This window comes from Capricornis sumatraensis, chromosome 2, assembly GCF_032405125.1.
Source record: "Capricornis sumatraensis isolate serow.1 chromosome 2, serow.2, whole genome shotgun sequence".
Taxonomy (NCBI): Eukaryota; Metazoa; Chordata; class Mammalia; order Artiodactyla; family Bovidae; genus Capricornis; species Capricornis sumatraensis.
Window position 1 is genome coordinate 75634710 of NC_091070.1, and position 72089 is coordinate 75706798.

The 72089-nt window shown below is 40.1% G+C and overlaps 3 protein-coding genes, 1 non-coding gene and 1 pseudogene across 4 annotated transcripts; 3 read left to right on the forward strand and 2 right to left on the reverse strand.

The window, feature by feature from the left end:
• The first annotated feature begins 6742 nt into the window (after positions 1-6742).
• Positions 6743-7684, forward strand: LOC138073334 (olfactory receptor 11G2-like). Its single transcript, XM_068964993.1, has one exon. It carries the CDS (start codon positions 6743-6745, stop codon positions 7682-7684), a length of 942 nt encoding a protein of 313 aa, XP_068821094.1.
• Positions 7685-24488: 16804 nt separating this feature from the next.
• LOC138073320 (olfactory receptor 11G2-like) lies at positions 24489-25420 on the forward strand (annotated as a pseudogene).
• Positions 25421-39710: 14290 nt separating this feature from the next.
• Positions 39711-40646, forward strand: LOC138073292 (olfactory receptor 11G2-like). Its single transcript, XM_068964917.1, has one exon. It carries the CDS (start codon positions 39711-39713, stop codon positions 40644-40646), a length of 936 nt encoding a protein of 311 aa, XP_068821018.1.
• Positions 40647-60497: 19851 nt separating this feature from the next.
• Positions 60498-60962, reverse strand: LOC138071283 (ribonuclease K6-like). The gene has a single exon (XM_068962804.1). It carries the CDS (start codon positions 60960-60962, stop codon positions 60498-60500), a length of 465 nt encoding a protein of 154 aa, XP_068818905.1.
• Positions 60963-67140: 6178 nt separating this feature from the next.
• Positions 67141-67213, reverse strand: TRNAT-UGU (transfer RNA threonine (anticodon UGU)). Its single transcript has one exon. It is a non-coding gene; the product is annotated as a tRNA-Thr (tRNA).
• Positions 67214-72089: the final 4876 nt, after the last annotated feature.

The following is a 72089-nucleotide window of genomic DNA, read 5'->3' on the forward strand; positions in this document are numbered from 1 at the left end:
CTAAACTAGGATATTTGGTAATTTAGGTGTAATAAATGCATTTTTAAGGCTCAAGAGGGAGGAGATATATGTATAATTATGGCTGATTTGTGTTGTTGTACTGCAGAAACCAACACAACATTGTAAACCAATTTTCCTCCAATTAAAAAGTTGAAAATTTTTACAGCACTTATTTACTTATCATATTTTCAATTTTAAAGGTTTTATTGGGATGTAAACCTCTTTCAGGTCAAGGAAGATATGTAATAGTATATAAAGAATACTTTGAATCTCCAGTAAGTTCTTTTGTAAATAATAATAATGATAAATCTAGCACAGTTTCCCAGTTTAAAAGAACTAGCACGCCTTAAGGATGCTCATCGATATAAAACCTCAGTAACCATGATGTCCCTTATTTTTTGTAACAAAACTAATATTTGTAACTTCAAAACTGTATTTTCTTAATTTTCTCAGAATTAAGAGACAGCCACTAGGTACCCTGAGGGAATGGGAGCCGGAGTTGAAGATTGAAAAGTGAGCCTTTACTATTGGACAGAAGAGAAAAGGCCTGTTAGCCCATCCAGCTTCTCATCAGTCAGTTTCACTGGCACCACGCAGAAGAGGGGAAGTTTCTCAACTTTGATGTATCAGCTGATAATGTATAAAGGGAGGTGAAATCATGCTAGCAACATTTCAAACTGAAGACTGTTATCAATCATATTGCATACTTTCTAGTTCTGAATTAATATGTCCCTACAGAGCTGGTCACAGTTTACATTTCACTCCTATTTAAATTGATATTTCTCATAAGTACAAATGAACTTCTAGAATAAAGTAAATAGGTCTGCAAAATTTAGTACAAATCACTATTTACAACCCAGTTTATTTATAAATATGGATATATGCATACTTAAGTATATACATATAAACATATTTGAGAAGATATGGAAAATAATTCTAAAGAAATATCACAAAGTATAAACTGAAGAAGCTTTTGCATTTTACTTCAGTGATAGAGTCATACGAAATATGTTTTAGATCATGAATGGACCTTTATATCTAAGATATAGTTCATTTCCTATCTCAAGTTCAATGTTCTTTAGACCTCCAAGTTCTTACACATTAATAATTATATAAAATATCTGTGACATCTTTTTCATATTTTTTCTTCTGAAATATTCATGTTAAATTCCCATGCTGCATGAGGACAAGTTTTAATGTTCTTTGCATTTCTCTATTTTTCCAAATTTCGTATTCATTCACAATCCAGAGGAGTGGTACATACATAGTAAATGTTCAGTGGTGGATTTCTGGAAGTCATATATTCAGTCAGGCATAAGCCACAAAAGATATGCAACAAAAAGCAGAATAACCTTTACTTGCTAATATGTTACTACAGCTGAAATAATTCCCTAAAACCTTCTTTATATTTTTGCAATTTTTCTTCTTTTTGTTATCTTCTTTAGGATCCAGCTAAATATAAGAAAAATTGTATTTTGTTTGCAAATGTTTAAAAAGACTGAGTGAGTGAAGCAGCTCAGTCGTGTCTGACTCTTTGCAACCCCATGGACTGTAGCCTACCAGGCTCCTTCCTCCATGAGATTCTCCATGCAAGAATACTGGAGCGAAAAAAAAAAGAATACTGGAGTGAGTTGCCATTTCCTTCTCCAGGAGATCTTCCCGACCCAGGGATGGAACCAGGGTCTCCCACATTGCAGGCAGACACTTTAACCTCTGAGCCACCAGGGAAGCTACTACTTCCAAATAAGACCTTGAGAACCAGGGAAAAAAAAGGCACATTTGGTAAATAAAAGTGAGCTAATTATTTTTATAGTTTTTTATTATCAAACAGAACTTCAGCTTTGCAGAAAAGTTGCAATAAAGTACAAAATGTCTATATGCCCATCATCTGGATTTCAAATTATTAAAATTTTACCACAATTTCTTACAGTCTCTCTGCGTCCTTTTACATCTATTACCCTCTCTGTCCATATGTCTGACTGTCTTTCTCTCTATATATATATGCCTATTAAGTGTAAGCTGAAGACAACTTACCTAAATGATTTAGTGTGTATTTTCTAGAAGTAAAAAATATTTTCTCACATAAGCTGGCATATTTATCAAAGTTAAGAAATCTATACTGCTATAATACCATTATGCAATATAAAGACCTTATTATGTAATTTCCCAAATTATACTGCTCATATCTTTTACAGCAAAAGGTGAAGAGAGATATTTTTTTCTGGCCTGTGATCCAATCAAGTTTAGATATTGATCATTTTTAAAATCAAATGAGCCTTTTTGTGTTAGCAAATTGGTGAAAACCTCAAAGTTCTAAAACAGACTTTTAAAAGAAAAGTCAATTCTTGGGAAAAAAAATTTATTCAAAATTAAATTTTCTTATTTCACACTGTAAGTAACTGTTTTGTAGTGCAAATAAATAGAAATAAGAACTATTGAATTCTAAATGATAAATGCTTATCAGATTCAACACAAGATTTCTAAAGATTCTTTTCTACAGAAAAAGGCCATGATGGTCTGGAGAAAAGAGTGATTTCACAGCTTCATTACTCCCTAAAACCAATCTCCTCTGTCTGATAGCAAGACAAGCATCTGTCCCCAGCACCCATAGTTGACATCAACTTATCAGAAGACCAAAGGACAATCTCCAGCAAGACGAACACCTTGGCTTGGGTTTTGTTTGACAGAATTTCCCCTGATAATATGAGAGGTATTGCTGAACAGATTTGGCGAGTGACTGATGAACCTGTCGATTGAAACTCTGGCCATCTCTAAGAGACTAAAACTAAGGAAAAGATATTATTTCCTCCATCACTGGGGAAAATAAAAGCAACAATGAAGGAGATCTCTCCAGAGGAGACAGGGAGTGAACAAGGGAATAACCAGCACAGACCCGTCTGCTGGCACAGTCCTCCCGGGGCAGTAAATGACTGCTCAAGGAGGACAAGCTGTGCTTATGATCCATGGATCCTAAAGCACATACATTCACTGATCCCCGTCCAACCTACTTTTTAAACCTTCTCTCCCAGCTGCTTACTACAAAGACAACTGCTTCTACTCAGAAAAGTCTGCAAAAAACTGAGAAGCTTCCGTTGAGAATCCCTTTCTTACTTCAGGGAAGAAGGTAATTCAGTTCTTAGAGGAGGAAAATATTAAAATATAGCTGGAGAATCTACATCTGTGGGGAAAAAAGTCTCCTGTTAACTCTGCCACAGTTTTACCCAAAACATCTAATATTTACCATATGTCAGATATTGAGAAGGTGCTTCCACCTTGTCAATTTATTATTCCATTCAATAGTTTTCGTAACAACCCTCTGGGGAAGGTGTTATCATCTCCCTCTGACACTTGGGGAAACTAAGAGTCAAAAAATAACTGGCTTATAGAATTTGCCACGATAGTGCAATGTTTAAGTGTTGGAATTCAAATCCTGGGCTCTTGCATCCAAATTCAGTACTATTTCTAGCATAACATAATTGCCTGCCACTCATCAGTAGTAGATAAATACACTGCTTTGGGGCTTTTTAAAAAGTTTAAACAATAGGAGATATATATATATCCCTATATATATTGCTAGGCATTTTAAAACTATTCTTTCTGCAATCTTCAAAATCCCCTCTGTAGTCGTATTCACTTCACCTTACAGAAAAGGACACCAAAGCATAGAGAGGTTAATACTTGGTCTAGCATCCATGGCTATAATGTGGTGGAAGCAGGATTCAGACTCAGACGGTCCAGGTCTGGAAGCTGTGCTTCTGTATGGAGTAGCCTGTCCAGGCCAGCAAGGCAAAGGACTGTGCTCATAGGGAATCATCCAGGCTGGCTGCTGAGAGAAGTTAGTGAGGATACCAGGATTCCACTCCACTGTGGAAAACAAAACTCTGTTGTTTTCAGGCTTGGAATATATTTCTTCCAAAATATCTTCTATGTATAGATATTGTTAAGGAAGCTTTTATTCTCTTCATTATAATGCATATATTTTCCGAAGTTTCAATAATAACCAAATTTTATAATCAGAAAAATAATTTTGAAAAAGAGAGCAGTTTAAAAAGTTTATTAAAACTATTTTGTGCCACAATTTTAATAAAACAATGAAATCGACAGACAATATTCTTGCCCTCATTTGGCTGGCAAAGATACACAAATAAGTAAAAAAAAAACAAACAAACAAAATAATTTCAGACTTTGATAAGTATGAGGAAGAAAATAAATAGGAATTTATGAACAAAAGAATGACAGAGATACTTACAGAGGGTGTTCAGAAGAACAGAATAATTAGGGTGGAAAGTGAAAAATGGGCTCCAGATACATTTCCAGGTGAAGAGAACATTTAAAGCAAAGAACCTAGTCAGTAAAGAAGTTGCGTATTCCAGGATACAAAGAAGGCCCATGTAAATGAAGAAGGGGGGATAGGAAAAGACAGATCGGAAAAGGCAGAAGGGAAGAAAATGGTAAAATAGGTGGAAGCCAGATCATTCAGGGGCCCATGTATTATAAAAGGGGGCTTGGATTTTATTCTAGGTTGAGTTATGGAATGTTTTTGCATAAGGAAATTGCGTGATCTTATTTACACTTTTAAAAGGTCAGTCTGTCTGCTGTGTAGAGAATTGATTGTATAGAAACAAAGGCAGGAAGCAGAGAAATCATTTGGGAGATCTTTGCAGTAATTTAGAGAAATAATATGGGTAACATGAACTAGGAGGGTGCAGGGGAAAGAGAGAGAAGCAGATGCATCAGGGCTCAAGGCATATTTTAGAAATAAACAGAACTACAGTTGAACTGTGTATGAAGGATAGTAGAAAGAGAGATGTGCTATTAAAACATAATGAAAGTTTTAATTCAGCATTCACTTCAGCAAAGTGAATCAGCTATACATATACATATATCCCCTTTTTTGGATCTCCTTCCCATTTAGGTCAACACCGAGCACTGGGTAGAATCCAGTAGGTTTGTTAGGTTCTTATTAGTTATCTAGTTTATACATAGTTATGTATATATGTCAATCTTAATCTCTCAGTTCATCCCAACTCCACCTTCCCCTCCTTGGTATCCATACATTTGTTTTCTATGTCTGTATCTCTATTTCTGCTTTGCAAATAAGTTCAGTGGCATCATTTTTCTAGATTTCACATAAAATTGATATAATATTTGTTCTTCTCTTTCTGATTTACTTCAATCTGTGTGACAGTCTCTAGATCCATCCATGTGTCTGCAAATGCTACAATTTTGTTCCTTTTTATGGCTGAGTAATATTCCATTGTCCCACATCTTTATCCATTCACCCATCAATGGACATTTATGTTGCTTCCATGTCCTGGCTATTGTAAATAGTGCAGCAATGAACATTGAGGTGCAATGTATCTTTCTGAATTATGGTTTTCTCCTGGTATATGCCCAAGAGAGGGATTGCTGGGTCATACAGTAGCTCTAATTTTAGTTTTTAAGGAACTTCCATACTGTTCTTGATAGTGACTGTATCAATTTACATTCCCACCAACAGTGTAAGGGGGTTCCCTTTTCTCCACACCTTCTCCAGAATTTATTGTTTGTAGATTTTTTGATGATGATCATTCTGACTGGTGTAAGGAGATACCTCATTGTAGTTTTGATTTGCATTTCTGTAATAGTGAGCAATGTTGAGCATTTTTCATGTGTTGGTTGCTCATATGCATCTCCTCTTTGGAGAAATTTCTGTTTAAGTCTTCTCCCCATGTTTTGATTGGGTTGTATGTTTTTTGAAATTGAGCTACATGAGCTGACAGATAAATTTACAAGCTGAGCAAAAGCACATAGAAGCTGGAACTCATAATGCAGTCATCTGCTCCCCCTCCCAATCTCACTCTAGCTGAAGCCAGCAAGGCACTGTGGGAACGCACATTAGGATAGAAAGGGACAGGATCCTGGGAGTTCTTATTGAACACATGAGTACCCCTTGACCTGAGAATCAAGTAATATTGATTCTGACCCAGAAGAATGGGTTCCAAAGTGCTGTGTTCCCCAGCACAGCACTGCATTCTTATCACAGTGAATAGACAGAACTATTTCAACATGGTCATGTTATTGATATATTAGTTTTATCATTCAAGAAATCTGTTTAGATGGCCTCTTTCTTGGTGCTATTTTTTCAGGAAATTTTCCCCATCAAAGTTGGTTGATTTACTTATGAAATTGTCAGATAATGCTACTAGAGAGAATGAATCAACAAGTTAGGTTGGAACATAGCAGAATGTCAATTTTTAAATGGCATCAAAAGTCAGACATGTTTTCCTGCTTCAAAATCACATGATCCAATGAAGTACCTGTCTACAAGCAGCTGCATTAAGTGACAACTCAAGGAGTACATAGGAAATTCAGTTTTCCACTCATTATAAGAAAATTACAAAAACCCTTCTAAATGCAAGATCATGTACATTCCCAGTCATCACCATGACACTACTGTTTGACACAGCAATAATTTTAGCCTACCCTTAAGAAGGTGTTTGCCAAGAACAATAACTCAATATATTTAGTTCAGAAAGAGAATTACACATTGCATTCTCCTACTGGGATAAGCTACATGAGGTATGGGTTTTAATCTCTTGTGTTCATTGCTGTATCCCCAGTATCTAAAAGTACACACTCAATTATACTTAATTAATAACAAGTATATAAATCTCAGTTTCATGTTGGGACAAAGAAAATGAAGCTTTTCTGCTATTCCAGGGATATTCAGTAATTATGATCTTTCACAGCTCACAGACCCATGAAAATCTCCAACACCTTCAACACCTCCAGCACCATCACTGGCTTCATCCTCCTGGGCTTCCCTTGCCCCAGGGAGGGGCAGATTCTCCTCTTTGGGCTCTTCTCTGCTGTCTACCTCCTGACCCTCATCGGCAACGGTTCTATCATCTGTGCTGTGTGCTGGGATCAGAGACTCCACACCCCCATGTACATCCTACTCGCCAACTTCTCCTTCCTAGAGGTCTGGTATGTCACCTCCACTGTCCCCAACATGTTGGCCAACTTCCTCTCTGACAACAAGCTCATCTCCTTCTCTGGGTGCTTTCTCCAGTTTTACTTTTTCTTCTCCCTGGGTTCTACAGAATGCTTTTTCTTGGCTATTATGGCATTTGATCGATACCTTGCCATCTGCTGGCCTCTACATTACTCCACTCTCATGACTGGGCATCTCTGCACCAATCTTGTGATCAGCTGCTGGGTACTTGGTTTCCTCTGGTTCCCAGTCCCCATCATCATCATCTCCCAAATGCCCTTCTGTGGATCTAGGATTATTGACCATTTCCTGTGTGACCCAGGTCCTCTTCTAGCACTCACCTGTGCTAGAACCTCAGCAATGGAATCTTTTTGGGCAATCATAAGTTCTCTCCTCTTATTTATTCCTTTCCTCTGCATCATGGGGTCCTATGCTCTGGTCTTGAGAGCTGTACTGAAAGTCCCTTCAGCAGCTGGACAAAGGAAAGCTTTCTCCACCTGTGGGTCTCATCTGGCTGTGGTCTCACTCTTCTATGGTTCAGTGATGGTCATGTATCTGAGCCCAACATCTGAGCATGATGCTGGAATACAGAAGCTTGTGACTCTGTTTTATTCTGTGGGAACTCCACTCATTAATCCTGTGATCTACAGTCTGAGGAACAAAGATATAAAATATGCCTTGCAGAAATTTCTGAAAATACAAAAATAAGAAACGTGGTCAAAAAACAAAAGGGGAAGTCTTTGGGCAACTGGGCTATCTTTATACTCTTCCAGGTTAAAAAGTCCTAAGTAAATAGCTAGTACCAACTCAATGTACACGAATCTGAGTAAACTCTGGGAGTTGGTGATAGATAGGGAGGCCTGGAGTGCTGCAGTCCATGAGGTTGCAGAGTCGGACATGACTGAGTGACTGAACTGAACTGAACACTTCGAGAATTGTTCATCCTATTATTGAACCTATTCATCATGGCTATTTGTACTTTTCCCAAAATTTTTAGGAGAAAGGACTTAGAGACTTTATCCAACTCCCTCATTGTACAGATTAAGAAGCTGAAGAATGGAAAATTTGAGTGATTTGCTCTGGTAATAACTTTAAAATGCTTAGAAAAATCTTTATACTTCTTATTCTACTCATAAAGAGAGCAATACATAATAAACTATAAGAGAGTATTGGAGGTTTTGGCATTCTGGTGTACAGCCATCAAATATTCTTTCATCTAAGAGGGGAAAACATAAATTACTGATAAAAGTCTAAACTGGTGCAACTTCTACTTAGGACATTGCAAACAATTTCAGAAAATTTAAAATTCACATATCCATTATCCCAGCAATTGCACTCAGTCCTAGATACTCAATCTACACATATAATCATACATATGTGAAAAATGCATTTTTATAAACAATGCAAATGCCTATTTATTGAGACATATTTCAATATGTATGACATTCATGCAATGGAATATGATGTAGCATTTCTTAAATGAGAGAATTTTAGATATGCAGATATGGAACTACCTCCAACTTATATTTGTCATTAAGTGAATAAATGATGCATAGTATGTAAGTTGTCATTTATTGATGAGATTATAAATTTGTCCTCATGGTTTAAAAAAAAGGAATACCTTTCATAGGATAAATAAGAAACCTAACCATGGTTGCATTTGGCAAGAGGATGTCTTGAATTCAAGAGAAGGAAAAAAGACCTATTTTCACTCTTCAATATCTTTAAGACAAAATTTTATAGCTAATAATGATAGCTCTACTGGTGAGTTTTCTAAGAACTGGAGCTGAAGAAACAGTCGCCCACAATTCCTGGGTTTCTTGGGGAATCTATGGCAAGGCACGGGCTGTCTCCAATGCAAACAAAGGAGCCAGGACCCAAAAACCCACAAACATCATTTCATTCAGACTTCTTGGTTCTGGAGGGGAAATATGGGAAATTATTTTGTTCTCTGAAAATGTTTTCCAATTTCAAAATTGGGAAAGGAGTACGTCAAGGCTGTATATTGTCACCCTGCTTATATAAATTATGTGCAGAGTACATCATGCAAAATGCCAGGCTGGATGAAGCACAAGCTGGAATTAAGATTGCCGGGAGAAATATCAATAACCTCAGATAAGCAGATACCACCCTTATGGCAGAAAGCAAAGAACTAAAGAGCCTCTTGATGAAAGTGAAAGACAGCAGATTACTTAAAACTCAACATTCAGAAAAAGAAGATCATGGCATTTGGTCCCATCACTTCATGGCAAATAGATGGGAAAACAATGGAAATAGTGACAGACTTTATTTTGGGGGGCTCCAAAATCACTGCAGATGATGACTGCAGCCATGAAATTAAAAGACACTTGCTCCTGGGAAGAAAAGCTATGACAAACCTAGACAGCATATTATAAAGCAGAGACATTACTTCACCAACAAAGATCCATCTAGTCAAGGCTATGATTTTTCTAGTTGTCGTGTATGGAAGTGAGAGTTGGACCATAAAGAAGTCTGAGAGAAAAAGAATTGATTCTTTTGAACTGTGGTGTTGGAGAAGACTCTTGAGAATCCCTTGGACTGCAAGGAGATCAAACCATTCAATATGAAAGGAAACCAACCCTGAATATTCATTGGAAGGACTGATACTGCAGCTGAAGCTCCAATACTTTGGCCATCTGATGCAAAGAACTGACTCATTGGAAAATACCCTGATGCTGGGAAGGACTGAAGGCGGGAGAAGGGTATGACAAAGGATGAGATGGTTGGATGGCATCACTGACTCAATGGACATGAGTCTGAGCAAGCTCCGGGAGACGGTGATGGACAGGGAAGCTGGGAGTGCTGCAGTCCATGGGGTCGCAGACTTGGACACAACTGAGCAACTGAACAACAATAACTGAAGATGTGTGGGAGGAAATAAAGTTTGTAAAAGTGTTTGTTAAAGTGTTCACCTAGTTCCACCAGGTGGCACTAACAGTAAAGAGCCCGCCTGCCAATGTAGGAGACCTGGGGGACCTGCGTTCAATCCCTGAGTGTGGAAGATCCTCTGGAGGAGGGCATGGCAACTCACTCCAGTATTCTCGCCTGCAGAATCCCATGGACAGAGGAGCCTGTCCCTGGTGGGGACAGTTCACAGGGTCGCAAAGAGCCGGACACAACTGAAACGACTTAGCATGCATGTAAAGTGTTAATTAGTCTAGTTTCAAGGCTATTACATTTGCATTCCTTATTGTTCACTAATTCATTAAAAGCATTTAGTGAATACTTGTAATATATCAAGTATATATCTAGGAAATGAATCAGATAAGTCAGTAAGTCACATTTCAGTTCCTCATGGAGTTTGAATCAGATAAGTCAGTAAGTCACATTTCAGTTCCTCATGGAGTTGACAGTCAAGGATGAGAAAAAATTAAACTGTGAGATGTGCTATGACCAAGAAAGAGATTAGTTGTTACAGGAGTCACCTGGGGAACAGTATATGCAAACAGTGGAGAGGTAAGTGGTGAGAGAGCAGGAGAATGAAGTATTTCACACAGAAACTATAGCTCATGGACTACAGGGTAAAGTTAAAAATCATGTGTGTCCCTGATAGACATTCATAGAAAGGGTCTCTGAGCCTCTTAAAGAAAACTTGTCTCATTATTTACAGTTTACTGCTACTACAAGCAAGAGATATCTGACTGTATTATATGACAAAATAATTATTTTATCATATAAAATATGATATAATAATAGTGTGTTATATGATTTCCCTGAGGGTAGGAGGCAAGAAAGCTGAAAATTGCTTCAGCTCTTTGCACAGCTGCTTACATTCAGCATTTTATTTCAAATGCATTTGTAACATAATAATGTTTGATAATAAATATCCTAATTTTCTTTCTTATTTACATAAAACTTGTTTATTTTAAACATTTATTTTTTAATTGAAGGATAATTTATTTACAGAATTTTGTTGTTTTCTGTCAAACCTCAACATGAATCAGCCATAGGTATAAATATGTCCTCTCCCTTTTGAACTTCCTTCCCACCTCCCGCCCCATCTCACCCCTCTAGGTTGACACAGAGCCCCTGTTTGAGTTTCCTGAGCCATACAGCAAATTCCCATTGGCTATCTATTTTACTTATGGTAATGTAAGTTTACATGTTACTTTTTCCATGCATGTCACCCTCTCCTCCCCTCTCCCATGTCATATGCCTATTCTCTATGTCTGTTTCTCCACTGCTGTCCTGTAAATAAATTCTTCAGTACTATTTTTCTAGATTCTGTATATATGTGTTAGAATACGATATTTATCTTTCTCTTTCTGACTCACTTCACTCTGCATAATAGGTTCAAAGTTCATCCACTTCATCACAACTGACTCAAATGTGTTCCTTTTTATGGCTGAGTAATATTCCATTGTGTGTATGTACCACAACTTCTTTATCCATTCATCTGTCAGTGGACTTCTAGGTTGCTTCCATGTTCTAGCTATTCCAAATAGTGCTACAATGAGCAGCACTGTTTACTACACATGGGATACATGTGTCTTTTTCAATTTTGGTTTCCTTAGGGTACATGCCTAGGAGTAGGATTGCTGGGTCATATGGTGGATTTATTTCTAGTTTTTAAAGGAATCGCCATACTGTCTTCCATAGTGGCTATATCAATTTAAATTCCCACCAGCAGTGCAAGAAGATTCCATTTTCTCCACATCCTCTCCAGCATTTATGGCATTTTAAACATTTTTTAAATAGTAAAGTATAAATATATATCAGTCAGGTAAATTCCACTGTCCAGGGTTCCATATCATTAAATTTTAGTTATTCATCTCTTTAGATGTGTTTATGTGCATATGTATAATATAGAGAGAGTATATAATTTACATTAATGCATATGATTTATATACATATGGTTGTACACATACACATATATAATTTTACACATATGGTCGCAACAGACAAGCTGTCTCTCTGCAGGCCATCTTCATTTTTTTAATTTTCTTAAATTAATGTATTTATTTTAATTGGAGGCTAATTACAATATTGTAGAGGTTTTTGCCATATATTGACATGGATCAGCCATGGATGTACATTTCTTTTCCTCTCTTGTTACCTTTATTCTTTCCCCACTTCTCTTCACAATTACCTCACACTCTAGTTAAATAATCAGTATGAATAATCTAACGTGTATCCATCCACATTAATCTTAAGGCACATGTAATTGTAGGCTTATACACACATTCACACGACTCTTTGTGACCCCGTGGACTGTAGCTTGCCAGGCTCCTCTGCCCATGGGGATTCTCCAGGCAAGAATTCTGGAGTGGGTCACCACACCCACCTCCGGGGGATCATCCCAATCCAGCGATCCAACCCAGGTCTGCCACATTGCACGCAGGTTCTTTACCATCTGAGCCACCAGGGAAGCCCTTATTCTAAACTACTTATACCTTTATTTTTATAAGATAGATTTCTAGGAATGTATTGATATTTTTGGATCAAAGATCAGTACACTTAATATTTAGATATTGTTAGGTTGCTTTCACTCAAGGCTATGCACAATCATGTTTCCACTATTAGTATAAGTACCCATTCACCCTTAGGAGCTAATAAAATTACTTTAAATTTTGCCAGTTTGGTAGGGTTAAAGAGACAGTCCACTTCTTTTACTAGTGATAGGTGAGCATTTTTTTCCTTATGACATTGGCCAGGGGATTTTCTCTACTTTTTGCTTGTTAACATTCTTATCCATTTTTAATTTTCATATTTTGCTCAAGAAAAATTTTTTATTTATTTTAGATATTAACACTTTATCTGTCAAATATATTGCAAATATTTTTCTCTACCATTTCACTTTGTACTTATAGTATCTTTACTAAAATTTTATTACACATACTGAATATTTTTTCCTTGTACTAACAGCTGCTGCTGCTGCTGCTGCTAAATTGCTTCAGTCATGTCCGACTCTGTGCGACCCCAAAGACGGCAACCCACCAGGCTCCCCCATCCCTGGGATTCTCCAGGCAAGAACACTGGAGTGGGTTGCCATTTCCTTCTCCAATGCATGAAAGTGAAAAGTGAAAGTGAAGTTGCTCAGTCGTGTCTGACTCTTAGCGACCCCATGGACTGCAGCCCACCAGGCTCCTCCCCCTACTAATAGCTAGAGATTTATAAAGAATAAAAATAAGTCAATTTGGATTGTCAAAAGAGGTTATTCTCCCATACACCAGAAAAAGGTGGCATTAGCTACAGGACTATCCAAAGACAATTCATGAGCTCTGATTAATTCTCATTCCACAAAGATCTGTAAGATCCAGATTATTGTTGAGTAGGTTAGAGATTACAGGGTTTGAGATTGATTTCACTACAGAATACATCAATATCATGATGTGGTTATTGTCTGCATTTTAACTGAACTCCTAGATGTAGAACTCAAGGAATGAAATATGTAATTTATGACTGGAATGAGGGTACAGGACAGGGCATCAGTGGATCCGGTCACAAAGAAAGTGATAAATAATGTTAGGGAGAAATGAGAATTAAGCACATAAGGACATGAATGAGCAAACACAAGAACACTGGAACACGCAGAGCCACCCATGCTGGGGCAGTGCAGCAGATGTTCAGGTACGAGTCATTAGCAAAGAAAGAGAGAGCCAGTACCATTCAGCTGTGTATAGGGAAATGAAGCAGAAGTGAGGAAAGAAGCCAGAGAAGGATGGAGTGTTGGACTGAATATTGATAAATATGTTGTGAACTGTGCAGGCAACACACAGGAATGCAATCATTGCCCCAACAACTCACTGACACAAGCTCAAAGAGCAACGGACCCAAACACCTATGACCTAGGTTTGAGTTCTAGTTTTGTTATTTACTAGCTGTGCACTGTCAAAAAGTGATTAAAATCCTCTCCTCTATGTAAAAGATAAAATTAAATCTAACATTTCTAAAATCCACAAGCTGTTCTAATTACTGTTAAATCCTAAACAATTAGCATTTGTTTTTATAAATGTTATTCTATATTTTTGCTTAGGCAGGGAATGGAGGAGAAGTTACACAAGAGGGGTTTATGGGCAGTCTTTAACTCACAATTCAACAAATCTAAAAAGAAAATGTTTTACTTATTACGCTCATTTACTCATTAAGCTTATTTACTTATTAAGTTTATTTATAAATTAACTTTCTTTTAATCATTGGATGGAGATAAAGTGATAAACAAAAGATAGGGCTATCAACAGACAATCCAAAGCTTCCTCAAAGAATTAAAACTACAAGTACCATACGACCTAAGAATCTCTCTTCTAACTACTTATCCAAAGAAATTGAAATCAACAACCTTGAAGAGAGATCTGCACTACCATGTTCATTGCAGCTCTATTCTCACTGTTTAAGATATGAAAACAACTTAAATGTCCATCAACAGATGTATACATGAAGAAAATATGTATAAATGTATATTATGTATGTATGTCTGGAAGAAGGAGGGCTTCCCTGGTAGCTCAGCTGGTAAAGAATCCACCTGCAATGCAGAAGACCCCGGTTCCATTCCTGGATCAGGAAGATCCCCTGCAGAAGGGATAAGCTACCCACTTCAGTATTCTTGGGCTTCCCTGGAGACTCAGACAGTAAAGAATCTGCCTGCAATGAGGGAGACCTGGGTTTGATTCCTGGATTGGGAAGATCCCCTGGAGGAGGGCATGGCAACCCACTCCAGTATTCTGGCTTGGAGAATCCTCATGGACAGAGGAGCCTGGCGGGCTACAGTCCATGGGGTCGCAAAGATTAGGACACTGAGCAACTAAGCACACAGCATGGAAAGTGAAAGTTAAAGTCTCTCAGTCGTGTCCAACTCTTTGCCACATCATGGACCATACAGTTCATGAAATTCTCCAGGCCAGAATACTGGAGTGGGTAGCCTTTCCCTTCTCCAGGGAATCTTCCCAACCCAGGGGTTGAAGCCAGGTCTCCCGCATTGCAGGTGGATTCCTTACCACAAGGGGAGCCTGCGGAGCATGGAAGAAGGCACGAAAAGAGGGGAGAAATTGAGGCAGTGAGGACAAAGAGAAAGAGGGACAGAGAGGGAGGAAGAGGACAAGAGGGGGAAGGAGGAAAACAGAGAAAGGGAAAGGGAAGGAGAAAGGAGGAGAAAGAATGAAGAAAACGAGGAAAAGACTTACTCAAACCAACCCTGTGTGTGTGTGCTCAGCAGTGTCCAACTCTGCAAACCCATGGGCTCCTCTGACCAACCATAATGGGATTTAAAACCAGAAAATGATGAAGGGTAAGCTGACACCAGACAGGAGTATGAAAAAATAGTGGTATCATTCTGTAATTGTTTATAGTATTGAATTAACCAGTGGTACAGACATTCTAGGAAAATGGTCTCTAACAATGTGACTTGAAAGCTCTTCAGAAACCAATTGGTTTGGCTACAGAATGAAATAATCTCTACTGCACATGCTCTACAAGAAAATGGATCTATACTTCAGACATCCGCCGCTGAGTCATGCAGCAATCTTGTGGGCTGTCGAAGAGAAGAGGCAACAGCATTATGCTCACAAGTGGCATGTTAATCAAGCTGTGTCCTCAGTGGAATATTATCTTTTGAAACTTCTCTTGTAAGAAAGCTTATTGCTAATAACCAATTAAGAGAAAAAAAATCAGTGACCTGTCACATGAATCCATTATTCCTTTACCTGGAAAATCTACATGCAAGCTCCATCTTCCACAGTAAAAAGGCCTGACTGCAGATAGGTGGTGTTTTGATGATAGTACTCCTTTTCTTTTTTATTAAATTTAGGATTTAATTTTTTTAATTGAGGCAAAATTCATATAACATACAATCAGACATCTTAAAGTATACAATTTAGCGGTAGTTAGTGCATTCACAGTGTGGTGCAGCCACCACTCGTCTGTAATTTCAAAGCTTGTTCATCACCCCAGAATAACACCTCATATCCGTTACAGTAAGTCACTCCCCCCTCCTCACCACCCCCCATGTTACATGGCAGTCACTAATCTGCTCCCTGTCTCTATGGGTTTGACTATTCTGGACAGCCCATATGAAGGAATCATACAATATGTGACTTTTTGTGACTGCCTTCTTTTACTAAGCATAAAGTTCCCAAAGTAGCCCAAGTTGTAGCATATTTCAGTACATCATTCCTTTTTGTGACGGAGTTAAACATTTTTTATAATAATTAATCTGTTTGATGATAGTACTCTTAAAGGAACCATTATAATGAATAGCACCCACCTGACAATACCAATATTTAAGTTGTTAAAAAGCTTAATGGAAGAATATTTAAATTTATTTGAAACTGGATACAAACTTGATTATCTAAAAAGTGTCACAAATTGTGGCTAGACCAAATATACCAGCCCCTATGTCTTTATTGGTGTCCCCCAAATAAATCCTGAGACAGAGATTCCAATGCAGAGTTCATTTATGTAATGAAGGGAAGACTGATAGAGAAAAGTCAAATAAGGAAGAAAAGTCTTCAGACAAAGGGTAAATAGTCAAATCAACTCCCATTGGACGTAAATGAAGCTAATCCCTCTGGAGGATCCCAAGGTAGGCAATTAGACATTCCAGACTTATCCCAATATTTTGCCAAAGGAGCTGGGATACTGATACTCCAGTTCCAATTTGTCCATAGCTGAGGGTTTCAGGAAGTGTGGAGATCATTAACTTTCAGCCTGAAAGAATGAAAAATGGGCAGCCAAAGCAGGTTTCCCAGTTATGAAAAAACTCTCAGGCAAACAAATGTAGAAGCTTGAAGTTGCGCTGAAGTGGAAAGGAGGAGAAAATACAAAGGGAATATGGACCAGCAACCAATGAGCTCTGATACAATGCACTAATACCACCTTCAAGAATTCTATGAGAAAACATTTTGAGCTGGGGAAACAATGACAGGAGAGGCTACAAAAAAAAAAAAGGAAAGGAAAGGAAAGAAAGAAAGAAAGAAAGCAAAGAGAACACTTCATAAGTTATCTCCCTTCTGCATGATTAAGTTAATCTCCTGGGATCCTCACTCCACAGGGCTTACCTCTCCCATTGGTAGTCATCAATTCACAGTGTTCTTGTCTGCTTTTCAGAGGGTAAAACTATTCACCGTACTGAAATATATGATATTCCACTGTGTGTCTAAGCAATTCAATCCAACTGGGACACAAGGACTTCTGCAAGAAATAGTGGGAAAAAATGAAAAATATAAAATATGGACCTACTGTTTAGCACAGGAAACTCTGCTCAATATTATGTGGCAGCCTGGATAGGAAGGGACTTTGGGGGAAAAAATGGATACAGGTATATGTATAGCTTGATTCCTTTGCTGCCTATCTGAAAATATCACAACATTTTAAATCAGTTATACTTCAATATAATAAAATTAATATATATATGTATATAATTACAACAGGGGTAACAATAGTTACAGCTGAATTGCAACTGTCTCTGTTTGCCAATTTCAAATCTCATGTTGTAAACAGAGGGAAACATCAAAGCAGTTCAAACAAGGAAGTTAAACAACCTGATAAGTCATTGATTTGAAACTCCTTCACAAATGAGACAGAGGGACAAGAAATGGGTTGTGCTAAAACACTGTACCTCTGTCAAGATGAGGAAGCCTTAGATCCAACTCCCTGATGCAACCCTGAGTAGAGCTAAGAAATGTTCTGCTCTGCCTTCTCTTGGACCTGAGTTAACCATCAAGACACCTGATTGAGACACCTGTTTGAGACTCACAGGCCTCAACCACAAATGAGAAAGGGTAGATCTATAAAACAAGCAGGGAGGTCCTGGAAAGGGATTGATTCTTGGAGTAACTGCACAGCCCTCTATGGCTGAGGTCACATCATACCTCCAACCCATCTCTTCCTTCAGGAGAATCAGAGAAGACTTTGTTCCCCAAACCCATAATTGACAGCACTCACTAGAGGCCCAGGAACATCTTCCACATAACAGCCACCACACTGTTTTTTTATTTTTTATTTTTTTTCTTTTAATTTTAAAATCTTTAATTCTTACATGTGTTCCCAAATATGAACCCCCCTCCCACCTCCCTCCCCATAACATCTCTGTGGGTCATCCCCATGCACCAGCCCCAAGCATGCTGTATCCTGCGTCAGACATAGACTGGCGATTCAATTCTTACATGATAGTATACATGATAGAATGCCATTCTCCCAAATCATCCCACCCTCTCCCTCTCCCTCTGAGTCCAAAAGTCCGTTATACACAGCTGTGTCTTTTTTCCTGTCTTGCATACAGGGTCGTCATTGCCATCTTTCTAAATTCCATATATATGTGTTAGTATACTATATTGGTGTTTTTCTTTCTGGCTTACTTCACTCTGTATAATCGGCTCCAGTTTCATCCATCTCATCAGAACTGATTCAAATGAATTCTTTTCAATGGCTGAGTAATACTCCATTGTGTATATGTACCACAGCTTTCTTATCCATTCATCTGCTGATGGACATCTAGGTTGTTTCCATGTCCTGGCTATTATAAACAGTGCTGCGATGAACATTGGGGTACATGTGTCTCTTTCAATTCTGGTTTCCTCGGTGTGTATGCCCAGCAGTGGGATTGCTGGGTCATAAGGTAGTTCTATTTGCAATTTTTTAAGGAATCTCCACACTGTTCTCCATCACACTGTGTTTTTTTAATAGACTTTCCCTTGAACAGCACTCTGAGTTGGCTCATATTGGCAAAACATTGATGAAATCTCATGCCATCACTGAGAAGTTTGGGGCTGGAAAAAGTAATGTTTTCTACTCTACTGGGAAACAAAGGTAGAAGAAGCATAGTCTCCTGAGAAGACAGGTCCCAGAGGAAGGGAATAACTAGTAAGAACAGTCTCCTAACACAGAGATCCTTCTGGAAGTGGTAAATAGATCCTCATGGATTCTCACTCTCTTGAGTCTCTGCTTATAATTTTCGCATTCTTCAGCAAGCCACAGAAAGATCTTCACTCAGTTTCTATTCCTTCACCCCTTGATGGTTTCTGTAGGGAAGACCAACTCTCCTCTCCAGGAAGACCAGACACTCAGAGAAACTTCAGGTCTGGATGGTCCTCTTGTTCAAGAAAGGAGATGATATAATGCTTAAAGGAGAAATAAATATAAAAGAGTGAGAAAACTACTATCCTCTAAATAAGGCTTCCTTTTACTTTGCTTCAGCTGTATATTACACAGCTAAAAATTCCTATGCATTACAGTGTGTCAGGCCCTAGACAAGGTTCCACATGTTTTATCATTCAGAGTCCTCAGTAGTTTGGTGAAAGTGCTACTGTACCCATTTTACAGTTGGAAGAACTAGAAATAGTTTATATGTTGTATATCATACCCTCAACTCCTTATTCCAAATCCTTTGCTCTTCTATTATGCTTCAACTGCCTACCACTTCTCAGAAATGAGAGTTTTTCTTGTTTTCAAAAGCATCGCAGAAATGGGACAGCTGTGACATCACCTGACCAAACCAAATGAAGCAGATGGATGTGCTATTGTGAGAGCAAGGCATGATGCTTCTACCCCGTTGTGCCTCTGTGGACTAGCCCTGGGGGGAAAGCAAAATTTCAGAGAAATATCTTTCCTTCATCTTATATATTACATCTGAGAATCTGGCTAATCTAGATTGGGTTTAACCCAACCTTTCCAAGATAGCATGGAGGTCAGGGAGTAGTTTATCTTGCTTGGCTTTGTTAATAAACTCAGTCCCAACATCCTGCATACATAACACAACTTTGACACCACTGTATGCATATTCCCACTCCCTCCGCCACAGAACTTTCTGCAGCTAATTCAGGGGAACTCTCCTGCCTCTCTGGACAGCTCCAGCTTACCCTTGTGTCAGGTGAACACCACAGCTCTTCTGTGCAAAGGAGTGAAGTAATAAAAGGTGAGTAACAAATGGCATGTCTTATTCAAAGCATCTTTTTTCACCCACTGACAATTTATAGTTACATTGAGCATGAAATGGTGATGACACACAGAGAATCATTTTTTCACACATCTTATTTTCTAAGGCAGCTTTGTCAGACTCTCAAAGTAGGAGAACTGCCCTAGAGGGAATCACCTGGATATTTTTGCCTCATGTAAACATGATAAACTAATGGATTTTCTTATCTGAGAGATAAATGTAAACAAATTATCACCTCTAGATCTATAAAACCTTCATATCATGTGTACTTGTAGTATACTTGGAGTAGGAGTAAGCATGTTATAATGAAAGGTTATTAAAAATTCTATAACCCTATTCCCTTTTCACATAAAGAAACCAAAGTTTAGAGACAGTAGAAGACTCCACTAGAGCCACTAAGCAACTCTGTCATGATGCTAAACCTGGAATTTCCATCCTACCCTCCCTATCTCCTATTTTAACATCTACAACTGGAGACCATTATTATTTCTAGCAATAGAGTAAGCCACCTGGGGCGGGACATGCTCTTCCACACAGAACCGTACCTCCCATTACTTCCTTTGAATGGATTCCTCTCATGTCTGGGCCAATACTCTCATAGTCTCAGATCATTTGGAGCCCTTTCTTATATCATTTATTTCCTAAAACTTCATCTCACAGGCTCTTTGAAGCTCAAAGAAAGTAATTGGTAGATATCTCCGTATTATCTATCTATATTCTCTATGTTGGTAACAGTGAGGACAATCATTTCTTTCAAAAAAAATAACAAATATATACTATCTTCCTCATACTGTGCTGAGAACTAGGAATTAAGAATGACCATGGAGGACAACAAGAACAAAAAACCCTGGGTCAGAAAAGTACTTAGCTATTTCTAGCAGCTGAAAGAAGGCCAGTGTTATATTACCGAAGTACTGTGGGGAAGAGGGAAGCCGTGCATGCACGAGCGTGTGTGTGTGTGTGTGTGTGTGTGTGTGTGTGTGTGTGTGTGTAGAGACAGAGAGAGAAAGAGGCAAATGGCTTTGGAAGCTCATCTTTTTTATTAAGCTAAAGCTGGCCCAAAGGTGCTACCTGAGAAGATTAGGCTGATTCTAGCTGCCTCTAGTGGTCTCCTCCCTTTCTATCTAATAAGAATCTTGCTGGACCAAGGAGCTTCTATTGTGCCACAGTAAAGTGATGATCATTGCTTTCCTATGCTTAAAAATGCATGGAACAGGAGTCAGCAAGTTATGGCCAATGGCCCAGATCTGGCCTGCTGCCCATTCTTGTATAGACAGTGAGCTAAGAATTCTTGTATTTTGGATTTAAATTAAAAAATCAATAGAGGACTAACTTTCTGTTAGTCAGAAACTGTGTTAATATAACACATCAGTTATATTAAATTCAAACTTCAGAGTCCTTTGCAAAACAGAATGTGTGTTTCTATGTGTGTGCGTATGTATGTGTTTGAGAGATATAGTATGTATATGATTGATTAATACAGTCATGAGATGAGGTTGGAGATGTTACAAGGGGTCATCTAATAGTGTGGTTTGAAGATTTTATTTTCAGTGCTTTGGGAAGCTAAGTGAAGTATGCGCACAGGAAAAGGGACTGATCTGAGTTTCTTTTTTAAAGAGTACTCTGGCCATGACAGGGATAACACACTATCTAGAGGCAAGCGTGAAACAGGAAGCCAGTGAGGACAGTATCACAGTGATCCAGGGAAGAAAAGATGATAGCTTAAACAAGAGAGTGTTAGACATGAGAAAAACTAACAATAATTTCTGATGGAATCAATGTGAGGGTTAGATAATGGAGAAAAACGACACTGACATAAATTTCACCAAAAAAGTTATTCAGCATTCAATTGAAGAGGTCAGTTATATGATTGTTGAGCAGATGCTTACTCCTAAAATGAAATTTCAGGAATATCACCAAAGCAAACCTGGTCAAAAACACCTAACAATTGTTTTTAATTGATCATAATTCTTTCCTCTGAATCAGTACAAGAATTATAGACTTATGCTTTTTTTTGCACAGACACAGACTTTGTTAGGACATTTCATAATGAGCATCAGCCTGCAGTGTTAATGTGGAGCAAAGGATTCTGGCAAAGTTAGGGTTAATCCTGGCTGGCAAATCTAGATTTATCTTTAGATTCTAAAATACTTAGAACTCATTATGGACGTTTTCACATAGCAGAATTATTCTTTTGAGTCCCTAATTTTATTCTTTACTAATCAATGGGCTCGTGCAACTAATATAACTTTGTAAATACACTACAAAAGCCAGGGTAAGAAGCAAAAAAAGGGTAAATGAGTACTGTCATTGATTATGAGTGCAACTGGTACAGAGTGACTTAAAAGTCACTCGGATATTATACTCTTCTGCTGTCTTCCTTCAACTCTCCTTTATAAAAAAACAAATGTGTGGTCTCAGAAATTTACTGGACCCCTAAAAGCAGAAGAGAAAAAGATAGTAAATGGAATTGCATGGGATAGGTACCAGAACCTACACACTCTCCCCCTCACCAAATAGAGTCCATTAAATCTAATTCCAGTCCAGTTATATAAAGACAGTCTGCCAGATCTGCAAGAATTTTATTGGCCTCAAGCATCCCTTATGCAATAGGAATCATGGAATCTTGTTTAAAATGACCCAGAAAGGGTTTTTAAAGAATATGCATTGTATTATAATCTCTGCCACAGCTTTGTTCCCCTGCCTCCAACCAACACAATTATATTCCTCCTCCAACACATCATGTAAGCAGCCACACCTTTACATGAGAAGGGATGACACCTTGCTGCCACCACCTTTTGCTCCTGATCCTGGAGGTTTCTCAAAAATTGAATATTTCTGATAGGAAATTATTAGACTTCCTGGGTCCCTGTATCAAACTTCAAAAAGCAAAATATGGATTTACAATAGAACAAAGGGTAGGGAATATAGATTTTCTTTATATTGCACATTTATACATTATCTTACAGGGTTCTGATTGATTTCAAGATCAATGTGCAAGATTATTTAACAAAAGTATTCTGACTTAGAACAACAGAAAAAGACATGTTGCAGATATGCAAACTTTAAAAGCTACTCTGCCTTGAAATGCTCCAAGTAGTTACTGGAGGATAAGCAAAATTTTAGTTTTGAATCCTTACAAATCCACTGCTATTTGAATATTTAGAATTCCTTGTTATCAGTAATATTCATAGCTCATATCATTGGGATAGAAATATATCAGTAACTGTAGCTTATAAAACTTCATATCTCTAAAAAAAAAAAAAAACTTCATATCTCTGTTCCAGGTAAGTACAGACCTGTTTCACATGCTCTGTTAATAATTCTTACACACATGTCCACTGAGAATGACCAGGATTGCCTTTTTAACACAATAGAAATCAAGGCTAATTTCCTCTAGTTGATCTGATGATTATAGATGATTAGTACAAAACATTATGAAATTAATAATTTAAATCATTTAGTTTGAAATAAAGGCTGCTTCAAAAGTCACATGAAGAAGTAATTCAAAAAGTTCCATTAATTTATGTTACATGGCAACATAGGTTTGTCCAGTAACTACTTGGAGCATCTCAAGGCAAAGTAGCCTTTAAAGTTTGCACATCTGCAACATGTCTTTTTCTGTTGTTCTAAATGCAAATACTTTTGTTAAGTAATCTTGCACATTGATCTTGAAATCAATCAGAATCCTGTAAGATAATGTATAAATGTGCAACATAGTTTGACTTAACTTCTGGCACAACTGCCATGATGTCACCTCTTTGAAAGGTGGAAGAAATTCATTCCATTTTTGTGACAATAGGCCAGTAGGTTGGTTGGTAGATAGATCAATAGATAGACTCTATTAAATGTAATATTTGTATGCATACATGCTAAGTCACTTCAGTCATGTCTGACTCTTTGTGACCCTATGGACTGTAGCCTGCCAGGCTTCTCTATCCATGAGGGTTCTCCAGGCAAGAATACTGGAGTGGATTGCCATGCCCTCCACCAGCGGATCTTCCTGACCCTAGGATTGAGCCCTTGTCTCTTATGTCTCCTGCATTGGCAGATGGGTTCTTTACCACTAGCGCCACCTGGGAAGCCCTAAAGGTAATATATGTATATTCTCTATTAAGTCTATATAATCTTCAAATACCACTACAACACTTTACTAGAAGGGTTTATCTATTCTGACCAGAAATTTTATGGAATCCAAGATGTAAATATAAATGAGAATAAAGAGGAAACCCAGGTCAATATTTCATCTTTCAAAAAAATTATTGATATGTTATATAAATTATTGATATAAGCCCTTATGGTCTTCCCAAGTGGCAGTAGTGGTAAAGAACCTGCTGGTCTGTGCAGGAGACATAAAAGATGTGGGTTCGATCCCTGGGTTGGGAAAATCCCCTGGAAAAGAGCATGACAACCCATCCTAGTATTCTTGCCTAGAGAATTCCGTGGACAGAGGAACCTGGTGGGCTACAGTCCCTAGGGTTGCAAAGAGTTGGACATGACTAAAGTGACTTAGCACTCAGGCATGCAAGTTCTTATATCTTTCCCAAGATTATTTAAGTATAAATCTGAGTCCTCATGTCTCTATACAAACTCATTTAATATTTGCTGGTCTTTTCCAGATCCATGAAAATCTCCAACACCCCCAACACCTCCAGCACCATCACTGGCTTCATCCTCCTGGGCTTCCCTTGCCCCAGGGAGGGGCAGATTCTCCTCTTTGGGCTCTTCTCTGCTGTCTACCTCCTGACCCTCATCGGCAACGGTTCTATCATCTGTGCTGTGTGCTGGGATCAGAGACTCCACATCCCCATGTACATCCTGCTTGCCAACTTCTCCTTCCTGGAGATCTGGTATGTCACCTCCACTGTCCCCAACATGCTGGCCAACTTCTTCTCTGACAACAAGCTCATCTCCTTCTCTGGGTGCCTTCTCCAGTTCTACTTTTTCTTCTCCTTGGGTTCTACAGAATGCTTTTTCTTGGCTATTATGGCATTTGATCGATATCTTGCCATCTGCCGACCTCTACATTACCCCACCCGCATGACTGGACGCCTCTGCACCAATCTTGTGATCAGCTGCTGGGTACTTGGTTTTCTCTGGTTTTTGATTCCCATAATCATCATCTCCCAAATGTCTTTCTGTGGATCCAGGATCATTGACCATTTCCTGTGTGACCCAGGTCCTCTTCTAGCACTCACCTGCAAAAAAGCTCCTGTGATGGAGCTTGTTTTCTCCACTATAAGTCCTATTCCCCTCATCATTCTCTTTCTCTTCATCATGGGGTCCTATGCTTTGGTCATAAAAGCTGTATTGAAATTTCCTTCAGCAGCTGGACAAAGGAAAGCTTTCTCCACCTGCGGGTCTCATCTGACTGTGGTTTCACTGTTCTATGGCTCAGTAGTGGTCATGTATGCCCAGCATCTGAGCATGGTGCTAGAATGCAGATGACTGTGACTCTGTTTTATTCTGTTGTCACCCCACTTCTTAATCCAATAATATATAGTTTTAGGAACAAAGATATGAAAAAGGCCCTGAAGAAATTTCTGAAACTATAAAACTATTCTTGATAGCTTGGTATTCTTGATAGGTTCTTGATCATTTATCCTGTTTCTTCATATGCTTCCATATTTTTAATTGAATGCTGCACATTATATTTTTGACATTGTAAAGACAATGGGTATAGTAATGCAACAAAGGTTAAATTTTCCTCAAGTAGCAGATAGAGTAAAAACAGATCAGTTTGATCCCATTTAAGGATTCATGTTGTAAAAATAACCTAAACCACTTTTGCTCTTATTTCTGGGATGTGACTCTTACTCAGGAATATGACCTTTCTGAGATCTCAGCTGCAAACCTGGACTGTTTTTAGGATACCTCCACCTTAGCAATCCCTGAATTCCTATTTTTGTACTCTGAAAAATCATGACTCCTAAAACATCTCTCAGCTCTTTAGACTCCCAATTTCTGCTTTCTACTAGATTTTTTTTGAAATCTCATCTTGTATATGAATGGCTAGTTAAGAAATCAAAAATGCCTTGAAAGGAGATTATATTACCCTTTGATCTTCCTTCTCTGTGGTCCTCCTTTTCCAGAATTTGTTTCTCAAACCCCAACTGCCTTACTGGCTATAGCACCAAACCTTTATTTCCTCAGTTCAGTCTGAGGAAAATCTACTGCTTTTTGCTGAGACAGTATTCTTCTTTCACCCCAATCTTTCCTTATGCCTTCCTATCTGCATTTTCCTGCCCTACTGATTGCTATTCCTCAGGGGAAAACCCCCAGGGTGAATGTGGAACTCATCTCCTTGTGCTCCCTTCTTGGAATTGTATCCCCTGAAGTCTTTTCTGTGTTAACTGCTTTCTAGTGCCTTAAAATGTTCTTTTTATGTATTTTGTCAAGGTTTTATAGTTATTTTTTGTAGAATGATTAGTTTAATGCAAGCTGTTTAGTCATGACCATAGTCAGAGATTCTTGTCTTTTATATTTAGATTCCAGACATTCTCATTACTATTCTCAGTTTCAGAAGATGATCTATAAGATAAATATGCAAAAACCCACAAAACAAAGAAGAGTGAATACAGGGACTGGTACAAACACAAATCTAGGAAGTAGATCTGCTTTTCTTCAATGCAGGCAGCTCCAGATCCCGGGGCAGAGGCGAGGGCAGGGGAGGGGAGTTTACTTACAGTAAGATATGAAAAAGCAGAAACACAGAGAACAGATTTAGGCCATTTTTTCATTGGTATATAGTTGATTTGCAATCTTATATCAGTTTCCTGTGTACAGCATAGTAATTCAGTATTTTTACAGATTACACTATAAAACTACTGCACATTTCACTCATTGTTCAAACTACTGCACAACTGCACTCATTTCACATGCTAGCAGAGTAATGCTCAAAATTCTTCAAGCCAGGCTTCAACAGTTCATGAATCAAGAACTTTCAGATATTCAAGCTGGACTTAGAAAAAGCAGAGGAACTAGAGATCAAATTGACAACATACACTGGATCATAGAAAAAGCAAGAGAATTCCAGAAGAACCCCTACTTCTGCTTCATTGACTATGCCAAAGCCTTTGACTGTGTGGATCACAACAAACTCTGGAAAATTCTTAAAGAGATGGGAATACCAGACCACCTGACCTGCCTCCTACAAAACCTGTATGCAGGTCCAGAAGCAACAATTAGAGCTAGATATGTAACGGACTGGTTCCAAATTGGGAAAGGAGTACAGCAAGGTGTATATTGTCACCCTGCTTATTTAAGTTAAGTGCAGAGTACATCATGAGAAATGCTGGGCTGGATGAAGCACAAGCTAGAAATAAGATTGGCAGGAGAAATATCAATAAACTCAGATATGCAGATGACACCACCCTTATGGCAGAAAGCAAAGAAGAACTGAGGAGTCTCTTGATGAAAGTAAAAGAGAAGAGTGAAAAAGATGGTTTAAAAGTCAACATTCAGAAAACTAAGACAATGGCATCTGGTCCCATCACTTCATGGCAAATAGATGGGGAAACAATGGAAATAGGGAAAGACTTTATTTTGGGGGGCTCCAAAGTCAGTACAGATGGTGACTGCAGCCATGAAATCAAAAGATGCTTGTTCTTTAGAAGAAAAGCTCTGACAAACCTAGACAGCATATTAAAAAGCAGAGATATTACTTTACCAGCAAAAGTCCAGATAGTCAAAACTGTGGCTTTTCCAGTAGTCATGAATGAATGTGAGAGGTGGACTATAAAGAAGGCTGAGCACCAAAGAATTGATGTTTTTGAACTGTGCTGTTGTAGAAGACTCTTGAGAGTCCCTTGGACTGCAAGGTGATCAAACCAGTCAGTCCTAAAGGAAATCGATCCTGACCATTCATTGGAAGGACTGATGCTGAGGCTGAAACTCCAATACTTTGGCCACCTGATGCAAAGAGCTGACTTATTAGAAAAGACCTTGATGCTGGGAAAGATTGAAGGCAAGAGAAGAAAGGGACAACAGAGGACGAGATGGTTGGATGGTGTCACTGACACAATGGACATGAGATTGAGCAAGCTCTAGGAGATGGTGAAGGACAGGGAGGCCTGGCTTGCTGCAGTCCATGGGGTCTCAAGGAGTCAGACATGATTGAGCGACTGAACAACAACAACATAGATTATACTCCATTATAGGTTAATACAAGATAATGGTAATAATAATACTTGTACCAAAAGCACAAACAACAAAAGAAAAAAATCAACAAATGGGACAATATAAAATTCAAAACCTTCTGCAAAACAAAAGAAACAATTAACAAAGTGAGAAAACACCCTACTGAATGGAAGAAAATACTTCAAACCATGTAACAGATAAGGGGTTAATATCCAAATAAAGAACTCAGTCACCTCAACAATAAAAAATAGAAAACTTGGCTGAAAAAGGGCAAGATATGAATAAATATTTTTCTAATTAAGTCATACAGTTGCCCAATAGGTCATGAAAAGATGTTCAACTTACATAATCCTCAGAGAAATGCAAATCAAAACCACAGTGAGATATCACCTCACACTGGTCAGAATGGCTATCATCAAAAAGATAAATAATCAGTGGTGGCCAGGACATGGGAACACTTGTACACTGTTGATAGGAATATAAACTGGTGCAGCCACTATAGAAAACTGTATGGAGGGAGTCTCAAAAACTAAAAATAGAACTGCCATATGATCTTGCAGTTCTACTCCTGGGTGTTTATCTAAAGAAAATAAAAACACTAATTCAAAAACATAAATTCACCCAAATGTTCTTAGCAGCAATATTTACACAAGCCATGATATGGTAATAGCCTAAGTGTTTATGATGTGCAGATGAATGAATAAAGAAGATAAGGGGTGTGTGTGTGTGTGTGTGTGTGTGTGTGTGTGTGTACAGAATAGAATACTAATCAGCTAAAAATAGAATGAAATTTTGTCATTTATAACAACATAGATGGACCTGGAGGATATTATGCATAATAACTCAGAGAAAGACAAATACTGAGTATTATCATATATATCTGGAATCCCAAAACTAAAAAAAATGAATGAATATTTTGAATGAATGTAAAAAAACAGAAACACATTCATGCATTTGGAGAACAAACTAGTGGTTACCAGTGAGGAGAGAGAAGGGGAGGGTATTGTACCTATTTGTAATAGGTACAAACTACTGTGGTGTTGGAGAAGACTCTTGAGAGTCCCTTGGACTGCAAGGGGATCCAACCAATCCATTCTGAAGGAGATCAGCCGTGGGATTTCTTCGGAGGGAATGATGCTGAAGCTGAAACTCCAGTACTTTGGCCACCTCGTGCAAAGAGTTGACTCATTGGAAAAGACTCTGAGGCTGGGAGGGATTGGGGGCAGGAGGAGAAGGGGATGACAGGATGAGATGGCTGGATGGTATCACTGACTCGATGGACATGAGTCTGAGTGAACTCCAGGAATTGGTGATGGACAGGGAGGCCTGGCGTGCTGTGATTCCTGGGGTCGCAAAGAGTCGGACACGACTGAGTGACTGAACTGAACTGAACTGTGTATAAAATAAGCTACAAGAATACATTGTACAGCACAAGGAGTATAGCCAATATTTTATAACAACTTTACATGGAGTATATTATATTCAAAATACTCAATCATGATGTTGTACACCTGAAACTAATATTATAAATCAACAGTACATCAACTTTAAAAAATGGGATGGGAAGGGAAAAAAAAGAAAATGACTTGGCTCTCATAGCCAGAACCAGAAAAAAAGTAGCTGTATCTTTTCTCAATTATAATAAATGCTTATTATTATAATTACTAAACAAGAGAAAAAGTATAAAAATATTTAAAATTAAAAGTTATATAAACCCATCACCCTCAGGTAAACACCATTAATATTTCAGTGAACAATCCTTCATGTATTATTTTATGCACATACACACACTCATATAAGTTGATTTTCTACAAGTCGGATATTGTACATGCTGTTTTTATGACAGACTCCTTTATTTTTCTCCTTACCACTCCCTACTACCATCACTTCACCCACAATCTAGTTTTCACTCATCCTATCTCTACTAGATCAACAGTAATAACAACCTAGTATGCACGCTTCATACTATTCTCCAAGATCCTAATTATATAAAAATATTTAATTATATATAAGGATTTTTTCATTATCTTTCAAAAACAAATCACTATTATATATGTTTCCATACAAAGTGCTCTTACATTTAGCCTTATAATATGCAATTATCTCCAAGTTTGATACCTGGGTCAGAAAGATTCCCTAGGGAAGGAAATGGCAACCTACTCCAATATTCTTACCTGGGAAATACCAAGGAGAGAAGAGTCTGGTGAGCTACAGTCCATGGACTCACAAAGTAGTCAGACATGACTTAGTAACTAAACAACAGCATTAAGCATACCACATATGTTCATTTTCTATAGTAGGCTAGAGATATATAATTAATAAACCAGTCTTCCACAGGACGCTTCTATAGGAAAAACTATTCATGAGTTTTGGTTAATACTCATTCCATAAAAGACATGACTGAGAACAAGTTTCCTATTCTTACTGAGAAGGTTTTGATTGAGGAAATTGAAGATTAGAGTCTTTATAGAGGTATCATGATAATCAAGTAAATTATTGTCTGCATTTCTACTAAATCCAGCTAACTCACAATGTGCCTGAAATGAACTTCCACTTTAGCCATTCAAGAATTGTACAGCCTCAAGTACACCATCAGTATCTTTTTATAAATGAGGTAACTAAGCCTTGACTGAGTAAGCAAGTTTACCAAACAGTTAAGAGTGTTGGAACCAGGTTGAATTAAAGAACTATGACTCCAGAAACCATACTATAAACTGTTATGCTATGGTGTCTCCTGATGTTAGGTTATTATATGTAAGTTTCCAAGTTAAGCATTTTATATACACTATCTTTTTTAGTCTTCATTATAAAATTATATGAGCCATTACTATTTCACCTGTTTTACAGAATAGAAAACTAAGGCCTGGAGAGAACAGATAACAATTTGCCAGTAATGCCATCTAATAACAACTCAGAAAGCAGGGATTCAACCAATTCTCTCTGAGTCCAAAACTCACATTCTTCATCATTATTAGTTTGTTGTAACAGAGTTTTATATATATACATATATATGTTATTGAGTGAAAGTGGGGAAAATTCCCCTTGTGCCTCTACAGCTGAATAATATCCAGCTATTAGGAAGAGTTTATGGGAAAAGGCTGATAAGAACTTAGTGAATAAGTATAGTTGTGTTTAGTCACTAAGTTGTGTCCAACTCTTTGCAACCCCATGGACTGTAGCCCTCCAGGCTCCTTGTCCATGGGATTTCCCAGGCAAGAATATTGGAGTGGGTTGCCATTTTCTTCTACAGGGAATTTTCCTGCAATGGCAGGCTGATTCTTTCCTGCTGAGCCACAATTAAGAAGTATTTATGGGAAATGGCTGATAAATAAGAACTTGTGAATTAGTATAGAATAATATTGTAAATACAACACGTGCAGAAAAGTTAAATCCAGTCTTCAGAAAACAATACAAAAAAGTATAAAAATACTTTAAATGGCAATGTTTGAGTAGTAATGAGGAGGTCTTTTTCTATTTTGTTTTTTTCCCCCCCCAATTTTATGCTTTATTGTCAAACGCTGCAATATTAAGTATTGATTGTCCATGACTTAATGATAGTTTGACATGTGATTTTTCAACATTACAACTGCATGAAAGCAATATTTATTTAGTAGAAACCATACTTTGAATTTTTAATTATGATCTTTTCCCAGGCTAGTGATACATGGTAAGATACTCTGTCATGATGCTGGGCATCAGCAGCATATCACAGCTCCCAGTCAGGCTCGTAATCACAAGGGTAAATAACCATGTTGTACTGATACAACCATCCTGTTTTTTCACATTTAATACAGGAAGAAAGTTCTTGAAATTTATATGGAAACACAAAAGACTATGAGTAGCCAAAGCAACCTTAAGAAAGAATAACAGAGCTGGAGGAATCCAACTTCTTGACTTCAGACTGGAGTACAAAGCTACAGTAACCAGGACAGTATGGTGCTGGTACAAAAATAGAAATATAGATCAATGGAACAGGATAGAAAGCTCAGAAATAAATCCACACACCTATGGTCATTAATCTATGACAAAGGACAAAGGACTATATAGTGAAGGAAAGACATTCTCGTCAATAAATGGTGCTGGGGAAACTGGACAGCTACATGTAAAAAAAAATGATATTATAACATTCTTTAACAACATACAGAAAAATAAATTCAAATGGATTAAAGATCTAAATGTAAGACCAAATACTATAAAACTCTTACAGGAAAACATAGGCAGAACACTGACATAAAATGCAGAATATCTTTTTCACATCATCTCCCAGAGTAATGAGAATGAAAACAAAAACAAAAACTAATGGGACCCAATTAAACTCAAAATCTTTTGCACAGCAACAGAAACCATAAACAAATAACAACAACAAAAAACCTCACAGAATAGGAGAAAATATTTGCAAATGATGCCAGCAACAAAGGATTAGTCATCAAAATTTAAAAATAGCTCATGCAGCTCAATATCATGAGAAAAACTAAACCAATAAAAAAAATGGGCAGAGGACGTAAATGGATAGATATCTATACCAAAAAAGACACACAAAAGGCCAAGAAGCACATGAAAAGATGCTCAACATTGCTAGTTATTAGAGAAATTGAAATCAAAACTATGAGGAGATGTTACCTCATATCAGACAGTAGGCCATCACCACCAAAAATCCAAAAACAGCATATCCTGAAGAAGGTGTGGAGAAAAGGGAACCCTCCTACACTGCTGGTGGAATGTAAATTGGTACAGCCATTATGGAGAACAATATGGAGGTTCCTTAAAAACTAAAAATAGAGCTACCATCAGTTCAGTTCATTTCCTCAGTCATGTCTGACTCTTTGCAACCCCATGAATCGCAGCACGCCAGGCCTCCCTGTCCAACACCAACTCCCGAAGTTTACCCAAACTCATGTCCATCGAATCTATGATGCCATCCAGCCATTTCATCCTCTGTCGTCCCCTTCTCCTCCTGCCCCCAATCCCTCCCAGCATCAGGGTCTTTTCCAATGAGTCAACTCTTGGCATGAGGTAGCCAAAGTACTGGAGTTTCAGCTTCAACATCAGCCCATCCAATGAACACCCAGAACTGATCTCCTTTAGGATGGACTGCTTGAATTTCCTTGCAGTCCAAGGGACTCTCAAGAGTCTTCTCCAACACCACAGTTCAAAAGCATCAGTTCTTCAGTGCTCAGCTTTCTTCACAGTCCAACTCTCACATCCATACATGACCACTGGAAAAACCATAGCCTTGACTAGACGGACCTTTGTTGGCAAAGTAATGTCTCTGCTTTTGAATATGCTATCTAGGTTGGTCATAACTTTCCTTCCAAGGATTAAGTGTCTTTTAATTTCATGGCTGCAATCATCATCTGCAGTGATTTTGGAACCCAAAAAAATAAAGTCTGACACTGTTTGCACTGTTTCCCCATCTATTTCCCATGAAATGATGGGACCAGATGCCATGATCTTAGTTTTCTAGATGTTGAGCTTTAAGCCAACTTTTTCACTCTCCTCTTTCACTTTAATCAAGAGGCTTTTTAGCTCCTCTTCACTTTCTGCCATAAGGGTGGTGTCATCTGCATATCTGAGGTTATTGATATTTCTCCCTGCAATCTTGATATGATCCAGTAATTCCACTCATGGGCATATATCCTGAGAAAAATATGGCTCAAAAGGATACATGCACACCAATGTTCATTAAAGTGCTGCTTACAATAGCCAAGACATGGAAGCAACCTAAATGGCTATCAACAAATGAGTGGATAAAGTAGATATGATATGCATATACAATGGAATACTACTCAGCCATTAAGAAGGAACCAATGCCATCTGAAGCAACATGAATAAATCTGAAGATTATCATAGTAAGTGAAGTAAGTCTTACAGGGAAAGACAAATATCACATGATATTGCTTATATGGGAAAAAATTTTTAAATGATACAAATGAACTTATTTACAAAACAGAGACAGATTCACAGACCTAGAGAATGAACTTACAATTATCAGGGCAGAAGGGTGGCAGGCAGGGATAGACTGGGAGTTTGGGATTAACATGTACACACTGCTATATTTAAAATAGATAAGCAGCAAGGACCTACTGTACAGCACAGGAAACTCTCAATATTCTGTAATAACCTATATGGGAAAAGAATTTTTAAAAGAACAGATACATGTATATGTATAACTGAATCACTTTGCTGTATATTTGAACTAACACAACATCATTAACCAACTATGTTTCAAAATAAAATTAAAATTAAAAACATAATTTTGTGAGAAACTGTCTGAGCTGAGGGGGAAAATGACAGGAAAGGTTTAAAAAAATAAGGCAAAGAGAACATTTAGTGAGTTAGCTCTCTACTTCTGCATGAATAAATAATCTCCTGGGATCCTCACTTCACAGGGCTTAACTCTCACACTAGCAGTCATCAATGCAGATGGTTCTTGCCTGCTTTTCAGAGGGTAAGATAATATTCACCCCACAAAAATATATGATCTTCCCCTGTGTATCTAAGCAATTTGATGTGACTGTTGACACAAGGACTTCTACAGGAAATACTGGAGGAAAGGTAAAAATATAAAAATTTAACAACAACAGTGGTAACAATAGCTATAGGTTAAGGCTCCAGTGCAAAAGTTTTTATTAGGCAGTTTTGAATCTCATGTTGTGGACAGAGGGAAACAACAAAGCTGTTCAAACAAGGAGATGAAATGACCTGATAAGTCTTTGCCATAAAAATCCTTCACAAATTGGAGAGAAAGGGACAAGAAGTGGATTCTGCTAAGACATCTCTATGTCCATCAAGATGAGGAAGCTTAGATCCAACTCCCTGATGCAACTCCTGAGTAGATGTAAGGAATGTTCTGCTCTGGCCTCTCTCAGACCTGACAAGTAGACCCTTAAAACATCTGCTTGACACTCACAGGGCTCAAGCACAAGTGAGAAAGGAAAGATCTGTAAAACAACCAGAGAGCCCCTGGAAGGGAACGGATTCCTGGGGCAACTAGCTGCACAGCCCTCTATGGCTGAGGTCACATCATACCTTCAGCCCACCTATCTCTTCTTCCTAGAAAATCAAAGGAGGCTCTGTTTCCAAAACTCATAATTGATAGCATTCACTAGAAGCCCAGGAACAATTTCTTACATCATAGCCACCACACTGTGTTATTTTTATAGACTTTACTAACACCCGATATGGCATGAGTTGTCTTACACATTGATGAAATCTCTTGCCATCCCTGAGAATTGGGGGGCTATAAAAAGTAACATTTTCCACTCTACTGGGAGTCAAAGGTAAAATAGAAGGCTCAGAGTCTCCAGAGAGGGCAGGCCCAGAGGAAGGGAATGACTAGTAAAGAACATTCTCCTAACACAGATCTTCTTCTGGAAGTGGTGAATTGGTCCTCATGGATCCTCACTCCCTGGAGCCTCTGCTTAGCATCTCTCCATCCTCCAGCAAACACAGAAAGATTGTCACCTTATTTCTACTGCCTTACTGCTTGGTGGTTTCTGTAGAGAAGGACAACCTTCCTCTCCAGAAAGACCAGATATTCACAGAAACTTCAGGTTTAGATTGCCCTCTTTGTCTATTTTCTTAGAGGAGAAAGTAAATATTAAAAAGTTAGAAAAACTACTACCCTCTAAATAAGAGTTCCTTTACTCTGCTTTAACTATATATGATATTAGATTGGCCAAAAAGTTCATCCAGGTCTTTCATGTTATATGTTGTGTGTGTGTGTGTGTGTGTGTGTGTGTGTGTGTGTGTGTGCACGTGCTCACTCAGTTGTGTCTAACTCTTTGCGTCCCTCTGGACTGTAGCCTGCCAGACTCCTCTGTCCATGAGATTCTCCAGACAATACTGGAGTGGGCTGACACTCCTTTCTTCAGGGTATCTTCCCAATCCAGGGATTAAACTCAGGTCTCCTGCATTGCATGGGACAGGTGTGCTATCTCCTGACCAAACTAAATGAAATAGATGGATGTGCTATTGCAATAGGCCAATAATGCTTCCACCCCGTTGTGCCTTCTTAAACTAGCCTTGAGGAAAAAGTAAAATATCAGAGAAACGTCTTTCCTTCATTTTATATAGTATAGCTGATGACCTGACTATTCAAGATTGAGTTTAACCCAACCCTTCCAAGATATAATGCAGGTGAGTATGTAGTTTTTCTTGTTTGGCTTTGTCAATGACTCAGTCCAAACATCCTCTATACGTCACACAGCTTTGACACCACTATTTGCATATTCCCACTCTTTCTGCCACAGCACTTCCTACAACTAATTCAGGGGACACTTCCTGCCTCTCTGGACAGCTCCAGCGTCCCCTTTGTGCCAGGTGAAACCACAGCTACTCTGTACAGAGAAGGAAATTAATTAAGGGTAAGTAACAAACAATACCCCACTCCAGTACTCTTGCCTGGCAAATACCATGGACGGAGGAGCCTGGAAGGCTGCAGTCCATGGGGTCGCTAAGAGTCAAACACAACTGAGCAACTTCACTTTCACTTTTCACTTTCATGCATTGGAGAAGGAAATGGCAACCCACTCCAGTGTTCTTGCCTGGAGAATCCCAGGGACGGGGGAGCGTGGTGGGCTGCCATCTCTGGGGTTGCACAAAGTCGGACACGACTGAAGCTACTTAGCAGAAGCAGCAGCAGCAACAAACAATACAATCTTGTTAGAAATATTTTTTTTCATCCATAGTCAATTTAGTTGAGCATGAAATGATGATGGCACACACAGAATCATTTTTCACATCCTTCTTATTTTCTAGGGCATATTGTCATACTCTCAAAGTAAAACTGCCCTGAGAGGGAACTGGCCTGGATCTTTTCCCTTCTTGTAGACGTGAAAATCTATCCAACTGATATTCTCATGTAAGAGATAGATGTCACTACAATACCCCTTCTAGATCTTACAGACCTCACAGCCTTGATATCATCTGTACTTGCAGTATACTTGGAATAGGAGTAAGCATGCTCTAATGAAAAGTAATTAAAAATCATACAGTACTATTCCTTTCTCATATAAAGAAAAGAAAGCTAAAAAGAACAGAGTTGTGGTTGCCAAGGGGGAAGAGGGAGAGAGAGGGATGGACAGGATGTTTGGGGTTAGTAAATACAAACTATTACATTTAGAATGGGTAAACAATATAGAACAAATTTTTCAAGCAATGGAAAAACAATAAGCTCCTATTGTGTAGCACAGGGAACTACACCCAATCTCCTGTGATAAACCATAATGGAAAAGAATATTAAAGAGAATGTATATATGTGTATAATTGAGTGACTTTGCTGTACAGCAGAAATTAGCACAACACTGTAAATCAACTATACTTCAATTAAAAATAGAGAATAAAAATTTCAAAAATTAAGAAAACAAAGTTTATAGACAATAGAGGACTCCACTAGAGCCAGCAAGCTACTTTGTTATGAGGCTGAACCTAGAATTTCCTCCCATCTTCCTCCTCTCCTATTTTAACACCCACAACTGGGGGACCATAATTATGTCCAGAAACAGAGAGTAAGCCACTTGTGGTGGGACATATTCTTCCACACAGAACATTAGCTTCCATTACTTCTTTGAATGGATTCATCTCAAGTCTGGGCCAGTACTCTCATTACCTAGATCATTTGGAGCCTTTTCCTATATAATTCATTTCCTAAGATTTCATCTCACAAGCTATTTGAAGCTCAAATGAAGTAATTGGTAAATATTTCTATACTATCTGTCTATATTCTCTACATTGTTCACGATGTAGAGAGTCATTTCCGTAAAAAAACGTTTACAAAGTACATACCCTCTTCCTCGTAGTGTGCTGAGCAGTAGGAATTAAGAGCGACCATGAAGGCCAACAAGAAGAAAGACACTTAGTCAGGAAGGTACTTGGCTGCTTCTAGAACCTGAAAGAAGGCCAATGTTATATTACTGAAGTATTGTGTGGAGGAAGGAACCAGTGCATGCAAGTGTGTGTGTGTAAAGAAACAGAAAGAGAAAGACAATCCTGATGACTTTGGAAACTGAATTTTTGTAATTAAACTGGTCCAAAAAAAATCTGTGAGTGCAGAACAGGCTGACTCCAGCTGCCCCCTAGAGGTCTCCTCCATTTCTCATAAGGTCACATGATGGGCCAAAGAGTTTCCATTGTTCTACAGTAAAATGAATGTCTTTGCTTTCCTGTCTCTATAAATGTATTGACCAGGACTCAGCAAATTATGGCAATAGGTCAAATATGGCCTGCTTTTGTACAGCCAGTGAGCTAAGAATTTTTACTTTTTAATTTAAATTTAAAAATCCATAGAAGACTAATGTTCTGTAATACATCAAAGTTACGTGGAATTCAAATTTCTGTGGACATGAAGTTTTATCAGGATACAGCCATGTGCATTCATTTAGGTTTTGTGTCTATGGCTACTTTCATACAACAGCAGAAATGAATACTTATAATAAAGATTATATGGCCTACAAGACTAAAATAGCTAAGAAAATATTTGCTGACCCCTGGTGCAGAGTATTACAAAGTGAGTCCCTCTCTACTGTTATGCTGCCTAGAGTAGGTGTTATAGTCCAAACACATGCAGCTTGCAGTAGGATCTGTAGAGCACAGGATATGGAATGCATCCTGCTACCCCACTGTTTGTTGAACCCTGTTTTATATTTTCAGTATTCATGTTAGTAGAGGGTGTGTATATCTTCCTTACAAACAGAGTGTGTGTTTCTGTATGTATGCATGTGCATGAGAGACACAGAAAAATATATTTGACTAACAGAATCATGAGGAGAGTTTGGAGATATGAATAAGGGTCAATTCAAAGACCCTAGTTTGAAAATTTGTTTGATTCTAAGTGCATTGAGAAGCTATTTGAAATTTGTGTGATCTGATTTTCTTAAGAGTCACTCTGGCCATGGTACAGATCACAGATTGTAGAGAGACACGGATGAGAAACAAGAAACCCAGTTAGGACAGTATCACAGTGGTCCAGTGAAGAAAAGAAGAAAATGGCTTGAATTAGAGAGAGGTGAATGGACATGAGACTTATTTTAGAGACAGACTAGCAGAAATTGCTGATGAATTAGATGTGAGGGTAAAGGAAAGGGAAGAAATACTACACTGAAATGTTTTATCACAAAAAAATAAATAAAAACAGTGCTTCAATATTTAATCTGAAGGGTCATTTATTAAATTAAACAGATGCTTACCCCTAAATGAAATTTCAGGAACCCCAGCAGAACAACCCTGGTCAAAAATACCTAAGCATTATAAGTAACAATTGTTTTTAATTGATTATAAAAAAGCTACATTCCTCTGAATTAGTACTGGACTTATAATCATTTTTAGAAACCACAAAGGACCTTTATACGTAGCAGAATTATTCTTCTCTGTCCCTATTTTTCTGAGAAATTAGATAGGCAGTAGCATGGTAGGTAGCCAGGTAGTAGATAGATAGATAGTGAGATTCTCTATTAAGAACAAAGTCTAATGTTCAAATACCTCTACCGCACTTTCCTTCAAGAGTTTACCAATTCTGATCAAATATTTTCTTAAATCCATGATGAAAATGTGAATGAGAACAGTTAACCCAGTTTACAAGGGGAAAGAATAGCTATTAATATACAAATCTCTATTTACTTTTCCAAGATGATTTAAATATAAATGTGGGTCCTCATATCTATACAAACTCATTTGATATATGCTGGTCCTTTCACAGCTCGCAGACCCATGAAAATCTCCAACACCCCCAACACCTCCAGCACCATCACTGGCTTCATCCTCCTGGGCTTCCCTTGCCCCAGGGAGGGGCAGATTCTCCTCTTTGGGCTCTTCTCTGCTGTCTACCTCCTGACCCTCATCGGCAACGGTTCTATCATCTGTGCTGTGTGCTGGGATCAGAGACTCCACACCCCCATGTACATCCTGCTCGCCAACTTCTCCTTCCTGGAGATCTGGTATGTCACCTCCACTGTCCCCAACATGTTGGCCAACTTCCTCTCTGAAAACAAGCTCATCTCCTTCTCTGGGTGCTTTCTCCAGTTTTACTTTTTCTTCTCCTTGGGTTCTACAGAATGCTTTTTCTTGGCTATTATGGCATTTGATCGATACCTTGCCATCTGCTGGCCTCTACACTACCCCACTCTCATGACTGGACGTCTCTGTGCCAATCTTGTGATCAGCTGCTGGGTACTTGGTTTCCTCTGGTTCTTGATTCCCATCATCATCATCTCCCAAATGTCTTTCTGTGGATCTGGGATCATTGACCACTTCCTGTGTGACCCAGGTCCTCTTCTAGCACTCACTTGCGAAAAAGCTCCTGTGATAGAGCTTGTCTTCTCCACCTTAAGTCCTGTGCCCCTCATCGTTCCTTTTCTCTTCATCATGGGGTCTTATGCTCTGGTCCTGAGAGCTGTATTGAAAGTCCCTTCAGCAGCTGGGCGAAAAAAGGCTTTCTCCACCTGCGGGTCTCATCTGGCTGTGGTCTCACTGTTCTATGGCTCAGTCCTCGTAATGTATGGGAGCCCAACATCTGAGCACGAAGCTGGGATGCAGAAGATGGTGACTCTGTTTTATTCTGCTGTGACACCACTTCTTAACCCTGTAATATATAGTCTTAGAAACAAAGATATGAAAAAGGCCCTGCAGAAATTTCTAAGACTATAAAAAATGTTAATCAAAAGAGTTCTTGAGCAATTAGAGACCTAAATTGTGTTTACCTCATTTTCAGGTTTTAAAAAAATGTATTTTTTTCCTTCAGATAATCATTCATCCTAATATTGACTAAAATTTCAGTCACCTGTGAACATGTATCTGTTGCTTATTTATTCTCTTGGTTCTTGCTCATTTGTCCTGTTTTTTTTTTTTTTGTCCTGTTTCTTATATACCTCATTTTTTACCAAATGCTGAACATTATATTTTAAAATTTTTTAAATAATGTAGTAAAGAAGGTTTTCTTTTACCAGGAGATAGAATAAAATAGATCACTTTGATCTTATTTAAGGAGTACTTATTTTAAGGTGTAATAAAAATAGTCTAAAACAGCTTTGCTTCTACTTCTGGGATGTGATCCTTAGTCAGGAACATGACCATTCTGAGATTTCAGTCACACACCTGAACTGTTTTCAGGACACCTTCACCTTAGAGAGCCCTGACTTTCTATGCCTATATTCTGAAACCCATGACTCCTAAGACCTCTACTCAGCTCTTTAAACTCCCAGTTTCTTCTTTCTGCTAGACTTCTTGAAATCTCACCTTGCACAAGAATGACTGAGAAATCAAAAAATGCCTAGAAAGGAAACTACATCACATTTTGACCCTCACTTCTCTGTGGTCCTCCCGTCTCCAGTATTTTTTCTCAAACACCAGTTTCTCTGGCAGCCACAAACACCAAATCCCTTATGTCCTTAGTTCAATGAAACTACTGCTTTCTGTTGAGACTTATTCTTCCTTCTCGCTGTTCTTTCTCAGATACCTCCATGTCCCCATACTCCCCAATGCAGTGATTATCATCCTAGAGGAGAAACACTCAAGGTAAATGTGGAGCTCCTCTTCTTATTCCTCCCTTCCCTGGAATTATAGCCCCTGAAGTCATGTCTGTGGACTTCTCTCTAGTGCCTTCAAAGGCTTGTTTTATGTCATTTCTCCAGATTTTGTAGTTACTTTTAGTAGAAGGATAAGTTTAATCCAAGCTGATTAGTCATGACTATAACCAAAAGTTGTTTTCTATTACGGCTAAGTTCCATACTTTCTCACTTCTCCCCTCACTTTCAGAAGATGATTTTGTAGCATAATCATGCAAAAACCCACAAATCAGAGACAAGTGAATACAGGGACTGGCATAAACATGCAAAGGACTGATTTTCTTTTCACTGCAAGCACCTCCAGATTCCTGAGTGTTCTACCCTGCAAACAAGGTGGGCAAGGAGAAGGGTTGATTTCAATAAAATAAGGGAAACCAGTAACCCAGAGACAATTTAGGCCTAATTCTTTTAAGGGAGAGGTGCTCAGGAATTGTTCAGTTCAGTTCATTTCAGTCACTCAGTCAAGTCCGACACTTTGCGACCCCATGGACTGCAGTACACCAGGCCTCCCTGTCCATCACCAACTCCCAGAGCTTACTCAAACTAATGTCCATTGAGTCATTGATGCCATAAAACCATCTCATCCTCTGTCATCTCCTTCTCCTCCTGCCTTTAATCTTTCCCAGTATCAGGGTCTTTTCAAATAAGCCAGTTCTTTGCATCTGGTGGCCAAAGGATTGGAGTTTCAGCTTCAGCATCAGTCCTTCTAATGAATTTTCAGGACTGATTTCCCTTAGGATGGACTGGTTGAATCTCCTTGCAGTCCAAGGGACTCTCAAGAGTCTTCTCCAACACCACAGTTCAAAAGCATCAGTTCTTCCGTGCCCAGCTGCTTTGTACTCCAACACTCACATCCATATGTGACTACTGGAAAAACCATAGCTTTGACTACACAGACCTTTGCTGGCAAAGCAATGTCTCTGCTTTTTAATATGCTGTCTAGGTTGGTCATAACTTTCCTTCCAAGGAGTAAATGTCTTTTAATTTCATAGCTGCAGTCACCATCTGCAGTTATTTTGTTTTTTTGTTTTTTGCAGTGATTTTGGAGCCCCAAAAATAAAGTCTGTCACTGTTGGCACTGTTTCCCCATCTGTTTTCCATGATTGGAATGAAAACTGACCTTTCCCAGTCCTGTGGCCACTGCTGAGTTTTCCAAATTTGCTGGCATATTGAGTGCAGCACTTTCACAGCATCATCATTTAGAAGTTGAAATAGCTCAACTGGAATCCTATCACCTCCACTAGTTTTGTTCATAGTGATGCTTTCTAAGGCCCACTTGACTTCACATTCCAGGATGTCTGGCTCTAGGTGAGTGATTACACCATCATGGTTATCTGGGTCATGAAGATCTTTTTTGTCCAGTTCTTCTGTGTATTTTTGCCATCTCTTCTTAATATCTTCTGCTTCTGTTAGGTACATACCATATCTGTCCTTTATTGTGCCCATCTTTGCATGAAATATTCCCTTGTATCTCTAATTTTCTTGAAGAGGTCTCTAGTCTTTCCCATTCTGTTGTTTTCCTCTATTTATTTGCAATGATCACCGAGGAAGGTTTTCTTATCTCTCCTTGCTATTCTTTGGAACTCTACATTCAAATGGATATATCTTTCCTTTTCTCCTCTGCCTTTCACTTCTCTCCTTTTCACAGCTCTTTGTAAGACCTCCTCAGACAGCCATTTTGCCTTTTTTGCATTTCTTTCTCTTAGGGATGGTCTTGATCACTGCTTCCTGTACAATGTCATGAACCTCCATCCATAGCTTATCAGGCACTCTGTCTGTAAGATCTAATCCCTTGAATCTATTTGTCACTTCCACTGTAAGGGATTTGATTTAGGTCATACCTGAATGGTCTAGTGGTTTTCCCTACCTTCTTCAATTTCAGTCTGAATTTGGCAATAAGGAGTCCCTGATCTGAGCCACAGTCAGCTCCCAGTCTTGTTTTTGCTGACTGTATATAGCTTCTCCATTACTGGGTGCAAAGAATGTAATCAATCTGATTTCAGTATTGACCATCTGGTGATGTCCATATGTAGAGTCTTCTCTTATGTTGGAAAAGGGTGTTTGCTATGACCAGTGCGTTCTACTGGCAAGACTTTATTAAAATTTGCCCTGCTTCATTCTGTACTCCAAGGCCAAATTTGCCTGTTATTCCAGGTATTTCTTGATCCTACTTTTGCATTCCAGTTCCCTATAATGAAAAGGAATTATAGATCAGTAACATTGTTTACTCAGGATTTTTATTAGTAACTTGGACTAGCCCTCCTTGAAGTATCTCCTAGATCCTGAAAGAAAAGTTATTCTATTATTGTATATATTCATCAATTCAGCTATCTGATTCTGCAGATGAAGAAAATGAGAACTGGGTTTCAGGAGTGATTTTCTAGGGATAATATTTTAATGGTAAAAAAAATAAGGAAAATAAGCCTATGGCTTTTTTCACACATATAGGAAATTATGAAAGTGTAAAAATGTTCATTGTATCATTGTTGTAATAGCAAAATGTTGAGGAAAATGTCAGTTCCCATTAATGGAAAACTAATTAAATAAGTTTTCATTCCAATCCCAAAGAAAGGCAATGCCAAAGAATGCTCTAACTACCGCACAATTGCACTGATCTCACATGCTAGTAAAGTAATGCTCAAAATTCTCGATGCCAGGCTTCAGCAATACATGAACAATGAACTTCCAGATGTTCAAGCTGGTTTTAGAAAAGGCAGAGGAACCAGAGATCAAATTGCCAACATCCACTGGATCATGAAAAAAGCAAGAGAGTTCCAGAGAAACATCTATTTCTGCTTTATTGACTGTGCCAAAGCCTTTGACTGTGTGGATCACAATAAACTGTGGAAAATTCTGAAAGAGATAGGAATACCAGACCACCTGACCTGCCTCTTGAGAAACCTGTATACAGGTCAGGAAGCAACAGTTAGAACTGGACATGGAATGACAGACTGCTTCAAATTGGAAAAGGAGTAGGTCAAGGTTGTATATTGTCACCCTACTTATTTAACTTATATGCAGAGTACATCATGAGAAACGCTGGGCTGGAGGAAACACAAGCTGGAATCAAGACTGCCAGGAGAAATATCAATAACCTCAGATATGCAGATGACACCACCCTTATGGCAGAAAGTGAAGAGGAACTAAAAAGCCTCTTGATGAAAGTGAAAGAGGAGAGTGGAAAAGTTGGCTTAAAGCTCAACATTCAAAAAATGAAGATCATGGCATCTGGTCACATCACTTCATGGGAAATAGATCCCTGGGGAAACAGTGTCAGACTTTATTTTGGGGGGCTCCAAAATCACTGCAGATTGTGATTGCAGCCATGAAATTAAAAGACACTTACTCCTTGGAAGGAAAGTTATGACCAACCTAGATAGTATATTCAAAAGCAGAGACATTGCTTTGTCAACAAAGGTCCATCTAGTCAAGGCAATGGTTTTTCCAGTGGTCATGTATGGATGTGAGAGTTGGACTGTGAAGAAAGCTGAGCACCGAAGAATTGATGCTTTTGAACTGTGGTGTTGGAGAAGACTCTTGAGAGTCCCTTGGACTGCAAGGAGATCCAACTAGTCCATCCTAAAGGAGATCAGTCCTGGGTGTTCATTGGAAGGACTGATGCTGAAGATGAAACTCCAGTACTTTGGTCACCTCATGCAAAGAACTGACTCATTGGAAAAGACTGATTCTGGGAGGGATTGGGGGCAGGAGGAGAAGGGGACAACAGAGGATGAGATGGCTGGATGGCATCACCAATTCGATGCACGAGTTTGAGTGAACTCTGGGGTTTGTGATGGTCAGGGAGACCTGGAGTGCTGCGATTCATGGGGTCGCAAAGAGTCAGACATGACTGAGCAACTGAACTGAACTGAATTAAATAGTTGTAGCTATTTAATAGCTATAGTTTAGTCATACAGTGGAATACTGTATCTTCAATTTCATAAAATATGAAGTAGCTCTATAAGTAATGTTACATAATTACTTCAAGATACATTATTGAGTAAAAAAAAAAGTGAACTGAGGGAGGGAGATTCAAGAGGGAGGAGACATATGTACAACTATGATTAATTCATGCTGATATATGCCAAATCAAACCCATATTGTAAACCAATCATCAATCAATCAAAAATAAATAAATATTAAATAATAAGTGAGCTGCAGGGTGTAAATACCTGTAATATAAATGTGTAGACCATCTTCTGAAGAAGATCCAGACTGGTGTCAGGGTTTGCTTCAATAAGGAGAATTTGGTGTCTGAGGAAGAAGACAGAAAAAGAGATCTTTTTTGAATGTTTTAAATTCTTTTCCACATGACTGCATGATTTACTTTTTAAATAAAAAATAATACAATTGTCTTTAAACAAAGGATATCTTTCTAAAGGAGTATTTTTTCAGCAACAGAGACATCAATGATCAACGGCTGGGGCAGCTTATATGTCTGAAGCAAGATCCAGGAGTGACACTCCATTATGTGGGCAGGATATGATGGCAGTCTTCACAATATTCTTTGTTGTTGTTCAGTCGATCAGTCATGTCCAGCTCTTTGTGACCCCAGGCACTGCAGCATGCCAGGCTTCTCTGTCTTTCACCATCTTGCAGTTCGTTCAAACTGATGTCCATTGAGTCAGTGATGCCATCCAATCATCTCATCCTCTGTCATCCCCTCTCCTCTTGCCTTCAATCTTTCCCAGCATTAGGGTCTTTTGCAATGAGTCCACATTTCACATCAGGTGGCCAAAGTATTGGAGCTTCAGCTTCAGCATCAGTCCTTCCAATGAATATTCAGGATTGATTTCCTTTAGGATTAACTGGTTTGATCTCCTTGCTGTCCAAGGGACTCTCAAGAGTCTTCTTGAGAATTGAGCTTGAAAGCATCAATTCATTGGTATTCAGCCTTCTTTATGGTCCAACTCTCACATCCATACATAACTACTGGAAAAACCATAGCCTTGACTATACAGACCTTTGTCAGCACAGTAATGTCTCTGATTTTTAATATGCTGTCTAGATTTGTTATCGCTTTTCTTCCTAGGAACAAGTGTCTTTTCATTTCATGGCTGCAGTAACCATCCACATTTGTTTCAGAGCTCAAGAAAATAAAGTCTCTCACTGCTTCCATTGCTTCCCCATCTATTTGTCATGAAGTGATGGGACCAGATGCCATGATCTTCAGTTTTTGGAATGTTGAGTTTTAATCCAACTTTTTCAGTCTCCTCTTTCACTTTCATCAAGAGACTTTTGAGTTCTTCAATTTCTTTCAGAAGAGTGGTGTCATCTGCATATCTGAGGTTATTGATAGTTCTCTTTGCAATCTTCATTCCAGCTTGTACTTCACCCAGCCTGGCATTTTCCATAATGTACTGCATATAAGTTAAATAAGCAGGGTGACAATATACAGCCTTGATGTACTCCTTTCCCAATTTGGAACCAGTCCATTGTTCCATGGCTGGTTCTAACTGTTGCTTCTTGACTTACATACAGGTTTCACAGGAGGCAGGTAAGGTGGTCTGGTATTCCCATCTCTTAAGAATTTTCCACAGTTTGTTGTGATCCACACAAAGGCTTTAGCATAATCAGTGAAGCAGAAGTAGATGTTTTTCTGGAATTCTCTTGCTTTTTATGTAATGGATGTTGGCAATTTGATCTCTGGGTTATTATAAAAGCAAACAGCAAAAACTGTCAAGAATATGGAGAAATTAGAGTACTTGTACACTGCTGGTGGGAATATTAAATGGTTCAGCCTCTGTGGAAAATAGTACAGCAGTTTCTAAAAGCCATGGATTATCAATGATTAAGCAATTCCACTTCTGGGTATGTATACAAAAGAATTGAATGCAAGGAATCGAGCAGATATTTTACACTCATAGTCACAGCAGCATTATTCACAATAGTGAAATGGTGAAAGCAACCGAAGTATTCTTCAGATATGAATAGATAAATAAAATTTTATATACACAAACAATGCAACCTTTGGAAGGAAATTCTGACATGTTCTAAAACATGAATAAACCTTGAAGACAATATGATAGGTGAAATAAGCCTATCACAGAGGTCAAATTTTGTGTGATTCCACTTATATGTTTCCTAGGGTAATAAAATTCAAAGATAAAAATTCTAATAGTCAGTTGCCAGGGGCTAGGGGTAAGTGGAATGGAAAGTTATTATTTAATGGGTATTGGAATTTCAGTTTGGGATAATGAAAAAGTTCTGGAGATGAATGCTGGTGATGGATGCATAACAATATGAATGTAATTAATGTCCAGAACTGTACACTTAAAGTGGTTAAGATGATCATTTTTATGTTATATATATTTTACCACAATAAAAATAGTTTAAAATCATCAAAAATGTAGGAGAAGAAAGTAATAAAAGTACTTGGATAATCCAAAAGAAAACAAAAAAGGAGAAACAAAGGAACAAAGAACAAACAGAACAGATGGAAAAGTAATAGTCTGTCAGTAATTGAGGACTGGAAACAAGAATTTATAATTGTAAAGAAAATACACTCTCATAGAATAGGAACAATATAATTGTGACTATTCTTTATATTTTATAGAAAAACAAATGTTCCCTGAAAACAAAAAGAAATTCTCTGTAAATCTTCACAGACAGCTCAGCATTGCCTTTAAGACATTAGCCCTGTCTTCACTCTGGGAGCCAAATTAACCTAAACTATATGAAAACTTTGGATAAGAAAAGGATGTTACACCAAAGAGTCTTGAGGGAGTCATAAACCAGCCCAAGAGGACTCTGAAGACTTTGTAATAATCTCTAAGATGAAACTTTAATTGCATGCTGGGGAGTCTCAACAACACTCCCCCTCCCTTCATTCACCTGCACCCTTCCTTATTGAAATCTCCTCATGAGGTTTATATCCCATTTCTTTCGATTATTCTATAGAAAAAGTAACCAAAATATAAAGCTCTGTTGAATTGTCTCTTCTGGGTGAGGCAAGTGAAAGATCTGGCTGCCTTGGGTAGACTGAGGTCTCTTATGTAGCTCTTAATGAAAATATCAGTATGTCAAATAAGGCTTACGTCTCCATGACTGATTATAGGTCTGTAATTCTTTTCATTGGCTATCACATTTCCCAACAGAAGTGCCCTGTTGCTATAATTGGTTTTTTTGGGGTTTTTTTTTGAGTAATTCAGGAAGGGAGGGAAGGGAGTTTCAGCATTTAACTTTGTATACAGTAGGATGCTCAGGATCAGGCCCCTGGGTTTTGATTCCATGTAAAGGAAAAAGCATCAGTGAGAAGTAGAGACTCAGTATTTATTCCCAGCTTTGCCCATAATTAGTCTTATCATGAAGGGTAAGTAACTTTTCTTCTTGTCTTGGCATCACTGTATTTTTTCTAAGACACCTACAAATTGATCCTAGGTACAGTGGAATTACATCTTAATGTTAATATACTTCTGCAAATTTTTGTGGCTTTATGTTTCTGGATATGAAGTTTCAGTCACTAGTAACATAATAAGCTTGTTATGTGAAATGTTGACTCTAGTGTCCAGCTACTCATCTCCCTCAGTTTAACAATCCCTGAAACTTTTTTTCCCCTGAAACTTTTCTGTTTAGTGATTCACAAAAGAATGTTTCATTATTCAGAAATTTAGTAAACTTTAATTTGGTCTGAGAAGACTAGAGTTGTACTAAGGAACTCATGGCTTTCCAGGTGGCACAGTGGTAGAGAACCTGCCTGCAAATGCAGGAGACATAAGAGATGTGGGTTAAATTCTTGGGCCAGGAAGATCCCCTAAAGTAGGATGTGGCCACCCACTCCAGTATTCTTGCCTGGAGAACCCCATGGACAGAGAAGTCTGCCAGGTGACAGTTCATGGGGTTGCAAAGAGTTGGACATGACTGAAGCAACTTAGCACACAGTAACTCATTTTCTACAGTGCCCCAACTAAATATAACATTCCCACTTACTCTCATGCACATCACAAGTAATGTAACACACTCCCTTTATTTATTTTCTGTTTCTTGAATCACAATATTTCAATGTCTTCTTCCTTCATATCACACCAAACTGCATATTTTTAAGTGCCAGAATATACAAGGAGGTCAGTAAAATCAATCTGAGCAACCAAAGAGAGTTGCCCATAGCTTTGCTGTGTGATACGTTGGAACTGAGTAACTTTTTAATCACTAAGGTTTTTAAATAATTATGCGAAAAAGTTTATACTTTGTAATCATGTTTGTTGATAGTACTATTAACAACAATGGTTATAAATTTTTTTAGGTCCAATTATATTCCAGGAACTGTACCTAGCATATACTGAATATAACAAGAAGAGAGTGAAAAAGTTGGCTTAAAGCTCAACATTCAGAAAACGAAGATCATGGCTTCTGGTCCCATCACTTCATGGGAAATAGATGGGGAAACAGTGGAAACAGCATCAGACTTTATATTTATGGGCTCCAAAATCACTGCAGATGGTGATTGCAGCCATGAAATTAAAAGACACTTACTCCTTGGAAGGAAAGTTATGACCAACCTAGATAACATATTGAAAAGCAGAGACATTACTTTGCCAACAAAGGTCTGTCTAGTCAAGACTATTGTTTTTCCAGTAGTCATATATGGATGTGAGAGTTGGACTATAAAGAAAGCTGAATGCTGAAGAATTGATGCTTTTGTGGTGTTGGAGAAGACTCTTGAGAGTCCCTTGGACTGCAAGAGACTGTATCCCTTAGGATGCAACCAGTCCATCCTAAAGGAAATCAGTCCTGAGTGTTCATTGAAGGACTGATGCTGAAGCTGAAACTCCAATATTTTGGCCACATGATGTGAAGAAATGACTCATTTGAAAAGACCCTGATGCTGGGAAAGATTGAAGGTGGGAGGAGAAGGGGACGACAGAGGATGCAGTGGTTGGATGGCATCACCGACTCGATGGACATGAGTTTGAGTAAACTCTGGGAGTTGGTGATGGACAGGGAGGCCTGGTGTGCTGCAGTCCGTGGGGCTGCAAAGAGTTGGACACGACTGAGAGATTGAACTGAACTGATGGTGATACAACAGGACTACTGAGTTAAGTACTATTGGATTTAGTCAATCAGTCAATCAGTTGTGAACGTCATCCAGTTGTGGTATGTCACCACATAGGCTGCAGAGTAAATGTTATCCTCTTTCCTCACCATCCCAGGGGAGGATCCATTTTTCTCCAAAAATGTCATAGTTAGCCCTTCCTAAGTCTTTTTGGTTATATATGTAGCTGTTCACTCTGCTACTCGTCCATCCAAACAGAGAAAGCATTTTTTGCTTTCTCATTGACCTCCTGTATACCCAGAACAGATTCAAAAAACATTTGGGAGGGAAAAATCAACAGGAGTTGGTGATTGATTGCATATAGGAACTGACAAAATTAGAAAGTGCTTTGAATGACAAGTTTCTGACTTTAGCAAATGCTAAATGGATTAGTGAATGGAGATTAAGTAGTTCCATTCACAAGATTTGAATACTAAAGGGAAAAGGAAAAGATGGAATAAAGAGAAGTAGTGATCAACTATACTCCAATAAGAAAAATTAATTAAAAAAGGAGAAGGGCTGAACAGAATGTTGATAATAGGCCTGAAAATATAAGAGAGGGTAAGTAACTCAGTTCAGTTCAGTTCAGTCGCTCACTTGTGTCTGACTCTTTGCGACCCCATGGACTGCAGCACGCCAAGCCTCTTTGTCCATCATCAACTCTCGGAGTTCACTCAAACTCATGTCCACTGAGTTGGTGATGCCATCCAACCATCTCATCCTCTGTCATCCCCTTCTCCTGCCTTCAATCTTTCCCAGATTCAGGATCTTTTCAAATGAGTCAGTTCTATGCATCAGGTGGTCAAAGGATTGGAGTTCCAGCTTCAGCATCAGTCCTTCCAATGAATATTCAGGACTGATTTCCTTTAGGATGGACTGGTTGGATCTCCTTGCAGTCCAAGGGACTCTCAAGAGTCTTCTCCAACACCACAGTTCAAAAGCATCAATTCTTCAGCCCTCAGCTTTCTTTATAGTCCAACTCTCACATCCATACATGACTACTACATACTACATCCATACTACATACATACATGACAAAACATGGTCCACTGGAGAATGGCAAACCACTTCAGTATTCTTGCCTTGAGACCCCCATGAACAGTATGAAAAGGGTAAGTAACTAGGGAGGCTTCTACTTAGAATGGACACTCACATATGACAGGGACATGAGGCAAGTGGGGATTAGATCTTAGGTTTGGTCAGTCACAAATCTCTGCCCAGGGAGTTCAGATTAGAGGCTCAGTGATGGTTTTAGAAAAGGCAGAGGAACGAGAGATCAAATCACCAACATCCACTGGATTGTCGAAAAAGCAAGAGCATCCCAGAAAAACATCTATTTCTGCTATTGACTATGCCAAAGCCTTTGACTGTGTGGATCACAATAAACTGTGGAATATTCTGAAAGAGATGGGAATACCAGACCACCTGACCTGCCTCTTGAGAAACCTATATGCAGATCAGGAAGCAACAGTTAGAACTGGACATGGAACAACAGACTGTTTCCGAATAGGAAAAGGAGTACGTCAAGGCTGTATACTGTCACCCTGCTTATTTAACTTATATGCATAGTACATCATGAGAAATGTTGGGCTGGAAGAAGCAAAGCTGGAATCAAGAATGCTGGGAGAAATATCAATAACCTCAGATATGCAGATGACACCACCCTTATGGCAGAAAGTGAAGAGGAACTAAAAAGCCTCTTGATGAAAGTGAAAGAGGAGAGTGGGAAAGTTGGCTTAAAGCTCAACATTCAGTAAACGAAGATCATGGCATCCAGTCCCATCACTTCATGGGAAATAGATGGGGAAACAGTGGAAACAGTGTCAGACTTTATCTTTTTGGGCTCCAAAATCACTGCAGATGGTGACTACAGCCATGAAATTAAAAGATGCTTACTCCTTGGAAGAAAAGTTATGACCAACCTAGATAGCATATTCAAAAGCAGAGACATTACTTTGCCGACTAAGGTCTGTCTAGTCAAGGCTATGGTTTTTCCTGTGGTCATGTATGGATGTGAGAATTGGATTGTGAAGAAAGCTGAGCACCGAAGAATTGATGCTTTTGAACTGTGGTGTTGGAGAAGACTCTTGAGAGTCCCTTGGACTGCAAGGAGATCCAACCAGTCCATTCTGAAGGAGATCAGTCCCGGGATTTCTTTGGAAGGAATGATGCTAAAGCTGAAACTCCAGTACTTTGGCCACCTCATCCGAAGAGTTGACTCATTGGAAAAGACTGTGATGCTGGGAGGGATTGGGCGCAGGAGGAGAAGGGAATGACAGAGGATGAGATGGCTGGATGGCATCACCGACTCGATGGCCATGAGTCTGAGTGAACTCCGGGAGTTGGTGATGGACAGGGAGGCCTGGCATGCTGTGATTCATGGTGTTCCAAAGAGTCAGACACGACTGAGTGACTGGACTGAACTGATGGTGATGTTCATAAATTCAGTAGGTTAACTTTTCAGTGACAGAATCAACAAGTTCAAAATTCATTCAACAATTAATTCATTGAGCAAGTGCCTACTAAGCACCAGAAACTCAGTCAACTGAGCATATAAAGATACATTTAACATCATTTTTGAATTATAAAAGTTTTCAGTCTAGAGGACACACAACACGTTATTCAGTCATTGTGGCATATGCTCTAGTATGGACGTGAAGAACATGCTATGGAACTATTAAGCAGGAACTTTTCTTATATGTAAAAGGGTTTTGCTTTTTTGACTTCAGTAAATGATGGGCATCAAAGGATATCTAAAAATCTTCATCATCAAAAACTAGGACACAATACATTGACTAGTTTAATTATTAAATGTTGAATCATTATAACCTAACTTTATGGATCAAGTATACTAAGATAATATGCTCAAGAATATTAATTAGGACATTTATTATAATGAAAGTGAAGTCGCTCAGTCGTGTCCGACTCTTTGCATCCCCATGGACTGTAGCCCACCAGGCTCCTCCGTCCATGGGATTCTCCAGGCAAGAGTACTGGAGTGGGTTGCCATTTCCTTTTCCAGGGGATCTTCCTGACCCAGGGATCGAACCCAGGTCTCCTGCATTAGAGGCAGATGCTTTAACCTCTGAGAAGGATAGTGTTAATTTTCAGAAAATTCTTCAAACCAAACAAGCTCCAGGAATTCTGCATTCTTGGTGGGCAGGTAAAATGCCTCCCAGCACACTCCTTGCTCCTGCAGTCTTACCTGTACCGACAGAACCACAGTGTCTTCTGCCTCTTTCCACAGGCTGATTTTCTCCTGCCTCTCTCTGTGGTAAATTTCCCTTCAATTCCAGCAGCCAATAGTCTCCCAGCCTGAAACAGATCAGTCAGCCACACCTTAACTGAGTCCTTCAGTGAATGGATCCAGGACCAGCACGTCAGGTTCTTTCTTTCCAAGCGCTGTCTCGTCAGTATTCTGCACTTTGAGCTCTCTCCCTAATTGGAAAACGAAAGGCGGCTCCCAGTCCCCACTCTTGCCTCCTTAGCCTGATTCAGCCTTCCCACTCTTCGCAGAGCAAGTGGGAGCACTAGGGGGCGCTCATCTTCCTGTCTGTGATGAAAGGCACTTCAGTACTGGTTTGGGGAACTGATCACGAATGTGAGACAGCCCTCCATGGGCATGATTCGTGATGCATGGTGGAGGTCCTGGAGAAGGTACAGAATGAGAGTGAACTTCCTGTGGCCTAGACCGTGACACTCCTGCAAGCACTTCAGAACTGTCCCAGGAGCTACTTTCTGGGGGACAAATCGCAAGCACGTCTGCAAAGCATTCCGTAAATTCCCACGTACTTTGGGTTTCTCTGTGGCTGTAACAAGTGTAGGTAGGATAGTTTCATCTCACTTCCTCAGTGCCTTTGAAATTTATTCAAGTTGTTGTGTGAATCAATGGTTCATTTCTTTTTATTGCTGTGGATGTTCCGCAGCTTATTTATCCATTCACCTGTTGGACAATTGCACTGTTTCCATTCTGGATGATTATGAAGATAGCTGCTTTGAACATCAAAGTACATATTTCTGTGTGAATTGGTGGAAGAATAAACACATCAATCAATGGAACAGCATAGAGAGACCAGAGACATACCCACACAAATACAGTCAAATGATTTTTTAACATTTATCTTTGGCTGTGCTGGGTCTTTACGACTGCGTGCAGGTGAGTGGAGGCCACTCTCTAGTTGCAGTGTGAGGGTTCCCAGCTGCGGGGCTTCTCTTGTTACAGACCGCTGGCTCTAAGGTGCCGGCCCTCAGTAGCTGCAGCACTCGGGCCCAGCAGTTGTAGCTCACAGGCTATAAAGCAGGGGCTCAGCAGCTGCGGCTCACAGGCTATAAAGCAGGGGCTCAGCAGCTGCGGCTCACAGGCTATAAAGCAGGGGCTCAGCAGCTGCGGCTCATAGGCTATAAAGCAGGGGCTCAGTAGTTGTGGCGCACAGGCAGCAGCTTGTAAAGAAACATGTTGAGGAAAGAACTAATTTTTAACAAAATATCCCGTGTTATATTAATTTTTGAAGGAATTGCAAGAGTACATGGAGACTGTAAAAACAGTAAGTACTGGGCACCATACTACTGAGTTTAGGTAAAATACCAGGCTTGCCATAGAGGCTGCCCACCAATCCCGAAAGCCCAAGAAAAGAAGATGGGATTCTGGAAAAGCAGAGCTCTATTTCTTGTGAGAAAAACAAAACAGATGTTTCTCCTACTCCTGAGTGACCTGATTTGGTTATAACCCTCCAGGTAGTCAACAGAACCCGGGGAACTAGGCACGCAAGTGTGCCATCATTTCTGATCTTATTTTCTCATCCTATTCTACCTCTGAGTCTCATCTATACTTCCTGATACCACAGTATAATCCCCTCTGTCTTTCTTCTAATCTCCTGTGCCTTCTTCATCGCCCGTACTGTCCCAGCTTCAAGACTTCCACCTACCCAAGGTCTGACTGAGAGCAGATCCGCGTGGTGGGTCTAGAACTTAGAAGGTGCTGTCTGTGAAATCCCCCAAACCACTGGTAGACACCACAAAACAGTTGTCCTAAGAGTAGGGAACAAATTTATGCATTGTATCCTCACTTCAGAAAAGCTGTCAAACTGCATTTAAAGACCTAAACATAAGGATGCCTTAACAGATACAACTTGGTGACTCCACCATCGCTTAGTTCCTTGGGATGCTTATAAAAGTTTTTATAATCTCTTTTACAGCTTGAATTGTGTTCTCCCCAAATTTATATGTTTAAAGCCCTACCTTGTTGGAAATGTGAGATGCATTTGAAGTGAAGCACTTTAAAGAAGCAAATAAATTGAAATGAGCCCTTGCTGCTGCTGCTGCTGCTGCTGCTGCTGCTAAGTCGCATCAGTTGTGGTCGACTCTGTGCAACCCCACAGACGACAGCTCACAAGGCTCCGCCGTCCCTGGGATTCTCTGGGCCCTAATCCAATGTGACTGGTGTCCTTATAATAAGAGGAAATTTGAACACAGAGAGACACCATGGGTGCCAGACTGCTGCGGCAAGTCACTGTGGTGGGGTGGGGAGAGCAAGACAGGAAGTTGACAGCTGGTGAGAAAGGGGGCTATTTGAGGATTTTTTTAAAGAGGGCTAAAAAAACTTTCCTTGAAGCTTGTAATCATCCAAAAGGAAGATGGAACTACTTTTATGATATACCAGGAATTTCATTAAACCTCTTTTATATGTATGCTTGTGTCTGCATTAGGTCATTCAGGTCTTGAAACTGTTGTAGCCACGCGTTCCGGGAAACACACTCACTCAGAAGGACAATGCAGATAGTGGAGTGCAGTTGATTACACCGGCGGGCCCAGGGCAGAGTCTCCTCTTAGCCAAGGACCCCGACCAGTTAAGTGTACTTGCTCCAACCCACCTCCCCTAATTCCTTGAAACTAGTCGGGACAAGGTAAAAGAAAGATATAATCAAAGTTAACCCATGATTCGTGTGTCACAAGACTAGATAAACAGTGGATATTTATCAAAACGCCTGTGGTCGTATCCCGATAAACATAATGGAATTTACCACTTTGTTCTGTTACAGAGATAATTCTCATATTCTTTTAGGCAACGGAGAGTCCAAGTACAAATCCTGAGGCTCTTTTATCCGGGGAGTCAGGGAGGGTGGTCTGGTTTTCCATTGGTATGCCATTTCTATAGACACCAGGCTCAAAGTTCAGAGTACATTGGGAGGGTGACCATGAGTGTGGCCTCATGTTCGCAGCCTGGCCTAAGACGGAGTCCAGCTCTGTTTCCTCCTTCAGAACTACTCTGAGAACTAGTAATAATCACTTTCTGTTAAACATTCCAGTTTTCTTGGTTTTTCCCACTTAGCTTAAAGATACTATTGACTGGGTCTTTTTCACATTTCTGTACCTGGTGATTTTCAGGGTGTCAGACAGAGTGGAGTTTGGTAGATTCTATAAATGAAAGTAAGTAGACATAATATCTTATCTTAGTGTCGACTTAAAAATTAGCCACAGCCTAAAAGTAGAGAGTGTTTTACTTGATGCGAATGTTTAGGACCCCCAGCCTGGGAGACAGCATCTCAGTAGCCCTGAGAGACTGCTTGGAGGAGGCAGGAGAGGGAGTCAGGCTATATACAAGTTTGCAACAAAGCAGACAGGCAGTCGGAACATCAAAGATGATTGTTAAATAAGGAAAAGCAGATATCAAGTTAAGGGATAGTGTTCTACGTGTGGGAGGGCTTCCAAGGTGGCGCTAGTGGTAAAGAACCTGCCTGCCAATGACGTTTAGATGTAAGAGACCTGGATTTGATCTCTGGGTCTGGAAGATCCCTGGAGAAGTAAATGTCAACCCACTCCAGTATTCTTGCCTACAGAATCCCAAGGACAGAGGAGCCTAGTGGGCTGCAGTCTATAGGGTTGCACAGAGTCGAACATGACTTAGCAGCAGCAACCTACGTATGTATGCAAGATTCTGAGATTATTGAAGTCATTCCTTGCATATGCATCTCAGTTATCTGGGGCCAACATCCTGCATTTTTACAGAAATGTTCTTCTCTTGTTGAATTTCCTTAGGTCACACTGGAGGGCTATAATCACTGATAACTATGACATCCTTAAGTTCCTCATGTAGGGAGTGGTGCTGCTTGTTGGCATGACTCATAAATTCACATTTAGGGGCTGGAATCTCAGATAGCTGTGGCACTTTTTGCCCACCACATGGCAGGAAATATTTGATTTCATGTTAGTAAATGAGGCGTTGATTATCTGCAAAGGTAAGTAACTTGCACAGGTAGTAACTGTTTGTGCTGAAATTGTTTTTTTAATTTTTATTTTGAAATAATTTCAGATGTACAGAATGGCTGCAAAAATGATACAAAGAACACCTGTATACCATTTGTCTATATTCTCTAAGCAATCACATCTTTCCTATTTGCTTTATTGTTGTTGTTTAACTGCTAAGTTGTGTCCAACGCTTTTGAGACCCCATAGACTGTAGCCCGCCAGCCTCCTCTGTTCATGGGATTTCCCAGGCAGGAATGCTGGAGTGAGTTGCCTTTTCCTTCTCCAGGGGATCTTCCCAACCCAGGGATTGAACTTGCATCTCCTGCATTGGCAGGCGCTTTAGCTTTACCACTGAGCCACCAGGGAGCCTCATTTGCTGTATTAGTCATATATTTATGTACAGATATATAATTTTTTCTGAATGTTTGAGAATAAGTTATGGACATGTTGCCCTTCTTCCTAGGTACACTATACATTTCCTAAAAACAAGAATATTCTTTTTACAAGAGTTGAATATAAGTATACTTATCAAAATTAGGAAATTTGCATTGAAACTATACTATTATCTAACCTGCAGACTATATTCAACTTTCATCAACTGCTATCTTTAACAAAAGAAAAAAAAATTTGGTCCTGGAACCAGGCTTGGCCCTGGGATGCCACTAGAGACATGGACTCTAAAACCCCTCAGGGCTTCCTGTCTTTTGAGGCTCATATCTTTGTGGGGCTCCCATATGTACATGTGTAACTAAAATTGTTGTTTTCTTCTGCTAATCTGTCTGTTTATTACAGAGGGATCTAGGCCAAGAACCTAGAAGGGTTTGTGGAAAATTATTTTTTCTCCCTTACTCCTAAAACCTAAATTCTTAATCCCAGTCCTTCAGTTTCTAAATCAAATACTTATTCCAGGACACAGCTTCCACTCAAACAAGGGTGTGGGCAGGTCAGACTCACCAGTGACAGACTGAATGGGCCCTCCCAGAGGACCTGGTCCAGGGCCTGTCCGTCACAGCACTTCCTCCTCACAGCACTTCTGCCTCTGGCACCCACACATCCTCTGCCGGGGGCATCCTGTACTGAAGGCTGTTAGAGCCTCCCTGGACCCTGCCTTCTAGCTGCCAGGAGCAGCACAGCACCGACTGCGACCACCAGGAACGCCTCCAGACACGGCTTCCTCCTGCTCCACGACAGCCACGCCCTTCGTGATGGGTGATTAGGAAATAAGACACACAAGTCGAAAACGAGGTACAGATGTCATTAGGGTGAACCACACGCACTTTCTCTTACCAGGCGCTGGAAGCCGAGGTACAAAGGGAAAGAAATCCTATGACACATGATATCATAGCAGGAACTGAGGCAAAAGATCAGGTACCCACCGGAGTGAGCAGGGTGTCAGGAGCCAGAGTCTAAAGGGTATGATGAGTCTGACCCCTCAAAGGGACAGCTGAATGAATGTCACAACTCCCTTAGGCTGATTAAACCTCTTGTTACAGTAAACAAAGATCTGTGTGATAAAAAAAAAAAAAAAAATCTGTTCCAAAACCCCAATGGGTAGAACAAAAATGTGTTCAGTTTCCCAGTGCTCCCCCCCTCACACTCCCCCTCCTCCGTGATCGATACTTTCTCTTTCTTCATTCTAGTAGAGAATGGGAGACTTGACTCTAAGGTTACTGTGGATTATTATCACTATTATTTGTTTATTATTATTATTTTTGGTTGAGCTGGGTCTTTATTGTTGCTCACTAATTTCTTCTAGCTGCGGTGAGTGGGGGCTACTCCTTGTTGCGGGGAGCGGGTTTCCCGTTGCAGGGGCTTCTCTGGTTTAGTAGCACAGGCTCTAGGCACAGGGGCTTCGGTAGTTGGGGTGCATGGGGTGAGTTGTTCTTTGGCATGTGGAATATTCCCGAACCAGGGATTGAACCCGTAACCTCTGTACCACCAGGGAAGGCCCCTTCAACTATTTATATTTAAAACATTATCTGATTAAATATAGAAATAAATAGTTAAGATCTAGGGTGCCTCAGTTGCCAGTGTTAGAACCTGTGTATGAAATGCCATTAGCACTCTGTATCAGTGCCACCTCCAACAAACACAGACAATTATTTCAGGGGAAATATGTAAAGCTATGAGCAGAGTATGAGGGCATGTTGAATTTTCTTGCTCTTTAATCCCAGAAACACGAGGAAGAGGGACATGGCAGAGGCCCCAGGTTGCTAAATAACCTCAAAGTTTGCCTAGAGCCAAAATAGTTCTTAGAATGTTGGCAAATGCAGGCCTAGATAGCTCCAGGCTGGCAATGACATGAAAGGGATCTCAAACATACTTACACACACACTCATTATAATGCAACGAAAAATGGTTTTATTGCTCTGAACACAATACAGCAAGCGTTGGCCAAGTTCCTAAGGTTAAAAATATGGAGGTCTGGACCCTCCTTTACCCTTTTATCTACTACCTTCCGTCAAAACACAGAGCTCCAAAGCAGAAAAGAATCTGACTTTTTTTTTGTTGTTCCAACTCTGGTCTGGTATCCTCATCACTCTAATTTTTCCAATACTCTCCTTTTTCCTTCTATGGGAACCAGGAAAATCAATAAAAGACAAGAAAATCAGAGGAGATCATAAGAGAATTTGTGCTGAGCGAGAAGCAAAGTGATCTTTAAACAAGCTTATCTAAGTGTACAGGAACCAAAGGATAAGGGGGGTCGGTCTTCTGAGGAGGGTCACAGGCGACAATGAAGAACTTGTATTGGGCTTTGTTACTGTAGCTGCAGTCAGGATAGCTTCCCGCAATGAGATTGCACTGAGTCAGGTTGACACGGTTTGAACTCTGGTGACAGTTCTTTAGGTTATTCTTACAGGTGATGTTGGGCAAATTACAGACAGCAGTCACATCTTGGAAGGAGCTGTTCAGAAAGGTGTTTGTAGGTTTACAGTGCTGAGTATAGTTATTGACACCACGCATTGCCGTGTTGCATTGGAGAGGACTTGGCTGTATGTGCTGAATTTCAAACCAGAGAGCCTTTGTGAGACCTTGTGGCACACCACAAAGTGGACGCACTGACCACCACATTCCCAGCAGCAATAACAGAAGAGAAGAACGTCCCAGAAGATGTGGCCCCATCTTTTCTGTGCAAGGAGAAAGAAAATAGATCGTAGCAGTAGAAACAATAAGAGAGAAATTATTGCTCATAACCATTCAGATTTTTACTCTGTCTTTTAAGATTTCATAGCTCTTTTTTTTTAAAAACCATCTTCTTTCCCACTTAAGTCTCACAATTTTTAAGAAACTAAAGCCCAGTGAGGAGGAATTTGAGGTAAGACAACCTTTACTTGAGAAATCTGTATGCAGGTCAGGAAGCAATAGTTAGAACTGGACATGGAACAACAGACTGGTTTCAAATAAGAAAAGGAGTACATCAAGGCTGTATATTGTCACCTTGCTTATTTAACTTATATGCAGAGTACATCATGAGAAACGCTGGACTAGAAGAAACACAAGCTGGAATCAAGATTGCCGGGAGAAATATCAATAACCTCAAATATGCAGATGATACCACCCTTATAGCAGAAAGTGAAGAGGAACTAAAAAGCCTCTTAATGAAAGTGAAAGAGGAGAGTGAAAAAGTTGGCTTAAAGCTCAACATTCAGAAAATGAAGATCATGGCATCCGGTCCCATCACTTCATGGCAAATAGGTGGGGAAACAATGGAAGCAGTGAGAGATTTTATTTTCTTGGGCTCCAAAATCACTTCAGATTGTGACTGCAGCCATGAAATTAAAAGACGCTTACTCCTTGGAAGAAAAGCTATGACCAACCTAGATAGCATATTCAAAAGAAGAGACATTACTTTGCCAACAAAGGTCCATCCAGTCAAGGGTATGGTTTCTCCAGTAGTCATGTATGGATGTGAGAGTTGGACTATAAAGAAAACTGAGCGCCAAAGAATTGATGCTTTTGAACTGCAGTGTTGGAGAAGATTCTTGAGGGTCCCTTGGACTGCAAGGACATCAAACCAGTCCATCCTAAAGGAAATCAGTACTGAATATTCTTTGGAAGGACTGATGCTGAAGCTGAAACTCCAACACTTTAGCCACCTGATGGGAAGAACTGACTCATTTGAAAAGACCCTGAATCTGGGAAAGATTGAAGGCAGGAGGAGAAGGGGATGACAGAGGATGAGATGGCTGGATGGCATCACCGACACGATGGATATGAGTTTGAGTAAGCTTCAGGAATTGGTGACACACAGGGAAGCCTGGTGTGCTGCAGTCCATGGGGTCTCAAAGAGTCGGACACAACCGAGCAACTGAACTGAAATGCTTACTCAAAATACCTACAATGAGAAGCTACAGTTAACCTTCCATATCCACAGGTTCCCCATCCTCAGACTCAACCAACTATGGACTGAAAATATTTGAAAAAATATTCTAGAGAGTTCTAAAAAGCAAAATTTTAAGTTCACTGTGTCCCAGCAACTGTTTACATAGTATTTACATTGTATTAAGTATTATAAGTAATCTAGAGATCATTTAGGAGAAGGCAGTGGCACCCCACTCCAGTACTCTTGACTGGAAAATCCCATGGATGGAGGAGCCTGGTGGGCTGCAGTCCATGGGGTTGCTAAGAGTCGGACACGACTTAGTGACTTCACTTTCACTTTTCACTTTCATGCATTGGAGAAGGAAATGGCAACCCACTCCAGTGTTCTTGCCTGGAGAATCCCAGGGACAGGGGAGCCTGGTGAGCTGCCGTCTGTGGGGTCACACAGAGTCGGACACGACTGACATGACTTAGCAGCAGCAGAGATCATTTAAAGTATAGGGAGGATGTGTGCAGATTATGTATTAGTACAAATACTATGTCATTTTATATAAGGGGCTTGAGCATCGGGTTTAGGTTCCTTGGCAAGTCCTGGAACTAATTCCTGTTGAATACTGAAGGACTACCCATAACCTATGATTAATGAATGCTATATCTTTTTGTCAGTAACTTCAACAAATGGGAAGCGCCATGGTGGCTCAAACTGCAAAGCGTCTGCCTGGAATGTGTGAGACCCGGTTCGATCCCTGTGTTGGCAAGATTCCCCTGGAGAGGGAAATGGCAATCCACTCCAGTACTCTTGCCTGGAAAATCCCATGGATGGGGGAGCCTGGTAGGCTACAGTTCATGGGGTCGCAAAGAGTCGGACACGACTAAGTGACTTCACTTACCTTACCTTCGATAGATGGGAAGCAATTGCACTGCCAATTGAAAAAAATGCTCGTATATTTAAAAAATGTTCTGACAGCTTGAACTTAAAGCCATCCCCTTATTTTGAAATGTTTTTCACTCTCTCCTTCAAACCAATAGTTTCCCTGCACAAAGACACAGGAAGCCCGGGTTCTCCTTCTACGGACTTAGTGCTAGTGTACTTTTCCCTTCAGACAGAGCACATAGGTTTAGTTCTGTCCCCAAGGGTAATTATAAAAGTAGGTGATGGAGGGAAGAGATTAATCTATCAATTCCTTCATAACAAAAATATTTAGGTCTAGAAGTATGAAACTTCTTTAGTAACAGAAGTCAATGGTTAGAGGAGGATGAAGCCCACATGGAAATAAGGATCACTCTTCTACCTCCAGGAAGCAGAAAACACTGTTGACTGAGGGAGAATGGGGACAAAGTCCTACTGGCCTACCTATATTTCCAAATAAAAACAAACAGTAAACATTCAGTTTTCAACAAACTCTGGGTGTTGTGCCCATTTGCTCTTTCCCAATTGGAGAAGGAAATGGCAATCCACTCCAGTGTTCTTGCCTGGAGAATCCCAGGGACGGGGGAGCCTGGTGGGCTGCCGTCTATGGGGTTGCACAGAGTCGGACACGACTGAAGCGACTTAGCAGCAGCAGCAGCTCTTTCCCAGGTATTTCAATGTGTTCTGAGAATAGCTGACGAAGACTGTTTGCTCAAATACAGATTCAGTAAAAACTAAAGAGGGGTTTCACCAGCCTGCTGGGGTCCACTTTCTCAGCCATCTAATTTATGAATCATGCTGGCAAATGCTTCTAACAGTAACTGGGTAAACCTCTTAGCTTTGACTGCTTATACACTCACATCTGCTCTTTTAACAATAGCCAGAGCCATCCCTCTTTTTCTAGAATGATTTTCCCAAGCCAAACTAATTTGGCTCAAAAGAGGATGTTGAGGGTGGGGAGGGTCAGTTATGGAAAGTTACCAGGAAAAGCACGATAAACACAAGTAGGGTTGTTATGCAACTTAAGTCTTTGCCTTCTCCAGTTGGCAAGAGTTAGTAGAGATTTGGTCATGATCTTCTTCTGGGTACAGCAAGGGAGACATTCTTAGAAATGGAGGTTTCCCTTATAAATGTAAATGTTTCTTGTTACAAAAAGGTAACTCCTGCTAGGTTTTCAGGATTTTCTCCTTGTCTACTGTTTTTTAGAAAACAACCAAGTTAAAATAATATGCCAAAGAGATATTTTGGGGTGGCAAATTCTGCTCCCTTACAGCTCACTTGAGATTTCCCCAGGCCCCCAAACACTGTTGAAAATCGCTTTTCCTGTCCTTCCTAAATAAGCCTGTGTCGTTATCATTTGGTGTGCTGTCACAGAGTAAGAAAGTTGAGGATCCCAAGGTTCCACTAAGAAAGTTTAGATAAGAGGTTGCTGACGAAGTGTCTCAAAGAATTTCACAACTCAGGCTGAAGGTGGGTTAAGGGGGAGAAGATAGAGGAAAGGAAAACACGAGTTCCCAAATGTCAGTTATGGTTGCAAAAACTTGACAAGTTATGGTTCGTAAATCTGGCGATCATCCAGTTTTCCTGAGGAAGTGTAGCCCTCCTCGGATTTCCCTTCGGTTCACCAATTCTGCGGTCACGCTTAGAGCCTATGTTCTAGGCAACAGGCATTTCATGCTGGTGGCTCTACTCAGCTGCAGAAAATAAGCAGCGGAGTAGGAACATGGGCTGGAAGAGGGCATGGCAACCCACTCCAGTATTCTTGCCTGGAGAATCCCAGTCAGAGGAGCGGGGTGGGTCACAGTCCGTGGGGGTCGCAGAGTCGGACACGATGGAGAGACTAAGCACAGGAAAGTGGGATCCCAAACTGTAGAAGAACGGAACGTTTACCTTCCTTCCCATTCCTCAGCCCCTCTAGTCTGCAAACGCCTCCTCACAGAACTCCGCACTGTCTCTGCTGAAAAGGGATTCCCTCGCCCAAATTCCCGGATAAAGCTACCAAAAAAGGAGGAGAGGAGGAGATGAAGGAGCAGGAGTGTGAACCTACCTCGGCCTCAGAACAAGTCTGCAGAAATGGGCAAGACGGTGGAAACAGAAGTTTTTCTCACCCGCTTCTTCTTCCCTGCAACGACGACGTCGAGTCGGGAGAAGATGCAGAGAGGTGGAGAAGGGTCGGGGTGCGAGGCTTTTTGTAGTTGGGACAGCGCCCCACTTCTACGAGGCGCTTCCCGCCAGGACCTGCCTCCAAAGCAGGCCTCAGAGCAACCCCCGTTCTAGGCGGAACTGGTGGTTTTCTGCCTGGGCTGAGGTTGAGCTTGGAGGTCCGAGCCCGACGCTCACTGGCCAAGAGGACACGGGCTGAGGGGGCCGCAGACTGCAGGACCCTGGCCCCTGCTCCAGGGAGCAAGGCTGCCTCTCCCAGGCGTCTGCTGGCGAGAGTCCAGGAAGCCAGGCGGTTTGACCCCGCACACATAACCAGCTCCAGCTACCACATGTTCGATCAGTGTACATCTTTTGTAAAACAGTTCGGAACGTGGGAAAATTTGCACAGAACAGAGCTTTTTTGAACCTCAGACAGCAACCTAAATTCAGTTAGACCATCAAACTCACAAGTTCTTCAGATGGTTGGAAGAGTTAGTGCTCACTTCCCCTTTTCTGAAAACCGTACCCAACAGGACCGTTTTCGAGATAACAAAACCATCTTTGTAACAGGGTAAGGTCTGGAGAAAAATACCCTAGAACACTTAAAACGATGTGAGAAATTGGAGAGCAAGCCTCACCAAATGGTTGCAACCCCCCAAATATTCTTTTCCTTCGAGCTGGAATTGAATCAGCAACATAAGGTTGTCCATACTCGAAAGTACTACAGTCCTCCGCTCTACCCAGCTGAGCTATCGAAGGAAGCACCAGTGTGAACTACTTAGAATTTTCTATTGAGAACACTGATAAACAGAGGTTCTGGCACAATAGCCTACTAGTTGCCAATGTGTGGATACCACTTAGCCGACCATTTTAGGAGAAAGTCCTTCATCCACACTTGTACGGACAACCCCTTTAGAGCTGGATTTTCCTGCTTCAGAGAGGGGCTTTCAAGCAGGCCTAACCTGCGAGCTTTTCCCTGGCGTACCTAGAGCCTGTGGATCTCGAGGCCGCCCCAAGCCGATCTGCTGGCCTGGTGTCTTCACTTAACGCCCTGCCCCGGGCCTCCTGGCCTGACGGTGTGTGTCTAAAGTGGGAACAGACACCCGGGCATTGGAAAACTAAGGGCTGAGGTGGTGTAACACACAATTCTGATCGCGCAACTGCGAGCCCAAAAGGGCCGGTCTTAAAGCTCCGGCCTGGGCCTCCCTTTTCCTCACTTCCCATGCTCGCCTCCATGATCCAGGAGCGTTTGCACAAGAGAGCTGCTTCTCCCTTCCGCTCACACGTCCACAGACTAGCGGAGGGAGAGGCTGTGACGTATAATGCATGGCTAAGCCCAGGGTTACTATGATAATTGACTCTTGAAGAAACTATTTTAAGGTTTTCAAAGAGGTAGTCACAGATTCTTTGAGTCAATAATAAATTTAGTGACACGAGTCTCAACCCTAATTTTCCCGCTGAGATACTGAAGTGTTCGAAAACCCAGTGAAACATGGAACCTTGTCGGACAGCCTATATTCTCCCAAACGCTTAATCGGGACAGTGGACGCTGGGGAGAGGACTTGGAGCAGGACTCCAGACCTGCTCAGAGCGGGTGTAAGGCTTCGATCCTCACCGCCCTTGTGTCCCGCCGCGGCACGGGCCGCCCCCACGGCTCTTGTTGTGGTCCCGCAAAGCCAGGGCGTCCTCGGAGCCTGGCAGCACTTGCCGCAGTTTGTAACAGACTGCCACAATCAGGGCGGCAAAGCAGCCCTTGCCCCCTACGACTGGAAGCTAAAAGTAAGTGTTCTGCTCGGGTGTTTATTTGGGACATCTGGAGACTGGCGGGAAATTATAATTAGCGGAATTTCCGCTGGAGTTCAAGTTATGCGAGAGAGGTGGGTAGCTGGTGAAGGAGATTTTAAAAAGAGTGAAAGGTTGCCCAGTAGGCCCCAGCGAGATTTGAACTCGCGACCCCTGGTTTACAAAACCAGCGCTCTAACCCCAGAGCTATAGGGCCCTGCAAATGACTTCCATCCCTTGCTCTCTAAAACAGCTTTTAAGCTGGACCTTTATTAAGGTGTCTGTGTGTACTGGGCAAAAAAACCTGGACGTCGTTTCAATCTGTTGTTGCTCAGCCGCTCAGTCGTTTCTGATTCTTTGCAACCCCATGGACTGCAGCAGGCCAGGCTTTCCTGTCCTTCATCATCTCCCTGAGTTCAGCCAAACTCATGTCCATTGAGTGATGTTCCATTGGTGATGCCATCCAACCATCTCTCCCCTTCTCCTCCTGCCCTCAATCTTTCCCAGCATCAGGGTCTTTTCCAGTGAATTGGTTCTTTGGATCTGGTGGCCAAAGTATTGGAGCTTCAACTTCAGCATCAGTCCTTCCAATGAATATTTAGGGTTGATTTCCTTTAGGATTGACTGATTTGATCTCCTTAGAGTCCAAGGGACTCTCAAGAGTGTTCTCCAGCACAGTTCGAAAGCATCAGTTCTTCAGTGCTCAGCCTTCCTTATGGTCCAACTCTCACATCCTTGCATGAATATTGGAAAAACCGTACCTTGGCCTATCTGTTCCTTTGCCAGCAAAGTGATGTCTCTGCTTTTTAATACGCTGTCTAGGTTTGTCAGAGCTTTTCTTCCAAGGATCAAGAGTCTTTTAATTTCATGGCTGCAGTCACCAGTCACTGTCCATGGTGATTTTGGAGCCCAAGAAAATAGTCTCTCACTGTTTCCATTGTCTCCCCACTTATTTGCCATGAAGTGATGGGACCAGATGCCATAATCTTATTTTTCAGAATGTTGAGTTTTAAGCCAGCTTTTTCACTCTCCTTTTTCACCTTCATCAAGTGGCTCTTTACTTCCTCTTCATTTTCTGCTGTTAGGGTGGTATCATCTGCATATCTGAGGTTGTTGATGTTTTTCCTGGAAATCTTGATTCCAGCTTGTGCTTCAGCCAGTCCGGCATTTCGCGTGATGTACTCTTCACAGAAGTTAAATAAGCAGGGTGACAATATACATACTCTTGACATACTGTTTTCCCAATTTGGAACCAGTCCCTTGTTCCATGTGTGGTTCTAACTGTTGCTTCCTGACCTACATACAGGTTTCTCAGGAGGCAGGTAAGATGGTCTGGTATCCCCATCTCTTTTAAGAATTTTTCACAGTTTGTTGTGATCCACACAGTCAAAGGCTTTAGTGTAGTCAAAGAAGCAGAAATAGATATTTTTCTGGAGTTCTTTTGTTTTTTTCTATGATCCAATGAATGTTGGCAATTTGATCTCTGGTTCCTCTGCCTTTTCTAAATCCAGCTGGTACATCCGGAAGTTCTCAGTTGAAGCCTAGCTTGAAGGATTTTGAGCATTACCTTACTAGCATGTAAAATGAGTGCAATTGTGCAGTAGTTTGAACATTCTTTGGTGTTGCCCTTCTTTGGTACTGGAATGTAAACTGACCTTTTCTTGTCCTGTGGCCACTGCTGACTTTTCCAAATTTGCTGACATATTGAATATAGCACTTTAACAGCATCATATTCTAGGATTTGAAATAGCTCAGCTGAAATTCCATCCCCTCCACTAGCTTTGTTTGTAGTGATGCTTCCTAAAGGGCCACTTAACTTCCCACTCTGGGATGTCTGACTCTAGGTGAGTGATCACACCATCGTGGTTATCTGGGTCACGAAGATCTTTTTTCTATAGTTCTTATCTGTATTCTTGCCACTTCTTCTTAATCTCTTCTGCTTCTGTTAGGTCCACACCATTTCTGTCCTTTATTGTGCCCATCTTTGCATGAAATGTTCCCTTGGTATCTCTAATTTTCTTGAAGAGATCTCTAGTCTTTCCCATTCTACTGTTTCTCTCTATTTCTTTGCATTGCTCACCTAGGAAGGCTTTCTTATCTCTCCTTGCTATTCTTTGGAAATTTGCATTCAGATGGATATATCTTTCCTTTTCACCTTTGCCTTTCACTTCTCTTCTTTTCTCAGCTATATGTAAGGCCTCCTCAGACAGCCATTTGCCTTTTTTGCTTTTCTTTTTCTTGGGGATGATTTTGGTCACCGCCCCCTGTACAATGTTACAAACCTCTGTCCATAGTTCTTCAGGAGCTGTGTCTATATAAGATCTAATCCCTTGAATCTCCTTGTCACTTCCACTGTATAATCATAAGGGATTTGATTTAGGTCACTATTGGAACTCTGTAGTCTCTTGCTGGGGACAGCACAATATGGGATCAGTGACAGGAACTACCACTAGCTTAAGAATGCAGAAATTTGCCCAATCCAACATAGTCTAATGCAGTGAAAGTTTTCCACCCTCCGCCCTCTGCACATTGTGAAAACCAAGAAGGGAAATTCTACATAGAGGAAATTGTCGACCACAGATCTCTCAGACTAAATTTTGACATCCACATTTGGTTTTCTGTTTGACTTAGGACATGCACCAAGGGGCAACTGCCTGACCCAAGTTCATTAGATTAGCGATTTCTCCCCAGCTCAAGTCTTAGTGACAGAACAGGCATTCGTTAATTCGTTCATCCTTTTATTGGATAAACACTGAACTCCAATTCTGTGCTAGGCAGAATGAGACATTAGATTTGGGCTTTACTTTGAAGCCAGTGGCACAGCCTTGTGGTATAAAAGAATGTTCGTTTTCATGAAAGAGAACAGTGAGAAGTAGCTGTGCCGACTGTGAGAGAGTGGTAACAGTGCTAAGGTTCACAGACCTGCAGAGTGAGCCATCACAGAGGCAGGCCTTCAGGAGGGGATGGAACTTGAACTGCACTTTGAGGGCTAGTTAGGACTTACACAAGTTTGGGGACTGAGTGATCCTTGGTAGAGAAAAAAATTATGAGCAAAGTTGGAGAAAAAGACCTTGGCATTTAAAGTGCCAAGGCAGAACACTGGCTGGGGCAGATGCCAGCCCTTGTGGAAGTGAGGTATTGCAAAATAGGTTAGCAGGAGACTTAGAAAATTCTGGAATGAAGTTATACCCCTTTAAAAATTGAACAGGGAAATTCACAAGGCATGGATATGAAGATTGGATTGAAGGGGAGAGAAACCAAAGTCAAGGGGACACCGGAGGCTGGCCATGGTACATATTGTCAAACATAAGATGTAGGAGAATTATAGTTATGGGATTGGAAAGGAAGGAATAAATGAGAGAGATACAGGCAAGGGAAAGTCTGCTGAAGCTAGATATGAATGAAGAAGAAATAAGAGACAAAAAAGAGGAAAGAAGGATGATTCTCAAATATCATACTTTGAAGAAGCAAAATGATACTGAAAAAAGAAAATCTAAAGGAGAGATGGGTATCTGGAGAAGGCAGAGGGATGAAGAAATGTTAGAATTTCGGCAGGCTGGATTAGAAGTGGAGATGGAGGATATAGGAATTTATGACAGCTAGGGTACTCTTGTGTCTAGAGTTCTGCAGATTGTTAAGTCAAAGTTAGATCAAATTACAGAGGTCATTCATTGAGTCAGAGCCTGTAAGAATTATGTGCTCTTGAAGGAAGAGAGTACAAAGAAAAAACAGCAAACACCTGAAAATAAGCTTTCTGAATAGCCCCGTTGCAGGCCTTTGTCCAGAGAAGGCAATGGCACCCTACTCCAGTACTCTTGCCTGGAAAATCCCATGGATGGAGGAACCTGGAAGGCTGCAGTCCATGGGGTCGCTGAGAGTCAGACACAACTGAGCGACTTCACTTTCACTCTTCACTTTCCTACATTGGAGAAGGAAATGGCAACCCACTTCAGTGTTCTTGCCTAGAGAATCCCAGGGACGGGGGAGCCTGGTGGGCTGCCATCTCTGGGGTCGTACAGAGTCGGACACGACTGAAGTGACTTAGCAGCAGCAGCAGCAGGCCTTTGTCATATGAATGTGTCCAACATTTTTTTTTCATTCAACATTTTAAAAACATTTTCCTTACTTTTTTGTAATTTCAATATTATTAGTAAGATTGTCCTAGAAAACTTGCTTTCCCACCTGGCAGCTGAGAGTGAGGATGTGACCTAGCACCACCAATCAGATGCAAGATTTCAGTTTAGAGGTGTAAATAATCTTCTTTACTCCTCTAATCCAGGAGTTAATAATTCCACAGGGAAATCCCATATTTGTCCAGTGATGAAGGTGTCAGGTTCTTGGGTTTGGGATTTCTTAAATCTATAGATTATTGCCTTTCTTCCATTCTGGAAAATTCTCATCCATTATCATTTTAAGTTGTTTTTTTTTTTTTCTCTACTTTTCTCTCTCCATTCATGAAACGAATTAAATACATATTAGACCTTCACACCCTGTCTTTCATCGCTTAAGCTCTCTTTCATATTTACTGTCTTTTTGTCTCCATACTCACAATCAACTACTGCTGTATTTAACCAGCTGTTAAATCTACCCACTGAGTCAACTGTAATTATAAGTTGTAAGATGCTTACTCCTTGGAAGAAAATTTATGACCAACTTAGATAGTGTATTCAAAAGCAGAGACATTACTTTGCCGACTAAGGTCCGTCTAGTCAAGGCTATGGTTTTTCCTGTGGTCATGTATGGATGTGAGAGTTGGACTGTGAAGAAGGCTGAGTGCCGAAGAATTGATGAGTTTGAACTGTGGTGTTGGAGAAGACTCTTGAGAGTCCCTTGGACTGCAAGGAGATCCAACCAGTCGATTCTGAAGGAGATCAACCCTGGGATTTCTTTGGAAGGAATGATGCTAAAGCTGAAGCTCCAGTACTTTGGCCACCTCATGTGAAGAGTTGACTCATTGGAAAAGACTGTGATGCTGGGAGAGATTGGGGGCAGGAGGAGAAGGGGACGACCCAGGATGAGATGGCTGGATGGCATCACTGACTCGATGGACGTGAGTCTGGATGAACTCCAGGAGATGGTGATGGACAGGGAGG

Coding starts and splice junctions, on each gene's coding strand:
- LOC138073334 (XM_068964993.1), top strand. CDS start 6,743: ATGAAAATCTCCAACACCTTCAACACCTCCAGCACCATCACTGGCTTC.
- LOC138073292 (XM_068964917.1), top strand. CDS start 39,711: ATGAAAATCTCCAACACCCCCAACACCTCCAGCACCATCACTGGCTTC.
- LOC138071283 (XM_068962804.1), bottom strand. CDS start 60,962: ATGGGGCCACATCTTCTGGGACGTTCTTCTCTTCTGTTATTGCTGCTG.